We start from the raw sequence: 72,089 nt of genomic DNA, 5'->3' as shown, positions 1-72,089 counted from the left end.
ATTCCTCCACAGCGTTGTAACAGACTCATTGCAAGTTTGCAAAACGCTTGATTAGAGTTCTTGCTGCTAAGGGTGGACCAACCAGTTATTAGGGTTAGGGGCAAACACTTTTTCACACAGGCCCATGTAGGTTTGGATTTTGTTTTCCCTTAATAATAAAAACCTTCATTTAATAACTGCATGTTGTGTTTACTTATGACAAACGTGAAAAAATAAATCAGGAAGGCAGCACTTTTTCACACCAGTGTACTGTATTTGTGTATCAGAAGAACTCCACATCAATAGATGTCGCTTGAGTGCTCAATAGAGTAATTTTCTAACTTTCCAGATGTACAAAAATATTGGCATCGAGCATGTATACAAAAATAACTTAATAATCTTTCCTCATCAAAGAATGAAGGTAAAAGAAAGGGGAAAACAGCATCGTAAAGTTAAAGTAAGACAAAATAATGATTAACATGGTCGTAATTGAAGAAAATCAATGTAATTAAGTTGGGTAAAAAGCATTCAGTTACAGAAATTTGAGAATCTTCAGTATTCTAATTGTTTTTACAAGTTTTAATGTTCTCATGTTTTCATATTTAATATGGTTTTAAAATATATTTCACAATCATCACAGCTAATAGAACTTGGGATAAAACACTTTCAAAGATTTTATAAAAATCTGACATAAGGCCATCATTTCCAGGGGATTTGTTGTTTTTAAGAGCCTTTATACACAACTCAATATCATTTATGGAAAGATTTTGGGAACACTCAGCTTTACTTGGATTTCTCAGTGTTCTAAAAAAGAGTTGAATTCTTTTGATATTCCCCTAAAGTACAGATATCTGTATAATATGTAGAGATACAATTGGAAATCACATTTAGATCTTCAGTAACAACACTTATTTTCAATCTTCTAATCAGGTTCCTCTCTGCATTCCTTTTCTCAAGATTAAAAAAGTATGTGCTTTTTCTTTCACCTTTTTCTATCCATTTCCTTCTGGATCTTACAAACACACCATTGACTTTCTCTTGATAGATACTATCTAATTCCTTTTGTAAATTTTCTAAAACATCATTTTGGGATGAATAGATATATATTTGTAATAATTTTTTTTTTTTTTTAATTGTCTTGAATACGTACACTTTTCTTCATGGCTAAGTGTTTCTCAAACTGAATGCTAAATTTTCTTATTTCAAAATTTAATAACTCTCACACCCTGCCATATTCTTTTAAAGTATCTGCCTGTGTCCAATATTTATTTTTTAATAGTTTAATATTTAATTTTTAATTTGTTTCACATATTATTGATGGTGTAGAAGTGAATTATTTAATTTCCTATAACCCAGATTTCTAGAGGGACACTGGACATTTTCAGATTACATTTTTAAGGTTACCATTTTATGACCAGAGAAAATAGATGGGGAAATATCAGTTTGCAAATCCCATTGTCCCAGGTCTGAGGAGATTAATCAAAAATCAGTCTTTGAGTGTTGGGTCATTCTCTTGTGTGTGTCCATACTGTATGTCTTCTGTGTCCCCATACTGTATGTCAAAAGAAATGTATATAAATCTTTATCATGTGTCGGAACTTAGAGCCCGTCTCCAAGTGGACATATCGCAGGGTGATTTGTACTTATAGACTTTTAGCCAAATATCAACTATTTTAATTAATTAAACTTCACTGATAGCACTAACATTAATACAAATAAAACAATGACAAGACTCTTCAGACCTGGATGAGAATGAGCAAACTCTTTACTGCAGTCAATCAGCCACCCATTCCATTGAACTCAAGGAAAATTTAAAAGTAAAAATAAATAACCCAAAAGAGCATTCCCCTGCAACCCCCTTCCCCAAGAAAATCCCCTCAATATATACTCTGGTGCTTCTAGGCGCCTCCTCTTTTAATTTACATACCTTACATACAATTACCCATTATTTCTCAAAGTTGCCCACAACGCCCCGCCTAATCATTTACCTGACTTCTCAGCATTCCCCTTATCTTCCAGAATTACCTCATACACCTCCTAAGTGACCTAATGTCTTGTTTTTTCTGATTTCCCCTTATTTCCCAGACTCAAGGTCTGCCCTTGGATTTTTCTGTATATGTCCTTGTTATTCTGTCCTTGTTAATTTAGTATTATTTCCAACCTTCTTCGTCATTGTTATTAAAAAATGTGCTCGAGAGAGCTTTATTTCCTTGTTTGTATCACATTTGTCACTCAGTCTTCCATGACAGACGTCTTGTGGATTTATCTTCCTTTCAGCTACAATGAGTAAGTTTTTCTCATTTTTTCTCATGCTATTTTATACTGTATATGATTTCTACTGATTATATGTTAACTTTATGGGTTTGAATTATGTCAAAAGTTCTTACTTATATTTGGTTATATTGTATTGCTATTATTGCTAAGCTTTTGCTGCTATAATGTTGCTTTGAATATTACGGTGGTCGGGAAGTGCAAAATAAATTAACAAATCCGAAAACACATTAACAAATCCGAAAACACATTAACAAATCCGAAAACAAATGAACAAATCTGAAAACACATTAACAATTCCCAAAACACATTAACAAGTCAGACAACCCGGTATAGTTTGTGAATGGAAACTTACCATCATCGGACGAGACACCTTTCATTCACCTGTATATCTTTAATGACAGTCGTCTTGTCCAATGATCGGTAAGTTTCCATTCACAAACTATACCTACCGCTTCCGGGTTGTCTGAATCGGTGCACGAAAAACATTAACAAATCAGAAAACACATTAACAAATCAGAAAACACAACATTTTAGACAACCCGGAAGATGTTGGTATAGTTTGTGATTGGACAAGACACCTGTCACTCAAGGTATACATGAAGTTCAACAGTCTGCCGCAGGGAAAAGTTGGAATGGATGGATGGAATGGATTACTGTGAATTAATTCTGTTATTTTTTTATATTTAAACGGAGAACTTTACACATTACACATAAGATTCCATACCTGTATATCTTGAGTGACAGGTGTCTTGTCCAATGATCGGTAAGTTTCCATTCAAAAACGATACACTACCGTTTCTGGGTTTTCGGATTTGTTAATGTGTTTTCGGATTTCATTCATTCATTCATCTTCTACCGCTTATCCGAACTACCTCGGGTCACGGGGAGCCTGTGCCTATCTCAGGCGTCAAGGCAGGATACACCCTGGACGGAGTGCCAACCCATCACAGGGCACACACACACACACACACACTAGGGACAATTTTCCAGAGATGCCAATCAACCTACCATGCATGTCTTTGGACCGGGGGAGGAGACCGGAGTACCCGGAGGAAACCCCAAGGCACGGGGAGAACATGCAAACTCCACACACACAAGGTGGAGGCGGGAATCGAACCCTGACCCTGGAGGTGTGAGGCGAACGTGCTAACCACTAAGCCACCGTGCCCCCATTGTTTTCGGATTTGTTAATGTGTTTTCGGATTTGTTAATGTGTTTTCGGATTTGTTAATTTGTTTTCGGATTTGTTAATGTGTTTTCGGATTTGTTAATTTGTTTTGGGATTTTCTAATGTGTTTTCGGATTTGTTAATGTGTTTTCGGATTTGTTAATGTGTTTTCGGATTTGTTAATGTGTTTTCGGATTTGTTAATTTGTTTTTGGATTTGTTAATTTGTTTTCGGATTTGTTAATGTGTTTTGGGATTTGTTAATTTGTGTTCGGATTTGTTAATGTGTTTTGCACTTCTCGGCCACCGTAGAATATAAATGGAGTTCTATGTTAGCTCCTTAAGCTTTATTGAACTTATAACCTGATTATGATCTCAGTCTGTTACTTCTCAGACTGGGCTTGCTCATGCATACTTTAAGCTTTTAGTTTCTCTATATATTTCTACTAAGTTCTACTCCCTTTTTACCAGCTCTGTTCTCCTGAACTTCCTGAGCATCCTTATCTGCTGTCCCATATTGTGAGTACACCTCCCGCTCGCACTTCCTCCTCTCAAACCCCTCTGGCTGAACCATGCTGCCCTGAGCTTGGAACTCCCGTCTCTCCTCCTTGTCCCTCATCACCTCCTCTCGCCTGCAGCCGCCCTCTCTCTCCTGCTTTGGCTTCTTCCTCTGAGTCTGAACCTGGATCTCCAGTTTACATTCCCTTTTCTCCCTCTCCTAGGCCTGGTTCTCCAGATTACACTCCAACCACTCCTAGGCCTGATAGTACTGGGCCTTATTACTTTTACTAAGTTTTATAATTACAATAAACTCCTTTTCATATTCATAATCTGACTTATGAGTGGTTATTTATATATGTAACTTATATATTGCCTTAAAACTATTACAACATCTGGGGTCTATTCCCATGTGTCTTATGACACCAATTATAATCCTTTTAAGGCATATCTCTTTACTTTTGGGGCATTCCTGGGGTCACAGATTTTTCACAACACATGGACCTTATTAAAGTTTCCCCCAATAATTACTAGCCATTGGAAACTTAGCTGAGAGACCATGGATATTTACTTCAATAATATCTCACAGAAGGGGGCACGGTGACTTAGTGGTTAGCACGTTTGCCTCACACCTCCAGGGTTGGGGGTTCGATTCCCGCCTCCACCTTGTGTGTGTGGAGTTTGCATGTTCTCCCCGTGCCTCTGGGGTTTCCTCCAGGTACTCCGGTTTCCTCCCGCGGTCCAAAGACATGCATGGTACGTTGATTGGCATCTCTGGAAAATTGTCCGTAGTGTGTGATTGCGTGAGTGAATGAGAGTGTGTGTGTGCCCTGCAATGGGTTGGCACTCCGTCCAGGGTGTATCCTGCCTTGGTGCCCGATGACGCCTGAGATAGTCACAGGCTCCCCATGACCCGAGTTAGTTCGGATAAGTGGTAGGAAATGAATGAATGAATGAATATCTAACAGATCAGAGTTCAGAGAATAGGAATTATACACAAAAACTTTACACAGTATAAACATATTGCTACCCATTTCAATAACTAAATTCCTTTTCTTTTGACATCAGAATTGTTATAAACAATTTTTCCTCTTAAATATCCTTTCAGTGTGACCACAACAGCTGAATAATTATTACTATGTGCTAAGCACATATCACCACATTCATTCTTACAAAATAGAACATCTTCTGTAGTTGAATGCTATTCTTGTAATAAATAAGCAAACAAATAAATAAATAAATAAATAAATAAAATAGGCCTTCACTTTTCTACAAAACAAAATATTGCTTTTCTTTTTACAATGCCACGAATACCCTTAACATTAAGTGAGTTAAGAGAGAACTCCATTACTATGAGAAAAGACTTTGTTATAATTCAACAACGTAGAAGGACAGATGTATATAAAGGGTACAAGAATATAATAACCTAAATGTTATAGTTCTCAAAACAGGTTAAAAAAATACAACTATATTATTTTTCAAACTCAGAAATAATATGAAAGATAACTTTCATGACTCAAAATTGGACAAAACTAAAACGTTTGTGGTCATGTATGTACGGCTCACAGTTCAGACTTATAGTTCTGTTTAATTCATAATTTTGCCATCTACATCAATTTTAATTTCCATACCTTCGATAAATACCTATGATCCAACATAATATAGCTTTTTGTTTCATCACGTGTTTTCTTCACATATGGGAACAAAATCAATCGTCTCTCTTTTTCTTCTTTGGTCAGATCTTCCACAAAGCAAATTTTGTTTTGTTTCAGAAATTTGTTGCTTTTGACGTTCTTCCAGATAACATCATGCACAGATCGTAAGGCAAACAGGATACTGGTGGGACAGGACCTGCCAAGCTGTGGTTTGCATTTGACTTTCATGGATGACCTTCATGTCGGTCTTGAGTGAGTTTGTGAAGTTTTAAAGATGCAATGTTCTAGAAATCACAGATTTGGAATGGCAAACTTCTCTTGCTATGGCTAAAGAGGGCCATCTCTTTGTCCTTCTTCTGGACAACCTGCTGGCTGAGGGTTTCAGTCACTTTAGGATGGCTTACATATTCTAAAGTCAGTGAAAACTGGAACGTTAGGGTTTTTCAGATAATTAAATAAATTAGCACCCGGTGCCAGATTAACACCAGTAACTGGGAGTCATCTGAAAGTGTTATCTAATTTTGATCAATGTTCTTTTTCAAATCTTATTGAAGTTTTTTATTCTGTGCTTAAAAATATATGTAAGTCATGAAATATGCTTTAAAAACTGCTTAAATAATTTAAAATAGGACTAAGCAGTGACCTTGAAAATTAGGTTGTCCTCTAATTTTGATCTACACTGTACATCTGTTCCATCCGCAGTCTTGTTGCCGGCCAATTGAGGCTAATTTTCTCCCAGGAGAGATCTCAGAAGGATATTGACATGCCAAGGGAATGGTGTTTATTTTTTAAACAAAATATTGAAATGAGAATTCAATGAACAAAAACGTATAAACATAGAAACATAAAAAATGAATTCAGTTATAACATGACAGTATTAAATGTTGTTGAACCTAGTATGTCAGAAGAAGAAGAAAAAATGTTTCACCCTCAATATATATTCATATTGTTTTTTTTATATACATATATACATACATATATTATTTATATTCATTCATTTATTTATTTATTTATTAGCTTTTAGTTTGCCAGGAAAATAAACCTAAAGCACATTGAGAGGAGATGAGCACAGTTAATGCAGGTGAAACAAATAGCAGCCATACAAACAAATATATACACAAACTAAGAACAAACTTGCTTCTGTCAGCAAATCATTTAAAAATATATAAATATACGTGTATATATATATATAGATATACGTATATATATATATATATATATATATATATATATATATATATATATATATATATATATATATATACACAAAAGCTACACAAAAGCATATATATATATATATATATATATACACAAAAGCATTTTACTCGGCTATATTTCCACTAAGCATCTTCGTTACTCGTTACTACAAAATAAAATCAGAAGAAATGTGTGCGACTGCAATAAGGCTACGGTGGCCGGGAAGTGCAAAACAAATTAACAAAACCCAAACCAAATTAACAAAACGGAAAACACATTAACAAATCCCAAACCAAATTAGCAGCAGCACAGTTAATGCAGGTGAAACAAATAGCAGCCATACAAACAAATATATACACAAACTAAGAACAAACTTGCTTCTGTCAGCAAATCATTTAAAAATATATAAATATACGTGTATATATATATATATAGATATACGTATATATATATATATATATATATATATATATATATATATATATATATATATATATATATATATATACACAAAAGCTGCTTTAAAGGCCTGATCTACCATATCTTTAAGTTTTTAACTGTCACAGATCAGCCCATTCATTGAGTGAAATAATAAACTTAAAATGCTAAGTTTTTTTTTCTTACTCCAGACACTTGGACAACAAACATCCGCATCAAACCCAAAACATTTTAGACATTTTAGTCCTAGTCCTGCAATGAGTACAAAATATACCATTTTTTTGTTTGCATTACATTTCATTTAGTAAAGAAAACAACATATTTAGAAAGAAAGGAAGTTGATATAATCAGTGAATATTTACTACAATAAACTTAATCCTAATGAAGATGATGGACAGAAAACATGAGTCAGTTCCAGGAAAGAACTGACACATGTTGTTTAGTTCAGAATGGTAAAGAGATTCATTTCGATTCGCCCCCCTGTGTAAACTGAAATTTCTCGGTAAATGCAGTGAAACAAATAGCAGCCATACAAACAAATATATACACAAACTAAGAACAAACTTGCTTCTGTCAGCAAATCATTTAAAAATATATAAATATACGTGTATATATATATATAGATATACGTATATATATATATATATATATATATATATATATATATATATATATATATATATATATATATATATATACACAAAAGCTGCTTTAAAGGCCTGATCTACCATATCTTTAAGTTTTTAACTGTCACAGATCAGCCCATTCATTGAGTGAAATAATAAACTTAAAATGCTAAGTTTTTTTTTCTTACTCCAGACACTTGGACAACAAACATCCGCATCAAACCCAAAACATTTTAGACATTTTAGTCCTAGTCCTGCAATGAGTACAAAATATACCATTTTTTTGTTTGCATTACATTTCATTTAGTAAAGAAAACAACATATTTAGAAAGAAAGGAAGTTGATATAATCAGTGAATATTTACTACAATAAACTTAATCCTAATGAAGATGATGGACAGAAAACATGAGTCAGTTCCAGGAAAGAACTGACACATGTTGTTTAGTTCAGAATGGTAAAGAGATTCATTTCGATTCGCCCCCCTGTGTAAACTGAAATTTCTCGGTGTAAACTGTAAACTCCCTGATTAAAGGGTAAAGCACATTAATATTATTTACTGTAAACCTGTGACTGAATTTACAGTCAGCACTATTTTCAGAGCATTATAACTAGTTATAGGAAAAGAATCGACACGTCTCACAAATCAGATGACTACTCTGTCTTTTTGATACAGACCCTGACTACCTGCAGCCCCGTCCCCAAAATAAAAAAATTACCACAAAATGTAAATGTGATATCAAAACCAGTGTTGTAATGTAACGAAGTACAAATACTTTGTTACTGTACTTAAGTAGAAATTTCACGTATCTGTACTTTACTTCGCTATTTAAATTTGTCAACTTTCACTTTTACTCCACTACATTTTCTAGATAAAATGTATAATTTTACTCGGCTATATTTCCACTAAGCATCTTCGTTACTCGTTACTACAAAATAAAATCAGAAGAAATGTGTGCGACTGCAATAAGGGAGGTTTGGCAAATCACTGCTCCTAGATTGCATTACGCAGCTCCGGACGCTACGGTGGCCGGGAGTGCAAAACAAATTAACAAAACCCAAACCAAATTAACAAAACGGAAAACACATTAACAAATCCCAAACCAAATTAACAAAACCCAAACCAAAGTAACAAAACGGAAAACACATTAACAAATCCCAAACCAAATTAGCAGCAGCACAGTTAATGCAGGTGAAACAAATAGCAGCCATACAAACAAATATATACACAAACTAAGAACAAACTTGCTTCTGTCAGCAAATCATTTAAAAATATATAAATATACGTGTATATATATATATAGATATACGTATATATATATATATATATATATATATATATATATATATATATATATATATATATATATATATATATATACACAAAAGCTGCTTTAAAGGCCTGATCTACCATATCTTTAAGTTTTTAACTGTCACAGATCAGCCCATTCATTGAGTGAAATAATAAACTTAAAATGCTAAGTTTTTTTTTCTTACTCCAGACACTTGGACAACAAACATCCGCATCAAACCCAAAACATTTTAGACATTTTAGTCCTAGTCCTGCAATGAGTACAAAATATACCATTTTTTTGTTTGCATTACATTTCATTTAGTAAAGAAAACAACATATTTAGAAAGAAAGGAAGTTGATATAATCAGTGAATATTTACTACAATAAACTTAATCCTAATGAAGATGATGGACAGAAAACATGAGTCAGTTCCAGGAAAGAACTGACACATGTTGTTTAGTTCAGAATGGTAAAGAGATTCATTTCGATTCGCCCCCCTGTGTAAACTGAAATTTCTCGGTGTAAACTGTAAACTCCCTGATTAAAGGGTAAAGCACATTAATATTATTTACTGTAAACCTGTGACTGAATTTACAGTCAGCACTATTTTCAGAGCATTATAACTAGTTATAGGAAAAGAATCGACACGTCTCACAAATCAGATGACTACTCTGTCTTTTTGATACAGACCCTGACTACCTGCAGCCCCGTCCCCAAAATAAAAAAATTACCACAAAATGTAAATGTGATATCAAAACCAGTGTTGTAATGTAACGAAGTACAAATACTTTGTTACTGTACTTAAGTAGAAATTTCACGTATCTGTACTTTACTTCGCTATTTAAATTTGTCAACTTTCACTTTTACTCCACTACATTTTCTAGATAAAATGTATAATTTTACTCGGCTATATTTCCACTAAGCATCTTCGTTACTCGTTACTACAAAATAAAATCAGAAGAAATGTGTGCGACTGCAATAAGGGAGGTTTGGCAAATCACTGCTCCTAGATTGCATTACGCAGCTCCGGACGCTACGGTGGCCGGGAGTGCAAAACAAATTAACAAAACCCAAACCAAATTAACAAAACGGAAAACACATTAACAAATCCCAAACCAAATTAACAAAACCCAAACCAAATTAACAAAACGGAAAACACATTAACAAAACCCAAACCAAATTAACAAAACCGAAAACACATTAACAAATTCGAAAACACAACGACAAGTCAGACAACCCAGAAACGGTAGTGTATCGTTTTTGAATGGAAACTTACCGATCATTGGACAAGACACCTGTCACTCAAGATATACAGGTATGGAATCTTATGTGTAATGTGTAAAGTTCTCCGTTTAAATAAAGTTCTCCGTTCAAGAAAATAACAGAATTAATCCACAGTAATCCATTCCATCCATCCATTCCAACTTTTCCCTGTGGCAGACTGTTGAACTTCATGTATACTTTGAGTGACAGGTGTCTTGTCCAATCACAAACTATACCAACCCGGAAGCGGTAATTATAGTTTGTGAATGGAAACTTACCGATCATTGGACAAGACGACTGTCATTAAAGATATACAGGTGAATGAAAGGTGTCTCGTCCGATGATGGTACGTTTCCATTCACAAATTATACCAACCGCTTCCGGGGTGTCTGACTTGTTAATCTGTTTTCGGTTTTGTTAATTTGGTTTGGGTTTTGTTAATTTGGTTTGGGTTTTGTTAATTTGGTTTGGGTTTTGTTAATGTGTTTTCCGTTTTGTTAATTTGGTTTGGGTTTTGTTAATTTGGTTTGGGTTTTGTTAATGTGTTTTCCGTTTTGTTAATTTGGTTTGGGTTTTGTTAATTTGGTTTGGGTTTTGTTAATGTGTTTTCCGTTTTGTTAATTTGGTTTGGGTTTTGTTAATGTGTTTTCCGTTTTGTTAATTTGGTTTGGGTTTTGTTAATGTGTTTTCCGTTTTGTTAATTTGGTTTGGGTTTTGTTAATTTGGTTTGGGTTTTGTTAATTTGGTTTGGGTTTTGTCAATGTGTTTTCCGTTTTGTTAATTTGGTTTGGGTTTTGTTAATTTGTTTTGCACTTCCGTATACCGTATACCTACCGTATACAATACCGTAGGACGCTCTATTTCAGCGTAATGTTGCCAAAGGAGGCAGAAGCACAACTGAAACCGCCATGGAAGCAGGTACTGGAGGACCTCCCGTTATCATAGAGCAGGGGTGGCCAACCAGTCAGAGACCATTTTTTACTGTTACCGCAAAGAGCCACATCATACACATGGGCACACATGAACATCACCTTTTTTCCCCTGCCATTTTGAGAGCAAACTTGACACAAATTGTTTACTCAAATGATCTTGCTCCTACTGGGAAACTTTGAGGTATTTTCATCCCACTCACATGCGCTTTTGACGAAAATACCGTATTTAACTCAAGCGAAGCGAACACGCACATTAAAAAGATACACAAACTTCGATATGAACGTAAGAGCTGCATGAAACCGGTCAACGAGCCGCGGGTTGGCCACCCCGTCGTAGACGACCACCCCGACGATAGTGGTGAACTTGGTTAAGAAGATAACGTTATACACCCGAGGCCGTATTTGCAAGAAATGTTTCTGTACATTGGAATGAAAGATTGTTCCTACCAGGTGAAGTGCCTCTCATGCCTACCGAAAATCACTGAAATTTTACTTTTTACTTTTACATCAAATGCTTAAGTACATTAAATATCAGAAAATTAATTTTGATACTTAAGTACAGTATATATCAGCTACTTTAAGACTTTTACTTGAGTAATATCCTAAAAGGTAACTTTCACTTCTACCAGAGTCTTTTTTCTAGTACGATACTTGTAATTTTACTCATGTATTGCTTTCTAGTACTTTATACTACACTGATCAAAACACTCAGCACAATGAGGGGATTGATAAAGTGTTTTTTCATTGAAAAAAATCCCAAGGCACACCGCCAATTGAAAATGATAAAATAATTTAAATCTGTAGCCCATATTACCAATATAAAGTCATTCTTGTCAGAGTGTCTTGAATAGGAATCAAATAAACACAAAGTCTTATGATCTTTCATATTTTTTACTCATTCAGTGTGAAACCTGGGCATGTTTAGATGAACACAGAGCTCATATCAGTGCAGACACTTCTGCAGTTTTCCCACTTAAGTCCTGCTTTTTCAAAATATTCTGAACCGAAAAAATTCCTCTCCTGCTGTTTTTTCTAGCAATAGAAAGTTTTCTCTGATTGTGTCTCCATCCATAAAACGCACATTGTCCAAGAGTTTAGCTTGTCCACCAACTGCCTTTTTGGAAAAGGGGCAATATTATCAGTTGCAAGTTGCTGTTGCAACGCAAATATCTTACTGATATGAATCTTTTCCAAAACCACACTTTATATGTTTGCAGACATGTCATTAATACGTCTGGAAATTGTGTTATCTGAAAGAGGGACTTTGGCTATTTTTTTAACTGCTTCAGGTCCGAGTATCTCATTTACAATGGCTTTGCAGGCAGGAAGTATTAATGACTCACAGTGTGGGACTTTTTTGATTTAGTTACAAGTTCCGCAACGTGGTACTGTAGCTAGCTTTGAGAACTCTCTCATTTACATTTCTGGTTTTTCTCATAAAATTTGCCTGTTTCTCCGTACAAAATAGTTCACATTCTTGTGTTGAAGCGAAGGGTGTTTCGTTTGGAGATGGCGATTAGGCTTACTTGGGACCACAACACTGTTAGATAGCTTTTCACCACACACCAAGCACAACGGAGTCGGTATTGTTGCATCCCCGGTGAAAGTAAATCCAAATGAAATATAGCTTTCGCTGTATTGCCTCACGCTCACACTTTGCTCAAGGTCACCGTCTTTGCTTTCTTTTGACATCGACTCATACCAGGGCCTTCATCTGGGTCTGAATTTGTGAAAGGGCCTAGTTTGGAGTTAGCATTTTTCCTGTTTAGAAACTTCTCCATCACTGTCACCGTAGACTCACTAGGCACAATGCCACCTGTCGCATCCACAAATCACTAATTTTCCTGTCTCAAAGTACAAGGCAATTAGATACCTGCTGCCAACTATAGGTACACAGATGGCATATTGACAATGGCATATTATTTGCAGACATTTAATGCGTTTTCAAAAAATGTGTTTTGGACCAATTAGGTGAAATTGAATAATTTCCCACGGCACACCTTACGATCTCTCACGGCCGGGGCACAGTGGTTGAAAAATGCTGCTCTGGACAAAGGTTTAAATTGGTGTACTGACTAGCCCTTTGGTTTTCCTGCAGCCCTGACCCCAATATATGCAAAATCAAAAAACTTTCCATAATATGCAGAGCTCTCAAGTTTTGAAGACAGGCAAGAGTGACATCTCCAACCCCCACCCAAACACAACAGTGGGGGTGTTGTTGTGTTTGGTAAGGATCACTGAACACAATTTAACCAAATACAAAGTATTTATTCAATTTCCATTTATTAATTTGTGTGTGTGTGTGTGTGTGTGTGTGAGAGAGAGAGAGAGAGATTATGACTGGTGTTGTTTATTTATTATTTTTTGGTGTTGTAAGTCTTTGTTGCCTTTTTGTACTCCTTTATCATTTGTAATGTTGCTCCCATTTAAAACAGTTCGGTTCAAGCCCAGCCATTTTTAGGGTCATGATTGAGGACAATGTCCCGTCCAGAGACAAGCTGTTTCGTGTTGAGGTTTTGTTCAAACCGACCATCGAAAATACCCTCTCTGCATCAGCATTAGAATGTGGAAGCACTAAAACCAAGGCTGGGATCTTTGCGACCTTTTTAGGGAGCTTTCCTCTCATGGCGAATGAGAGAATCCTTAGTTGCCTTTTAAATGACATCTTTGAAAGACAGATGCAATGATTAATGCATCCACGGCCAGGATATCAAATATGACATGATTTTAAAAGTGACCTATAACATCGATGATGCAATACACTTTAATTTATTTAGTGCTAATAAAATTATTAAGCCTATTTGGAGAGAGATGTTTAATGTGACAAAATGTCAGTTATCGTGTGATAACGAAAATATGACTAGGCCTTAAAATTACCCTTGTAATACAGTGCATCCCTACAAAAAATGACAAAACTTAATATTTGAATTAATCAAATCATATTACAATGTATACAGTGTAGTGCTGTGTATACAATGTAGTGCTGTCGGTTAGTAGCCTTATTTTTCTGAGATTTAATTACACAGAATTTATGATAAATTCATTATTTTATATAAATTGTTTCACTGTTTCTCTCCCACTCACTGTTTCCATCGTTCTCGGTTTTGTCTGTCATTACAAATAATAGGTCTTTGTTTTATATTCTCATTTTCACTAGAATTGAAATCTGAATTAGAATTATGACATTTGCTTATTTGGCAGAAGAAACCACTCCATTTTTAAAATAAGTAAATGCTTTTACTTTATTTAATTTGTTCTTTTAAATGATTCATTCAAATAGTAATTAGAACACAGTCTCTATATTATTGCTTTGAGAAAAAAACATTTTTGGCTGCTATGGGGTAGATTTGTTCTTTCTTATGGATGCTGAAGCACCTGCTAGCTCCTCTCTGGTCTGTGTGTGTGTGTGTGTGTGTGTGTGTGTGTGTGTGAATGGGTGTTTACGTTTATGACATTTGGCAGACGCTCTTATCCAGAGTGACTTACATTTATCTCATTTATACAGCTGAGCAATTCAGGGTTAAGGGCCTTGCTCAGGGGCCCAGGAGTGACAGCTTGGTGGCTTGGTTGAACTCACGACTTTCCGATCAGTAGTCCAACACCTTAACCACTGAGCTACCACATCCTGTGTGTGTGTGTGTGTGTGTGTGTGTGTGTGTGTGTGTGTGTGTGTTCAGTGACCTTTCCGCCGCGGCACTTCCGCATTACCAAACCAGTAACCAACATACGTCACTCCTGCGTCTGCCCTACAGACTGTACTAAGAGGAAGAGTAGGGGTAGGGGATTATCAAAAATCATATACTAACAGCAAACTAATTTTTGTCTTTAATACACATATTTAAACATTTTGCCAACGAAGACAATTTTATTTTATTAGCAAAGCACTGCTGCTTTAAGTACCAAGTTATTTCTACAGATTCAGGGTCGTAAATTAAATGTCATAAAACCAGGGCCCCCTGGCACCATCTCAGGGCCCCAGTTTGAGAGCCACTGGCAATAGACTACTTGTTCTGAGCAGGTGTTGTCAGTGAACAGGCTGTAAAACTGTTGGCTAAGTTACAGACACTCATGAAAAACTGATGCTGATTATCTGGGAAACTCTCTAACAGCAGTCAAAATGTGTCAAACAAGTTGTGAATTTGTTGTAACATTACAACAGGAGATCATGGTTTACTCTGTGCTCAAGGATGATGGTGAACAATTCCAGGATATGCTTTTTCATTGGTTGTTGCGTTAAATCTTACCTAGATACAAAATTGCTATTTTCTGCTTGGCTATTGTGTAGCCTCTTTTTTTGATTGGCTGATAAGTGTCAGGCTCGACTTAGAACTCCAGGGGAGACGCACTTGATTCCTGCCTGGTTCCATAGAGACAGCGATGCAGACAGATACATTTTGGGTGCTGCAGTATATTAATTATATGATAAATAGTACAATAAATAAAATAGTATGATAAATGTGTGACAAATACAATGTGACATGTGACATCAAAACAGAACTGAACTTCCTCATGGGTATTTGGATGACGTCACTTGACACCAGGTATTTCTCAAAGAAAGACATCAAGTATTATTAACTATTGAAAAGATTAATACATTATAAAATGCTTCACAATGTGAATTATTTATGACTTGCTAATAAAAGGGATAATATATAATATAATTATCAATCAGAAATCAAAAACGTGGGAGTTTATTTTACAGAAGACCACAATCTTTGGTTAAACTTTGAATGTAGAAAACAAAATATTGAGTTTATGTAAGTGATGCTCGCAGCTCCAGTGGTTTTCTCTGTGGGTGAACGAGAATGATGCTGAACAATTCCAGAATATGCAGACACAATAGTGCTAATTGTGTAGCCTCTTTTTTGATTGGCTGATAAGTGGCAGGCTCGACTAAGAACTCCAGGGAAGACACGCTTGAATCCTGCCTGGTTCCATAGTGACAGCGGAGCGGACAGATATAATTTGGGTGCTGCGGCATATTAAATATATAATAAATAGTAAGTTTTTCTGCGTGAGAAATACAATGTGAGGCGGGAGAGCGTGACAAAAGACCGAAATGAGTGACTGTCACTTGAGAACCCTGGACATGTGACATATCAAAAAACAGAACAATGAGGGGAATTTCATCATGGGTATTTGGATGACTTGACTTGATGCCAGGTGCAGCCCTGCCACAAAATATAAAATTACCACAAAATGTGATATATCAAAACACTCAAATTGCATCATGGGTACACGGGTGGTGTCACATGCTTGTCATGACGAACTTCACAAATTTAGTAAAATATAGAAACCTAAATGAAGATGATGCTTTTCTCTTATTTTTAGATGCCAACAAAGCCTTTGATTCCGTAAACATAAATTTATCTTTTTAACAATTGAACATTTTGGTTCTTAGATAGATTTAGGAATTGAATTAAGGGACTTCATCAAAATATTAGTAGTGCAGTCATTTTACTTAACCGCACATCCCTATATCCCGATTCCAATTTCTCAGAATTTATTTATATTTGTTACAAAAAACTGTAATGGAATCACAAAACTAAATGTGTTGGATACAGACATCATCCAATTAGCTGATAATACAATATTTCTCAAAGATAGACATCAAGTATTATTAACTATTGAAAAGATTAAGACATTATCAAATGCTTCAGGTTTAACATTAAACTTAAAAAATGTGAATCACTTGTTATGACTTGCCAGTAAAAGGGATTTATAATATATTTATCAAATCAGAAATCAAATACGTGGGAGTTTATTTTACAGAAGACCACAATCTAAGTTAAACTTTGAATGTAGAAAACAAAATAATAGAGTGTAAAATTAAAAGTATAGATCCAAAGAGAATTATCATCATCTTACTCTAATGCCATCCTAGATAAAGTAATAAAATCTATAAAACAAATTACTTTAAATTTCATCTGGAGAAAAAAAATCACGTTAATGGAAAAAAATGTCATAATCATATATGTCAAGTTTATTGACTTTGATTGCCTTAATGGAACACTTATAATCAGGGATCAACTCATAGAAACTCTTGATAATGTTTTACAAATGACATTTAATAAAGTGGGAGGTTCAGTCATTTCTGTACTAAACATCAAAATCAGAAATAACTAAATGCTTTACACCAAGAATTTATTACCACAAATATTCTGGCACACAACACATACAACCCACAATTACCGTAGCTAAGAAAGTTACTGGATTTTGTTCATCAGAAGTTTTTATGCTGGTATTTTCCCAACCATTGTGAAGTCCCACGTCCAATCCAGTAGGCGGTGCGCATGCGCAATAAAAAAAAAAAAAAAGAAACATGCAGCACGGAAAAATAAACACGGAAAAAGAAACAAGAAAATGATATAAGATGTGTTTCAGGACGTGGTTAACATGTACTTGTATGCTGCTTTTGTGTTTTGCCAGCATTAAAGGTAGGAGCTCCTTCTTTATCTGTTAAACAAAAGTATAATTGTAGATGTTGAAACAATCTGAACAAAAGTGTGAAACTCTCTAGCTGGGTTGTTTTTTACTGAATGGACTGAATTGTTTTGTTATATAGTATTTTTAATGTCTCTTGTCTGTACTACACCTCTTAATCTACAGTATACACCAACCTTTTTAAGACTGAGGGCTACTTCAAGGGAACTGAGTAGTACAAAGGGCTACCTGTTTGATACAAACTTCCTCAATAGCAAAACTGCACAGATCACTTTTTAATAATAATAATAATAATAATAATAATAATAATAATAATACTAAGGTGAAGAGACTGCTCACATGTCAATGTTAATTATTCCCCACAATTATTAACAATGATTTATACAACAATGACGGTAGGAATATTTAAACATGCAACATTTATTTATGTTTATCTGTTCCAACGTTTGAAAGTCAGGAACTAATGTCAAGGAAATCATTAATCAAGTCACAACAAGTTATCTAGTCTTTTTTGAACAATTTTTCACATTTCTGTGCATCATTTTTAGTTTAATGTTATGGTGTTTTCAGCATGGTGTTTTCATCTCTTTGTCTGTAAACGTCTGTTAGTGGGAAGCCTGGCACTGCATTCTGCTCACCAGTGTACTGTAATCTGGTGAATAATTTCACACTGCAAGTCTGAGTGAGTCTTGTAAATGTTCATCAGTAAGGCGTGTTCTGTGTTTGTTCTTGATAAAGTTCATGTTAGAAAAGGCTGATTCACAGAGATAGGTTGAACCAAAAAGGCATGCAAATTTCATAGCTGCTGTGCATACACCACTGTACTTTTCTGTGTCCACAAGGCACCAAAAGTTTGATGCAGACTGATGGGCTTTGAGGTGGAGGTCATTTTGCAACGTTAGGATTTTTACCTGTCCAGCATCCAAGTTGAACAGAGCACTTAGTTGCTCAGCAGTGCATGTCATGTCCACTTGCATGAAAGGATTTTTAACGTCTTTTTCTGTCCTTAATGCGCTGCCGGGTGCGTAGTTAGCATTGAAACTTTCGTGACGCAGACTGAAGTGTCTTGCCACATTGTGCCGCTTTGCCGTCGCAACAGTCGTCCCGCAAATGAGACACGCACACTTTTCTTTGACGCGTAAAAAAGAACTCTTCCTCCCAAACACCGTGAAAATGGTATGTTTTCTGTCGCTTTTCTGCCATGTTTTTGGGGGTAAATCACAACTGACTCCTGATTGTTGCTGCACCGCTTCCTTGTGTCAGGAGTCGGACGTGACGTGCGCGCAATATTGACATTTGACTTCAGAAAAGGCCAGAGTTTGTTATATACATAAAACATTTTTGTTTACTTTTTTTAAATTACATAAAATGAAATTAAATATAGTAATTTTAAAATCTACATTAATGCAAGCATTTTTTTATTCAAAAACTACAGCAAGAAATTTTTTTTAAACGGAACTATATTTTGACCAGTGCTATTTTTAGAACATGCCTCGCGGGCGCCTTAAGTGCTCCTTGCGGGCGACCAGGTGCCCGCGGGCACCGCGTTGGTGACCCCTGAATAGGTTTTAATGTCTGGTGGTTTCCCCAAAATGCACCGTAATCCCTCTAATTCCGAAACAATTGTATTGTGGATCTAGTGTTTTAATCAACTCCCTTAATTTTATATTTTAATTGTTTATTATCAATTTACAACTTGGTATGACGATTTTATCTGGTTTATATTTGTGATTCTTACCTCACTGGGGCAAGTAGTGGCCTAATGGTTAGAGAGTCTGACTTGTAATCGTAAGGTTGTGGGTTTGAGTCTCGGGCCGGCCACGACTGAGGTGCCCTGAACCCCCCAACTGCTCCCCAGGCGCCGCAGCATAAATGGCTGCCCACTGCTCCGGGTGTGTGTTCACGGTGTGTGTGTGTGTGTTCACTGCTGTGTGTGTGCACTTTGGATGGGTTAAATGCAGAGAACAAATTCTGAGTATGGGTCACCATACTTAGCCGTATGTCATGTCACTTTCACTTTAAATAAAGACCAATGTACTTTTTCTTCTGTCAGGGAAAATAAATGCATATTTTTTAAACATTTCTTCTGTAAATGAGAGTTTTTCACTGTGAACTTCCCTTTTCTTGATACTGATTTATTATGAACATGATATTTTACATTTTAAACCCTTTGACTCTAACCCTGCTGATTCTGACCTCCTCATGACTTAGTACAGGTCCAGAAAGTGGAGACTGAACAGAGAAGAGAAACCGGACCTTATTTCAGTTTGGGACACAAAGCAATAATCAAAATGTATACAAGAATCATAGTACATGTTGTTTTAAAAACTCTTTAATATCTGAGGGAGGATTGCTGATACATGAAGATTTTATGGCAGATTATGTGTTTGACAAACTCTGATAAAGTTAGCAGTGTGTGTACAGTGTGTCTTTTTGGTACAGACCCTGACTACCTAAATGTTTCTTCTCCAAATAAGTGAAATAAATTGCAGTCTAGTGCCAAATGTATGTGGACACCAGACCATAACATCTACACTTCATGAACAGTTTATTAGGAACAACATACTAATACTGGATGTGGTCTACTTTTGCTCTCAAATCACCTTTAGTTCTTTCTGACATGGATGCTGCAAGATGTTGGAAAATATTTGCATCACACATTTTCTGGAAATTGTTCAGTTGCACTTTAATACTGACAATCTCCTGTTCTGCCACGTCCCACTCCTGTTTTATTAGATTTAGTGCTGGTGACTGGAAATGACACCGAACTCCTTGTCATTGTGACACCAGATTAAGGATTTTTGCTCAGGCAGATGATTAGCACCAAAACTCAAAAACATTATTATATGCCTCATTTGAAATAAGAAATTCGTGTAGTGCGTTCGAGTAAGATGTTGTTGGAGCAAACATTGGAGAGTAGAATGGAAGGGAGCGCTGGCCGGCTAAGGTTAGTTTTTAGCCTAGCACGGACACCAGCGTTTCCTTGCGCACCACTTTCGTTGTCCCCTCTTCTGGTCCCCGATATCAGGTGATGCCGAGGACTGGAGGCCTGGTCTCCGCAGCAAGCCGAGGTCGCAAAGCCTTTCCAGCACATCATCGTGAAGTTTCTGAAAGTTGTATACATGAACACCGCTGTCTCTGGTTTCTATGTACTGGTAATAGTCGGGCTAAAAAAACATAAATAATAAATATCACCATATTGAATCTGGAGTGGCCACTGTGTGCTACTGCCGCACCGCCATCTTGAAGCCAAAAAAGATGTTTAGAGACTGTTGTGTGTGAAAATCCTGGGAGATGAGCAGTTGTAGAAATACTCAATCCAGCGTGTTTGGTAAAAAGTCATGTCATCCTCAAAAGCACCGAGATCACACATTTTTCACCCCATTATGATTGTAAATGTTAACAGAAGCTGCTGGAATGTATCTGTGTGTTTGTCTGCATTTCACTGCTGCCACATACAGTAATTGTAATTGGCTAATTAGATAGCTGTATAAATGTGCCTACATGAATGTCTAATAAAGTGAGTGTATATGAACTTGATGGACATCCTGCTACAAAACCATGGGCACTAATATAACGTGTCCTTCCTTTCAGCATGACACATGTGTCCTTCCTTTCAGCATGCTGAGTCCTTTGCTAAAACTCCACTAACCAGTCAGCCTTCTTCTGAATTCTGGTTGGCTTTTAGCACAGTAGAGGTGCACAACACACAATTAGCTCTCCAGAGGAAAGCAACAATTTGCTCATTCTCTTGATGTGAACATATTTCATTATTAAAATATTCTCCTTTTTTTTTTAACACAGCCATAAAGGTCATTGGTCGGGATGTGACTGTAACAGCAGGAGATGATGCGCAGTTATTCTGTGAAGCGATCGAGGCAACAGAGCCTCTAACAACTATTAGGTGGCAAAGACGAACAAAGAAAAAGCCAACAAATACAGATTTTCTGGTTATCACTTCCAGTGGCAAAGAAGAACATATTAACGGACTGAGGGACCGAGTAAAATTTGCAGGGAACTTAGCAGTACTGGACGGCTCAATTCTTCTAAGTAATGTTACTCTTTTAGATGAAGGAATCTACACCTGCATCTTCAGCGTATTTCCAAGTGGACCATATAAAACAGAAATTCGTCTCAGAGTACAAGGTAAAATTCTTTGTAGATGTTCTGATAAACCCAATCAAAGATGTAAAGAAAATAACATTTATAGTATACAGTTTTGTATTTTGCTTGTGTTTGTTTTTCTCCACTTACATGCATCCAAACACACATACATGGTGTTCACCTGGTCAACACAGAAGTCTTTTCCACATTGTTGTACAGACTTATTCTTGGGAATCTATTTAACAAAAAAACAAACTGTGGGTCCACACAGCTATGAAATACATTGTATATGGTCCTCTGGATAATATGTTTCAGAGAGACCAAGGGGTATAAAAAAGGAATGCAAATCCATTGCAGAATTGAAAATGCTGAGTTTAAATGGCTGAGGCTAGATAAATATGAAAATGAAACATCAGGCTGTTGACGGTGCATGCAGTTGTAAACTAAAACAGATCTGATTTCTTGAGCGTACATGGGCTTTTAATGGTTTTCACCACTGCAGACCGAAATAGTTGTGCAGTATGAAGTTCACAGCTCTAAAGTCAAACTCAACCATCACAAGTCTACAATGTCTTCACTGTTCTATAAAAAAAAACTTGTTCTAAATCACGAGTGATCAGGGTCAGACATACATATTAATGAAACATATTCACCCAGAGATCTGTTAAACAACATTATTTATTTATTTTTAATTATTGTTCATGGTTTTTGTTTTCAGTTCCTCCTGTTGTCACTGTGGGCACTGATGTTCCTGCTGTTGCTGGAGACACTGAAGGGATTTTAGCGACCTGCACTGCAGCCAATGCAAAGCCTGCAGCAGAAGTGTCGTGGAGTCTGGGTGCTTTAAACAACACAGTGAAAGTACAAAATACTGTCACTGTGGACTCTGAAGATAGATACACTGTTAAAAGCAACCTGATTGGAACTGCATCTAAAGATCTAAACCAGAAGAAGGTTCAGTGTGTAGTCACACACCCTGGCCTAAAGCAGAAACTGGAACTGAAGTACACACTGGATATTCACTGTAAGATGACAAGTTCATTGTTTTTATACAAATGCTTATAACCATACACTGAAACTGGAATATGTGGGCAGTCAGATTTAACACAAAATACATTTCACCTAATTCTGTTTTACTGAATGGTACATTGTGTAAAGTATTGATGTTTCTTTCTTTTTTCTCTCAGATCCTCCCCAGGTGGTTTATATTAGTTTAGCAGGTGATAAAGGGGAAACCTGTGAATTTCTATGTGACACAGACGCTAATCCAAAACCTACAAACTTTACCTGGGGCAGGTAACAGAGCTGAGTCTTCTTTTGTATGTTAATCATAAAATGCCACAGTAAGGTTCATAAACCATATTATATTTAAATAATGCTGCACATGCTCATAGTTCTCTTAACAACAGACATCAGCACAAAGAAGCTTTAAATAAACACAGATGTAGTTTTTGATTTCTTGCTGTGGCAATAAAACTCTCAGATGTCATGAGCAGAAAAATTCAGTACTTAGATATTTAACGTACACGAGGCATATTATATGGCTTATCATATAACAGGTGCAGCTTTGTTATTAAAAAATATGTGTGAAACTTGAACACAAGCCTGGTTTTGGATTTCGGTTTAATGATTAATGTTCATGTTACCAAGACAGCCATCAGTGTTGTTTTTAACTTAACCAATATTATTATATTGTTAGGTTTTGAGTTTATCCTAATGTCTATTTCTATCAGCGTTAAGAGAGAGACTCAGGGGGAGAACCCAAACTCAGGCCAATGTTCAAAAGAGAGTTAAGTAAATAAGTAGGAAACAATAGCAGGCAAAAGTGTTCACTCAAACCTCATGCAGAGACAACTGAAAGGAGGTGACATATGAGCACAGGAGCAGGAATTAGTCCATGGGAGTTACAGTTTCTGACACGGAACAAAAGTAATCCAGTCACAGGTAATAATAATCACGGGGGAAAAATAATAATAATCCACAAACGAAAAAATAGAATCCAAACAGGGAGAAAATAAATAATCCACTGGAAGAGTTTGTACTAATTCGAATCCTAAAAATAAACTCCAACTGGTAGGAAAAACACCGGTGCAAAAAAAAACTGAAAAAAAAAGGCAGGCAGCAGAGAGCAGCAACTCTCATAAGAAAACAAAAGGGGAAAAAGTAAATCCAACCTGGCAACCACACTCGGAGCCCAGCAGCAGGTAGAATACTGGCAAACTTCAGACAGGAGGCGACAGGATGACTCACAGACCGCGACGTACTGAAGAGAGATCATCTGGCGACAATCCAGCATGAACGGCGCGCTTAAATAGTGCTGCCGAGTATAAAAGTCATGAGACTTGGGAATGACGTCACAAGTGTGCGCCGCGAAAGTGGGCTTCGGAGAGGTACGCTGACAGTAGGAAATGGGGAACAGGCCAACAAAATGGGGAGCAAGCTTCCTGCATGCCAGCTTCAAAGAGAGGTCTTTGGTGGAATGCCACACTCGTTGCCCGACATGGTAAGGAGGAGCAGGGCAGCGTCTGCGGTTGGCCCAGCAAGCGTAGCTCTGGCAGGGAAGGTGGCACGAGCTCTAATGAACACTTGGCCCAGATCATGGTATTCAGCAGGCACCAGAGAGAGGTCGGAAGGCAGGTCCTCCTTGAACAATAATGGGCAGGGTGTCAAGGTGGTCAGGCAGTGAGCCTGGCAGTAGAGCCCCCAACCAAGGACCCAGCCGCTGGACCAATCCAGATGAGGATTATGCTTCTGAAGCCAAGGCAATCCAAACATGACTGGAGCATGGGGCGAGGGGATAACGAGGAAGGAGATCCACTCCGTGTGTTCATCGGCAATGGACACCAACAGGGGCTTGGTACGGTAGCGAGCTCGGTGGAGGATATGGCCATCCAGGGCCCACACCTGGGTGGTAGTGGTTCAGTCTCGATCCCCAGTTGACGCACTAACTCCTCGATGAGGAACTCCCCGTCAGCTCCAGAGTCTAAGAAAACCGCAAGATCGTGTCCTTGACTCCCGATTTGTAAACGTGCTTTGAGAAGTGGCTTGGGGGAGGCTAAGCACCAGAGGCTTGCCAAGGGCTCCTCCTTCAACGGCGAGCCCTGTCTTTTGCTGGACATGCGAAGGCAAAGTGTCCTGCTTTACCACAGTACAGACAGAGGTCGTGGGCCCGACGTCGCTTCTTCTCTGCTGAGGACAGGAGACGCTGTCCTATTTCCATGGGCTGAGGAGATGGTGGCGAGTATGATATGCTAGGTTCCGAGCAGGGCTTGACATACGGGTTTCTGGGATGCAGGCATGATCTGCCAGGTTCTGAACGAGGCTTGGCGTACAAGGTTCTGGGAGGCCAGGAACTGGTTGGGTGTCCCTCCTCTCTTCGTTCCTGGATTCGGTGATCAATCCTGGTTGCCAGACAGACCAGGTCGTCAAGCTCATCAGGAAGTTCTCTGGCCGCGAGTTCATCCTCAACCTAGGGAGCTAGACCGTGGTAGAAAGCATTGTAGAGAGCCGTTGGCTTCCGTTCTCAGCTGCCATACAGAAATCCACAGCATACTCCGCCACAGAGCGGGACCCCTGAGATGATGCGATCAGGGCTTGAGTGGCGTCCATTTGGGGTAGCGTGGAGTTCTGTGCAGTTCAGCCGAAAAGGCCTCAAACGAGGAACAGATGAAAGACTGATGTTCCCATTCTGCTGTAGCCCAGATCTTGGCCTTGAAATCTCTCAAGATCTCCCAAGATCTCAAATATTTAGGTATAATAATTACTAAAAAGTCCATGCTTTTAAATGCTTTTAAAATGCTTTTAAAAACAAACTGAAAAAAGCAAATTGATCAACTTAAAGACAATATAACCTTTTGGAAAACACTCCCCATGTCCATGGTAGGCAAAATAAACGCTATAAAAATGGTTGTACTTCCAAGATTTTTATATATATTTCAAGCTATCTCTTTTCTGTTCATTTTATCTTTTTAAACAGCTAGAATCTATTATAACAAACTTTATTTGGGCCAATAAGACAGCAAGGATTAATAAAAAAACATCTTAACAAACCCAAGGATCAGGGAGGGTTTGGGCTTCCAAACTTTAAAAATTATTATTGGGCAGCTAACCTAAACACTTTAGCGTGTTGGAGAAAGAGCAGTTTAATGGCGCCAGACAAACCAGAATGGTTAGCAATAGAGGAAGCTTCTTGTAATAAGACTTCATTGGGTGCCCTGCTTAACAGTCTCATTAAAATAGACTTAAAGTGTTATAATGGAAATACAGTTATTTCTAATTTAAATAAAGTATGGAAACAAATCAAGAAATATTTGGAAATTCCAGATTTATATCTGGATACTCCGATTTGCCATAATTGTGCTTTCCCCCAGGACTACACAATAAGTTCTTTTTTCAATGGAAACAAATAGGCATAACCACAATTAAAGACCTATACAATGAAGGCAAATTTAGCTCCTTTGACCAGCTAAAGCAGCACCATGCCCTTGCCGCTGCAAATTTTTTCCGCTGTTTGCAGGTTAGAGATTTCGTCAGAAAGAACATTCCAGATTTTGAAGTTTTTTGAAGTTAAATCCCAATTTAGAGAACATCATGAAGGTACATCCTGGTATAAGCGGTGGTGTGTCTCGTTTCTACAATTTACTGCTAGAAAAAGTTAGCACCAACACAGAGAAAATAAAACTTGACTGGGAGGAGGAAATGGGTTTTAATATACATGAAAATTCGTGTGAGGAATGCTTGAGAAACATACATACATGCTATGTGAATGCTAGACATAATTTGATTCAATTCAAGGTAATTCATAGGTTCCATTATTCAAAATCAAAACTTCATAAAATATATCCTACAGTATCTCCACTCTACAATAAATGTAAAACTGTAGATGGCACGTTGTTCCATTCTTTATGGTCATGCTCTAAACTCCAGCCATTTTGGAGAGGTATATTTAAATTTCTTTCTGAAGCACATTCTATAAATCTGGAGCCTGAACCCAGCATTGGTATTCTAGGAGCAAATAGTGCTTTTTGCAATAGACATCAGACACAATCCATTATATTCTGTATGATTGTAAGGAATTCTCATCTTCCGTCTGGAGACAGGATAACCATTCTTTCATCTGCTTTTAGTGCAGGATAACCTTAAATTCAGCCTCTCCGGCCTCTGCTCGGTTTCTGGTTCCCGGCGAGTACTCTGAGAAGTCTCAATGAAACACACTAGTCAAAGTCCTTTCAGAGAGAAGTTCTGAAGTTTATTAAGTAAAACATGTTATCTTGTTTCTTACAACTGCTTTCGGTGTTGCAAGTGCAATACTTGCAAAGCAGGGGGTCCCACTATGGTGGGGAGGGGGTTAAACTAAGGTCAAGGCATCTGTGTGTATGTGTAAGATAGAGAAGGAATGTTTATGTGTGGGTGTGGGGGAGAGTGTGTGTGAGAGAGAAAGAACAGTGTGCTCTATACAGAAAGTCTGCAACATTACCAGAAAAGATTGTTTTATACAATTATTCTCACAATGATGTTAGCAAAAAAACTTATTCTACAGATGTGGAAAGCAGAGACTGTCCCAACCATTGAACTATGGAAAAGAGAACTGGGCAATATGTTGCATTTGGAAGAATTGAGATACTCACTAAACGAGAAACTATCCACTTTTAAGAAGATTTGGAATCCAATCAAATTATTCTTACAGGAGGACTGAAATGGCTTTTATATTTATGCATTATTTTCTATTTCATGCTGTCCAGTTTCACTTCATTTTATTTTATTTTTGCTATTGCTGTCCACCAATTTTTATTTGTATTTGTTTATTTACTTATTTGTTTAGGCTGCTACTCAAATATAATCTGCTTTGGTTTATAGAACATTTAAAAGAAACCTTCTATAATTAATCTAACCGTGAAGGGTTGGGGTGGGGGTATTTAGTTATGTTGTAAAATCAGTCAAGCATATGTATAATGGTTCTATTAGAAAATTTCTGTTCTGTAAATTCTCTGTCTTTGTAACCATTGTGTAGATATTTGTCTTCAAGAAATAATAAAAAAAAACATAAAAAAAATAATAATAAAAATAATCAAATCCGTATGTTTAATAATTTGATCTGAATCTAGCCTTAAAGTCAGACCACTCTGTTCTCTATCACTCTGATGGCTGATGTATTTCTGATATCTTCCTTGGTGATATGTTTTTGATCTTTACTGCAATGTTCCTGTGGAACCTATTACTATCCAAATTCACAAAACACTCTTTACATTTTTTTCATGATCATGGTGATATTTTGTAGGATGTGTGTCTTCAGTACATAGCCTAGTAGCATTAACATTGCTCTAATAATGTACATTTTATCACCTTTGAGGAATAGAACAGTTTAAATGCTAATAAATGCTTTGAGTCATATAAGTATCAGTAAAAACAGGATGTGCAAAATAAGCATTTTGAAGTCAGTTTTCCCAACAGTATGATGTTTATCTGTGTAGTGTGCTGTTTATACAATCACACTTACTGTTATTTATCAAATACATTTTCATTTAGATATTTTCCAGTGAACGAGACTCTTTCCAGTGGTGTTAATGGTTTGACTGTTCAGCTGACCCCTGGCAATAACGGACTTTACTATTGTTTGGCGTCTAACCAATACGGGGAAGCTGTTGGTTCCCTCTATTTGCATGTTAAAACATGTAAGTATGTATATTATTTGTCCTTCACTGGAACAGTATATAAATGCTCTTGCAAGATGGTTGACACAGTTAACAATTATACACAGTTTATTTATTAAACAAGTCATCCTTCAACATTTATTCAATAATGTGTTAGCATATGTACACCTACAATAGCAGCATTGGATTATTATGTGCAAAACGGCATTATAGAGAATGCATAGACAGCATATAAACTGAGATTATATCGAGTGACTGTGTGAGGCCTGATGGGTTGAGCTTAAAAAAACTGTTACGCAGTCTGGTTTTGAGGAACTAAATGCTTCAAAGACTTTTTGGGGTCATCCACAATGCTGTTAGCTTTGTGGGTGCAGCATGTGGTGTTAAGTTTAAGATACGTTATAGAAATCTTGATGTAGTGTGTCGTGTGAACTAACTAAAATACTTTCTTAATGGCATTGCAGCTACAGAATCCAAAACCTGTTGGACTCTGTTCATCCTGACCCCCGTTGCTGGGGTTTGCTGTTTTCTCTTTTGGAAATTTGAATTGTTTCAGCGTGTCAATAAAATACTGCGGTGAGTTTTGTCATTTTACCAATCTAGTAATGAGAGCAGATTATAAACATTAAATGAGTTGCTTATTTTCTGTTTTCACTCAGGCGTGATATCGGTCAACCTGCGCCCAATGAATCTTCAGACCACGAAGAGGTCTGTGTGAAATCATTTATGTAAATCTCTATGGTCTTGTTTTGCTCACCCATGTTGGTGATTACATGGAAGAGGTAATCACCTCTTTTTTTTCTTAGGAGCATTGATACATGAACCTAACCTCTCTACCGGGACCATACCTTGTCGTGGTGGAGGGGCTTATGCTTCTTCAACTGAGGAGAAAACCAAATGGTCCCACAGGATTTGTAACATAAAGGTCCAGTTTATAAGATTTGTTGACTGGTCTGCTGTCATGACCATGATCCTTCAACAGGACTACAAGCAGGTCTAAAAAATTCCTGTAGCGAGAGGAAGACACCAAGGCATCTGAAACAAGACGACATCACAAACATAACTTTTTTTAACATTTCCTCAAGAGATTACAACTGGATGCTTATTACAGAACCTTACAGTATTTCATCTCATCCTACTATAGAACTGGGTGAAGCCAATTCTAGCAGATGGGTGACTCTCTACAGACCATCTAAAGTAGATAAAGCTAACATCAAGGAGAGTTCTGGTAAGTTTAGACCGATTTGAGATCACATCAGCTAGTCCCTTTTCACAGGGAATCCATCCAACAGGTACATTAACAAATTAAATACAGTACTGGGTAAATTTAAATAACTAAAGGTCTATACACAGAAGTCTGATTAAAATCTAACAGGATGTCTGCCATCACACAGAAATTTACTGTTTGTTTAGGTCACTTTCCATTTAAAACTGTTTACAGAAAGGAAACTGGGCAATAGAATCACTGGATTTCCTCTAGTTTTGCATGCAAGTGTCCCCGATTCCCTACAGTGCGACCCTACAATCGCTCCATAAACTTGGTCAACCTACACATGCTAGTTATTTGTGGTAAAATTTTGACAGCTGTGTCCTTAATATTATTATACTTATTATTTATGTTATTTATTACACACAAACACACACAGATGCATACAGACCTTTTCAGAGTTGTAGATAGTGTTGAGTTGAGGTTTCCAATTGTGTATTATATGTATGGCTGTCTTGACATTACATTGTAGGAAGCAGTATTATAAACATTTTGTTTGTTTGTAGGTGCTTTTGGGTCAAAAGTTTTGGCCTTGTGATTATCCATTTTTTCCCTGTAATCAGCCCTTTGTTGATAAGCAGTTGGAAGGGATTTTGTCTTTGTTGTTGTATTTGTATAGTAAACAAGTTTGGGAGGGTTTTCTTGGGTAGTTTGAGTAAGAAAACCTCATGGTTTATATTTAAAATAGCATTCCTGTTCTAGTTGTTGCATGTGTTTGCTAGATTTGGATAAGAACTAAATTCCTGATCTTTGGCCCATGTGCTATTTTCGTTTCGATTCCTTTTACAAAGTGTGCTAACAAAATTGAACAGTAAGTAAGAAAACAAGTTGGCTAAGTGGAATGAAGTAAAAAAATTTAAAATCTAGTAAAACTATTTTTTCTATTGGTCAGAAAATGAGAATGAGAGAATGATAAATTAACTGCTTAATGCACTCAGGAATCACAAATCAATATTACCCAAGCACAGAGAATGGAGAGCTAAATAAATGACTTTGAATGATTATATACATAACCAGTCTACAATGTTTTGCAAATACATCCACCATATATATCACTCTAGGTGTGTCTGCGTGGAGTGGACACACCACAAAACCTGCAGTTTCACTAAACACTGCATATGTAAAAGCATCCTAATTCATACACTGGCTACTGCTAATAAAAACTATAGAATAAATATTAAACTCTGTACTCTATAAAATATTTAATATTATAGTAATTATTAATAGTATTATTAGTATTATGGAGATAAAGTTATATGAAAGTTACGGATGTTTTGAGATTAAACATGGAAAGACTGGCATCATTCTTTTATTAGCACTCTTACAATGTGGTTGGGATTTTTCTTTTTGTTTAATTGTAATCAAAGACAACTTTCCTTTCAGAGTAATACAGTCTTGAAACTCTTACTTTGTTCTAAGCAAACAATTGTATAAAGGCTTCTTTGTGGGAGCAAATTATAGTTGTATTTGAATGCTATTATTTTTTCAAGTTTGTGATGTTGTTTGTAGACACATATTCTAGTAAAGTTTTCTCTGAAATAAACCTAGTCTTTAGAAATCACTGAGGAATTCTGCTTGTGTACCTAAGACTACATAAAGTTAAGATTATACTGAGAAATATGTTTGTTCAATAGATTTAGTAACCTATTTCCAAATGAGGACAGCTGCTGAACACTACAAACTATAGACAGTAAATTGTCAGTTACAGTATAACTTGGCTACAGTGTTGCTGATTCACTGAGTTACAGTGTCATGATTTATACATTTCTGTGTTTAAGAAACATTTTAATTAAGTCTAATGTGGAAAGACACGATGTGCTGCCAGGAAAACATAAGCAACAAAATCTAGGACACTGAGAAAGGACATATGAGGAAATGTCATATGATCTAATGTAAAGTGACAGTGTGTAAAACTAATCTGATGCCTTGCCTTGTCTAATGAAGCAAAGACCATTTCTAAGAAATAATAGAGAATATTATAGTCACGTGTTGGGTTTCATAGATTCCAGATTCATCATTTTATTGAAAAAAGTCTTTTTAAAGATTTTTTTAATTTAGTTTAATTTTGACACATTGGGGTTTTTAATATAGAATTTTCCTTTCATTATTGTGAACAGGTCCTACTTTAATTGAATGTGTCTAGACTAGTAAAATCACAAAGAACTACACTATACCTAATTATCCTGCTGTTGGGTGTCATCAGTGTGCTTTGCATGGCTCAATCAAAATAAAAAATAGTTAACAACATTATTTAAAGGGGTGGTAAAACAGGATTTCACTTTTCTAACTTTAGCTAGTGTGTAATGTTCCTGTTTGTGCATAAACAACATCTGCAAAGTTACAACGTTCAAAGTTTTAAGCAAAGGGAGATATTTGCTTTTAAAGAAATCCATTTCTAAGGACTACAGCAAACGGCCGGTAGGGACTACACGACATTCCTCCAGGGTTGCTGACGTCACTAAGCCCAATATTTACATAAACCCCTCCTCTGAGAATATTAAATAAGTCTACTGGTAAAGGTAAGGGGCGTGACGTTTCCGAAAAACGTGCACTAGGCGGTTAGCGAATCACAACACACTGGGCCAGCTAACCAATCTAAGCCCATTGTTATTTTTGAGGGACTGGCTTCATAGAACCCGGAAACCATCAGACCGTTTTACAAGGAGGGACAGCGCAGTGTAGAATAAAGGTAAAATATATGAAAAATAATGCAATTTTTTTAAAAAACAAAGCATGAACACATGTTACAGTGCACCCCACAAACACAATCAAGCCTTCGAAAAAACGTGTTTTACCACCCCTTTAAAGAACTTGAATATCAGCTTAAGTGAAAACTATTTTCTGTTTTACTTTTACTGTTGCTGCAGGAAATCATGTTGGGTTATTTTTATGGTTTGAGGTTGAGGCCCTGTGAGGGATTCTGAAGTTTAGTCAAATGTAGGACAAGCAACACCCAAAGAGCTTACGTACCAACCCAGGCCTGCATGACCACTGCTTAAGACACAACATTGGAAGAAATGTTGGAAAGATGTATCTCATCCTACTGCAGAACTGGGTGAAGCCAATTCTAGCAGATGAGTGACTCTCTACAGACCATTTAAACAGTGTTTTACGCTCATGGTATCAAGTCTGTAACCCAGTGAACCAGAGTTAATTCAATGAGAGAGACTGTGATAAGAAGCTGTTTGTCGAGTTCTGACCTTCTGTGTGCAGGACTAGAAGTTGGTTTTGACTAGAAATTGTTATTACTAGAGATTGTTTGTATAAACTTATTAGAGGGTCACAATGAGCTGGAGACGAGTTGGCTCATAAACAACTCTAGGCAGACCTTGGTAAGGGTAAGATTATCCTGATCATGAGATGATCAGACGTTGTCCATCTAGCCAATGGTAGATGACGGTTTCCTTTCTTCAGACTGTGTTTGAATCATGTTTATAAAAACTCAGTGTAACAAATTATCCTCTCTCATGCTACAGGAGGAGTGTTGGGTCCTGCTGCTCAACAGCAGTACAAATAAATCGTGAACTTTTTACTCTTGCCCATGGCTACCAGTGTGATACTTTATTTTCTCAAAAACTTCCACAACAAGACTTTAAAGCACTTTTGTATGTTGCTCTGGATAAGAGAATCTGCCAAAGGCTGTAAATGTAAAGTAGATAAAGCTAACATCAAGTAGAGTTCTGGTAAGTTTAGACCGATTTAAGATGATGTCACCAGCAAGTCCCTTTTCAAAGGGAATCCATCCAACAGGTACATTAACAATTTAAATACAGTACTATGTAAATTAAATAACTAAAAGTCTATACACAGAACTCTGATTAAAATCTAACAGAATGTCTGCCATCACACAGAAACTTACTGTTTGTTTAGTTCACTTTTTATTTAAACCTGTTTACAGAAAGGAAACTGGGTAATAGATTCACTAGACTGATTCAAAACATTTTAACATTTCAGTTCTTTAGTATTGTATATGCTAATTGTATATGGTGTGTTTTTTGCATTTTATTTTTCTTTGCTAGCTTCACAGTAAAAATTAATTAAAATGTAAAAAATATTGTTTAAATTAAATTTGTAGCTCTAACCACAGTAAGACTACACAGTTTGTTATTTAGATGCGCTGATAATGAAATTGGTATTGTGGACTGTACCAGAAATGTGATCTTTGAGCAAACCAAGTCAGATGAGTTCACATGAGTTAATCCTACTCTACTTCATGAGTCAGGACTGTTGGCCTCAATAGATTTCAGTGTAACAGTGAGATGAGCTCTTTGAGTGAGCTTTTGTGTGTCAGGGCTCAGCCACACTCTGGATGACGGTTAAAATTAAACTTTAGAGTACAATGGCATTAACAGTTATGTCTGCTTTACTCTGCACCATTCTCAGCTTGTCTTTTGTGTAGTCTTTTTTGTATTGTCCTGTAACTTTTCGTCTGCACTGTCTTTTGTCCTGCACTGTCTTGTCTGTCTTGTTTGTCTTGTCCTGCACTGTTTGCACCAGGTTGCACAGTTGCACTTTATGTGGCTAGGACTACTTACTAAGTCCTTAGCTCTGTCTTTGTTTTATGTAGCACCAAAATCCTGGAGAAACGTTGTCTCATTTCACTACAGTATGTACTGCAACAGCTATATATGGTTGAAATGACAATAAAAGGTTCTTGACTTGTCTTGACTTTGTAACAATGCTATTGCACGTTGGATTTTGCTGTGGATTATGACCACCTTGGGCTTTTTTGACATCCAACATCAAATTTCATCCTCCAAACATTTCTCGTCTGCGACACTCAGAGTGCTACTCATGTTTGTTCCTCATCTTTAAAGGTTAACAATTCTATATATGGTCACAGGCTATCAAGTGTGATGCACGCATTTCGGTCTTTTGTCATGCTCTCCGGCCACACATCGTATTTCTCACGCAGAAAAACTTTTTGACTTTTATCATATATTTAATAAGCCGCAGCGCCCAAAATGTATCAGTCCGCACCGCTGTCTCCATGGAACCGGGCAGGAATCAAGCGCGTCTCCCCTGGAGTTCTTAGTCGAGCCTGACACTTATCAGCCAATCAAAAAAAGAGGCTACATAATAGCCAAACAGAAAGTAGCACTGTTGTATATGGGTAAGATTTAACGCAACAACCAATGAAAAAAAAAACATATTCATTAGAGAGGGAATTTTCGATGGTCAGTTTGAACAAATCCTCAACGAAACAGCTTGTCTCTCGATGGGACATTGTCCTCAATCATAACCCTAAAAATAGCTGGGCTTGAGCCGAACTGTTTTAAATGGGTTCAACATTACAAATGATAAAGGAGTCCAAAAAGGCAACAAACACTTACAATAAACAACACCAGTCATAATCTCTCTCTCTCTCTCTCTCTCTCTCTCTCTCTCTCTCTCTTTTCTCTCTCATACACACAAACACACACACAAATTAATAAACAGAACGGAACTTTCAAAACTTGAGAGCCCTGTGGTTAACTTAACTTCCTGCAGCTGCAAAGCTGTTGTTACATATGACTGATACCTTAGAGTTGAAACACTTCATTTGCAGATTTCATCCACGAATACTTATAATTCGTCATCTTGATGCGAGTAAATGTCACAGTGGGCTTTTAAGATTTCACTGCAAGAAACATAATCATCTAACTTTACAGTCAAAATAAGCAATATTAATCTTATCAATTCTATTATAAGAGAATACATGAATTCACGGTGCACGGTGGCTTAGTGGTTAGCACGTTCGCCTCACACCTCCAGGGTCGGGGTTCGATTCCTGCCTCCGCCTTGTGTGTGTGGAGTTTGCATGTTCTCCCCGTGCCTCGGTCCCCGGTCCAAAGACATGCATGGTAGGTTGATTGGCATCTCTGGAAAATTGTCCCTAGTGTGTGATTGTGTGAGTGAATGAGTGTGTGTGTGTGTGCCCTGTGATGGGTTGGGTTGGCACTCCGTCCAGGGTGTATCCTGCCTTGATGCCCAATGACGCCTGAGATAGGCACAGGCTCCCCGTGACCCGAGGTAGTTCGGATAAGCGAATGCCCCATTCACTTCCATAGTGGGAAAAAAGAATACTATGGAAGTGAATGGGGCTCATGAATGGTTTGGTTACAAACATTCCTTAAAATATCTTCCTCCGTGTTCATCGAAACAAAGAAATTTATACAGGTTTGTAACATCATGAGAAAATTATAAAAGAATTATTTTTTTGGGGGGTGAACTATCCCTTTAAATTGAATGTGTGTGCGTGTGCATGCGAGACAAGAATATGGCTGTGCTTACAACTCTGAAGTTTTTTATTTTTATATTTATATTTATGTTTTTATATATATATATATATATATATGTAAAATATATATATATATATATGTGTGCATCCCCATAAACGATCCATACGCTTTTCACTCAGAGCCTAACAATGAAGACCAATTATAAGTGCAAAAAATATTGCAAAAAAGCTGACATTTCCACATGAACAGTAACCATTTACACTACATTGCGCTTGCAAAAAATTAAGTTTGATAGAACTTTGTCATCCAATTGTGAGCGATGTGGTCGCATACTGCTGTTCTTCTCTTCACATCTTGCACAAAATCCCGGTACCCGAACTTAATTATTTTTGGTGTAGCGCCTTCCATGTTTCGTCAAGACTGTTAAGGTTTATTAGTTAGTGCGCGCGCTCCCTCTGCTTGCCTGCTGCGTCACGTGGTTAGATTACGCTCGTGCGTGCGTTTAAAAACAGATTTAAAAACAAAATAGTCAAAAAAGATAAAACAAAAACAAAAAACAAGTTATATCGAGTCATTTAACTCAAGTCCGAGTCAAGTCTTAAGTCATGAATGTCAAGTCAAAGTCAAGTCGAGTCTTTTTTAATATTTGTCAAGCAAGTCTCAAGTCTCAAATTTGCGACTTAAGTCCGACTCGAGTCAAGTCATATGACTCGAGTCCCCCATCTCTGCTATTTATCATATATTTAATAAGCCGCAGCGCCCAAAATGTATCAGTCTGCACCGCTGTCTCTACGGAACCGGGCAGGAATCAAGCGCATCTCCCCTGGAGCTCTTAGTCGAGCCTGACACTTATCAGTCAATCAAAAAAAGAGGCTACACAATAGCCAAATCAGAAAATAGCACTATCTGGGTAAGATTTAATGCAACAACCAATAATAAAAAAAAATAAAATAAAAATTCATTAGCGAGGGTATTTTCGATGGTCGGTTTGAACAAAACCTCAACACGAAACAGCTTGTCTCTGGACGGGACATTGTCCTCAATCATGACCCTAAAAATGTCTGGGCTTGTGCTGAACTGTTTTAAATGGGAGCAACATTACAAATGATAAAGGAGTCCAAAAAGGCAACAAACACTACCAGTCATAATCTCTCTCTCTCTCTCTCTCTCTCTCTCACACACACACACACACACACACACACACACACACACACACACACACACACACACACACACACACACAAATTAATAAATGGAAATTGAACAAATAATTTGCATTTGGTTAAAATGTGGTCAGTGATCCTGGTAAAACACTTTTTATTATAAGCATTCGTGGGTGAAATCTGCAAATGTAGTGTTTCAACTCTAAGGTATCATTCATATGTAACGACAGCTTTTTTTCTGAGATTTAGGAATTTAATTGAGGGACCTCATCAAAATATTAGTAGTGCAGTCATTTTACTTAACAGCACCACCTATAGATTAGATATTAATATAGGGATCACTGTATACAGACATCATCCAATTAGCTGATAACACAATATTTCTCAAAGATAGACACCAAAGTATTATTAACTATTGAAAAGATTAAGACATAATAAAATGCTTCAGTTTTAACATTAAACTTAAAAAATGTGAATTATTTGTTATGACTTGCTAGTAAAAGGGATTTATAATATACTTATCAAATACGTGGGAGTTTATTTTACAAAAGACCAAAATCTAAGTTAAACTTTGAATGTAGAAAACAAAATAATAGAGTGTATAATTAAAAGTATAGATCCAGAGAGAATTATCATTATCTTACTCTAATGCCATCCTAAATAAAGTAATAAAATCTATAAAACAAATTACTTTAAATTTCATCCGGAGAAAAAAAAATCACATTAATGGAAAAAAATGTCATAATCATATATGTCAAGTTTATTGACTTTGATTCCCTTAATGGAACACTTAAAATCAGGGATAAACTCATAGAAACTCTGAGTTTCTATCTTGATAATGTTTTACAAATGACATTTAATAAAGTGGGAGGTTCAGTCATTTCTGTACTAAACATCAAAATCAGAAATGACTAAATGCTTTACACCAAGAATTTATTACCACAAATATTCTGGCACACATCACATACAACCCACAATTACCGTAACTAAGAAAGTTACTGGATTTTGTTCATCAGAAGTTTTTATGCTGGTATTTTCCCAACCATTGTGAAGTCCCACGTCCAATCCAGTAGGCGGTGCGCATGCGCAATAAAACAAAAAGAAACATGCAGCACGAAAATAAACACGACGCACATTGGTCGGTCTGTTGGGAAAAGAAACAAGAAAATGATATAAGATGTGTTTCAGGACGTGGTTAACATGGACTTGTATGCTGCTTTTGTGTTTTGCCAGCATTAAAGGTAGGAGCTCCTTCTTTATCTGTTAAACAAAAGTATAATTGTAGATGTTGAAACAATCTGAATAAAAGTGTGAAACTCTACTGTAGATGGGTTGTTTTTTACTGAATAAACTAAATTGTTTTGTTATATAGTATTTTTAATGTCTCTTGTCTGTACTACACCTCTTAATCTATAGGTTTTAGTCTCTGGTGTTTTTCCTAATTCCAGAAACAAATGCATTGTAGATCTAGTGTTTTAATTAACTCCCTTAATTTTATATTTTAATTGTTTATTATCAATTTACAACTTGGTATGACGATTTTATCTGATTTATATTTGTGATTCTTATCTCACTGTTCAGTATTTAGCAGTTTATTTTAAATAAAGTATTTTTGTCTTCTGTCAGGGAAAATAAATGCGTATTTTTTAAACATTTCTTCTGTAAATGAGAGGTTTTCACTGTGAACTGCCCTTTTCTTGATACTGATCTATTATGAACATGATATTTTACATTTTAAACAATTTGACTCTAATCCTGCTGATTCTGACCTCTTCGTGAATTAGTACAGGTCCAGAAATTGGAGACTGAATAGAGAAGAGAAACTGGACCTTATTTCAGTTTGGGACAAAAAGCAATAATCATAATGTGTACAAGAATCATAGTACATGTTGTTTTAAAAACTCTTTAATATCTGAGGGAGGATTGCTGATACGTAAGGATTTTATGCGCATATTATGTGTTTGACAAACTCTGATAAAGTTAGCAGTGTGTGTACAGTGTGTCTTTTTGGTACAGACCCTGACTACCTAACTGTTTGTTCTCCAAATAATTGAAATAAATTGCAGTCTAGTGCCAAATGTATGTGGACACCAGACCATAACAGACCATCTACAGTCCATGAACAGTTTATTAGGAACAACATAGTAATGCTGGATGTGGTCTACTTTTGTTCTCCTTTAGTTCTTTCTGACATGGATCCTGCAAGATGTTGGAAAATATCTGCATTACACATTTTCTGGAAATTGTTCAGTTGCACTTTAATACTGTGAATCTCTTGTTCTGCCACGTCCCACTGCTGTTGTATTGGATTTAGTGCTGGTGACTGGAAATGACACTGACCTCCTTCACTGAAACCTTCTGCTGTTGTTGCTCATCTGTCTCAAGGATTGTTGTGTTGTGCAGTGTTACGACCCCAAATGATGTTTAGGGGTATGGTTGGGATGTAACAATATGAAATGATTATAAAGTTAGATTTCTGGTGTGTATGTAGCAATCAACGACACGAACAACAAATAGTGGGCAAAACCTGTCTATATTAGCATACAAATGGTGGTGACAAAGGTGATAGTATTTACTATATCTACAGAAACAAGATAACAAAAGACACAAAGGGAAAATGAGACATGAGCGGTGCCAAAACAAAGAAATAAACAAAACAAAACTGCGCTAGCTTGAACATAACCCTCTAACCTGAACTACAAAGAAAAGTAATAAAACAAATCTTCAGCGTCGATGACACCCTAACTAACCTATACTTCCTATCCAAACAAAAGATACAGAGGGTGGCACGCGCTCCTACCCTAGTGTGTCTAATACAGAAAAGCTTACCTACGTGTTGCACAATGTATGTCACGTGACGTACTCACCTGTCCAGTTTTCCCCAAAATAAAGTCATATCCACGAAGCGAAGAAACACAAGCATCCAGATGCCGAACGAGTGACTAACAAGTCACATACACAAAGTGACCCTCAAGTCACATACACAAAGTGACCCGCAAGTCACGCACACAAAGTGACCCTCAAGTCACATACACAAAGTGACCCTCAAGCCACATACACAAAGTGACCCGCAAGTCACATACACAAAGTGACCCGCAAGTCACATACACAAAGTGACCCTCAAGTCACATACACAAAGTGACCCTCAAGTCACATACACAAAATAACTAACAAATTGGGATACATGAACAGTCTGACATACTAAAACCGAATGAACAACAATAGAGCCCTCTAACAAATTAGCACACATCTTCTCTCTCCTTCTGTTTCTGTCTCTGTTTCTGATTCTAATCCTGATTCTGATTCTGGTTGATTGGTGAATCGACGGGTGATGTCACACAGGATAATGAAGATTGACAGGAGATGTCCAATGGTAGGATCTGAAAAGAAAGATAGTGGAGCAAAGAGAGAGAGAGAGAGAACAAGAACAAGCAAAACAGCGAACCCACAAACATAGTTCGTAACATGCAGTCTGAGATGTTTCTCCTTACCACAGCTCTGTTTATCTGAGTTACTGTTGCATTTGGAAAACTGCTGCACACCTGATGTTTTTACTTTTTTGCACCATTCTGATTAATGTTTAGAGGCTGTTGTGTGTGAAAATCCTGGGAGATGAGCAGTTGTAGAAATACTGAATCCAGCGTGTTTGGTAATAAGTCATGTCATCCTCAAAAGCACTGAGATCACACATTTTTCACCCCATTATGATGGTTTATGTAAACATTAACAGAAGCTGTTTTTTTATTGCATAACGACAAACACAAAATACACATTTTGTTCAATGCCACATGAACAAGAGGTATCAGTCACATAGGTTACCAGAAAATAAAGAAAAAATTACAAAAAATTGAATTCTTTTAAAATATTACATGTTTTCTGAGCTTTTTTCTCATTTATAAAATGGGACAGATTTAGTTTACAAAGGGCCCACTTTGTTTTGTGTATATGGTACTTTCCTAATACAATAAATAGCTATATAATATATTGTTCATTATTTTCCAAATTATCTCCCTCAAAATAAAAAACACACCAAATACACCAATTTCTACCACACAACCCAATTTTCTTTCCAAAAAAGTCTTGAGTAGATACAATGATAAAACAGATGGAAAATTGTTTCTTTTTCCTGGTCACAAAATTCACAAGCATATGAAATATTAAGATTAAATCTTTCCAAAACATGTTTAACAGGATAAATCCTATGTAGAATTTTGTAAGACACCTCCTTGTCAAACTTCATTCGTTCCCAGTATTTTCCATACAAGTTTTCTGTATGTAACCCAGGTTACTAATGGTTAATGACTGAGGGAAAGAAAGGTTGTTGGGGTAACCAATGAGGTCGTGTTGACGTCACTAAAGCTCCCTCGCGGCATTTTTCGGATTCCGCATGTTCGAGATCTTTCTTTTTCTCGCTATAGCTTCGGATGCAGACGGACGCTTCTCGCTATTCCGGGAGATTTGAGTTTTGAAATCGGAGAAGAGTAACGGGTGCAGAGAGAAGCGGATTGTGTAGAGAGTGACATTGGAACGTGTATGATCTGGTATTTTCCGGTTCAGCCAATACACGTGTAATTGAGTTCCTTGGCCAGGTTTTTTTTTTTCTCTGTGATGATGTCCGAGTTGAGTCCTGCTGTTGAGTGCTGCCTGATCCAGATGTGAACCGACACGAGTGTGAATCCCTGTGATTTCTTCTGCATGCACCTGGGTGGGGTTGGACTGGCGAGCCACCTGTTGTTTGAATCCTCAGAACTTCTTGTAAGCTTGAAAGTGATTGCCCTCAACCGGTAGGAGCAAAGTTGCACAACAACTCTTTTTTTTTGTGTGTGGCCTAATCCTGGATCAGCTGCACATTAAAGGACACTTTAATTTTTTTTTTGAGACTGAACTGAATTCTGACACTGTTTTTTATTTTTTAATAAAATTATTATTACTATTTTATTTTTTTTCAATTTGTAGTGAATTAAGGTCACTGGTTATCCATAATTGGTTTATTTTGATTCATGCTAAACCTGTTGAATTTATTTTGATAGTGATTGCAATGCTTTAAAAAAAAAAAAGGGGAATAGCACAAAATATTGACACGTGAGCATTCTTGTGTTACTGTTTTTTTTTTTCTTTTTTACTTATTTTACAATATATTTTGAGTTTAATACAGTGAATCTTGTTCCTAAAATATTGACGTCTGGGTGTGTTCACTCTTGTTGCTCCATCTCTCTCTCTCTGACAAACCTAGCCTTCTGATCATCCTGGTCCTAATTGAGTTGATGCAAAATTTACACCCTTGGTTGTACATGCATGTACATGCAACTGCCCAATATGTTTCAACAATTTGTTTAATTTGTATCTTGAAGCCAATTTTGGCAAAAGGATATATGACAATAAAATGCTGAATTCTAGACTCAATATGTGAAAAAAGTATATTATTGTTGACTTTGTTGTTGGTGGCATAACAGTTAATCAAAATAAAAAAACTCGTTGTCCTTTACTATAACAAGTAGTATCCATTTTCCACAATCATCTTTTTCAAACTCTAATATCTGCCCGGTAAATCTATCTTGTAAAATAGCGACCCCTGCCGATCGATTACTACCAAATGACAACCAAATTTCTTTTCCCCATTGACTTTTCCAAAATTTAGCATCTGAAGAACATGCATGTGAATCCTGGATTAAACACAATTCTGCATTTTTTCCTTTGCAATATAAAAACAAAACTTTTCTTTTTAAATGATCACGAATACCTCTGGCATTGATAGAAAAAACAGAAAGTGACATAGAAAGAACAAATAATTACTAAGATTCACCACAAGAGTGACTAAAGAACTTTCCCATATGTGGGATTCCCACAAATATTCTATATTAATAAACTATAATAGTTGCAAACATCTTAATAGAACATAACATGTTTCATATTATTATAACCAACATATCTAGTAGAAACACCCACATCCTTACAGTAAAGTTAAGTCTTTACTGTCTGCTTCAGACATTAGTTACATCATTGCAAGTTTATCTGTTTTCTTGGACTTCTTCAAAACAAATTTGTTTCCCATCCACAAACGCCCTGGCTCCGCTGAAGTATGTCTTCTTGCCCTCCTTCCTTGCTTTCTCAGAAGTCGGCCAAAGACGATTCCGTGCTTCTCTGTCCGATGCAGTCAAGTCCTCTTTGAAGTGTAGCCCTTTAGTGGTTAGGTACTCGTTGTTTTTGGAATTCTTCCAGATAAAATCTCTGGCAGTACGAGATATGAACCTCATGATAACCAGTCTTGGATTAGCTGTTCTGCCTTTATCCGAAGTCTTTAGACTACCAAGACGATGCGCCACATCCAGAGAGTCTGTTATCACATGTTTGTCTGTACCCAAAACCAGCACCTTGCATATCTTCATGACTCTCATTTTCACATTTTCAGTAGATTGCTCGGACAACCCATATAAACGAAGGCACCATCTGTGGCTTTAGCGTTCCTGGTCCTGAATTTTTGCGTTCATCTCACTGACCTTTTTCTCCAGATGTGCATTTGTATTTTTTAAGGTTTTCATTTTCCTTCTGCAGACCCATTACATCATTGTGCACTGAAGTAAGAGATTTTCCTAACTCTTCTATGTTTGATGAATTTTTTACCATTACCATTTTTTCAATCTGATCGGATCTCTTGTTAATTTTTTCGGAAAGAATTTGGATGATGTTTTCTTGCACGTCACTCAAAGCGAGTTCCTTTTCTTTGGCAGAGTTGACTTTTTTTGCCATTTTGGGGTCTGATTTTTGCTTGGCGTGTTCAGACGGGAATCACAATCTCCTCTTGTTTTTACTTTACAGGCATACGAGTGAATTTTATTAAAGTTTCTTTTCTCATTTACAGACTCAACCTCCATCTCTGCACCAACATGAGCATCCTCCACCATTTTTGACGTGTACAACACCACTTCTGAAAACTTTGTATTTAGAAAATGTTTGCACTGTCCAAATACACGATTATTTATATTTTCAACAACCAGTAACAATCTTAGATATGTTGGTTAGCAACTATGTGAATATTATACTTTCATTTATGAGAAATACCCGTTTTTTTCCTCAGCTTACAGAACCACGACCTCACCAGGCGCCATCTTGAAAACCCCCCTCCATGGGCACTAATATAAAGTGTCCCCCCTTTCAGCATGACACGCCAATTCACACAGAATAGATAACACTGATATGGTTTTGGTACAAGTTCTGAATGTCCTTAATTGACCCAGCCCATACTTGAATTGCATTACTCTTGAGATATTGCCGATATTGTCCTTTGCTAAAACTCCACTAACCAGTCAGGCTTCTTCTAGATTCTGGTTGGTTCTTAGCACAGTAGAGGTGCACAACACACAATTAGCTTTCTGGAGGAAAGCAACAATTTTTAAAATATTCTTCTTTTTTGTTTTTTTTTTTAAACACAGCCATAAAGGTCATTGGTCGGGATGCGTCTGTGACAACAGGAGATGATGCGCAGTTATTCTGTGAAGTGATCGAGAGAACAGACCTTCTAACAACTATTAGGTGGCAAATACGAACAAAGAAAAAGCCAACAAATACGGATTTTCTGGTTATTACTTCCAGTGGCAAAGAACATATAAACAGACTGAGGAACCGAGTAAAATTTGCAGGGAACTTCATAGGACTGGACGGCTCAATTCTTCTAAGTAATGTTACTATTTTAGATGAAGGAATCTACACCTGCATGTTCAGTGTATTTCCAAGTGGACGAAATGAAACAGAAATTTGTCTCAGAGTACAAGGTAAAATTTGTTGTTTATTAAAATGTGTTACAAGTCTGTTCTGACTCTTTGGTCTTCATTTGTTAAATGTTCTGTAGATGTCCACATATCCATCCATAAATGTTTTTATTTATAAATCACTATGAGCTGAAATTTTGGTGCACGGGAACAGAAGCGCTTTTTTGAGCAATTATTATTTATTGTAAATCTAGTCTGCATACTGTTCCTGTTCATTCGTTTATTTTATCATGCATTTATTCTAGCATCGATTTGTTCTGATGGTACAAATAAAAAACACAGGGCGGGTTAAGTTTTATATATAATATAATACTAAACTGTGTATTAGAAAAAATTACCATAGTTAAGAATTGTTACTAAATGAACTCATTTTTCTGCTGATTAGTTCCATGGTCTTGGAATACAGTTAATGCTCGTTGGTCACAGTTGTGGAGTACAGCGTTATAGCTATTTATAGCATGAAAAATATGGATTGTTTTCAAATTGTAACAGAGATGGAAATGGTGTTCTATGGACTCAAGTTCATGATCTGTTCACTTGATTTAAAAATGCTAATGCATAAAAATTTTAAATGGCTGAGGCTAGATAAATATGAAAATGAAACATCAGGTTGGTAAACTCAGGTAAACTAAAACAGATCTGATTACTTAAACTTGAGCATACATGGGCTGTTAATGGTTTTTGCCTTCTTGCTTGTCACTTAATTTTTTTTACTGAGTGGACTTAATTGTTTTGTTATATAGGGTTAGAACTATTGTTCTATTGGATTTAGTCCTGGTGACTGGAAATAACACCGAACTCCTTGTCACTGTGACACCAGATTAAGGTTTTTACTCAGGCAGATGATCAGCACCAAAAACATTCACCAAACCATTACACCATCTCCACCAGCATGGAATATTGACACACACAATTCTAACCCCACCATAGGTATATAGGTTATACTATTATCCTACTATAGGTGTGCTTTATTTGAAATAAAAAAGTCCAGTTAGTCCAGTCTTTACATGTCCAGTTTTAGAGAGTCCATGCCAACTGCAACCTCAGCTTTCTGTTCTTGGCTCTTCACTGAAACCTGTCGATAACGATACTCAATAAAATGAGTGATCAGGGTCAGACATACATATTAATGAAACATATTCACTGAGAGATCTGTTAAACAACATTATTTATTTATCTTCTTCATTCTTCTTCATGGTTTTTGTTTTCAGTTTCTCCCGTTGTCAGTGTGGGCACTGATGTTCCTGCTGTTGCTGGAGACACTGAAGGGATTTTAGCGACCTGCACTGCAGCCAATGCAAAGCCTGCAGCAGAAGTGTCGTGGAGTCTGGGTGCTTTAAACAACACAGTGAAAGTACAAAATACTGTCACTGTGGACTCTGAAGATAGATACACTGTTAAAAGCAACCTGATTGGAACTGCATCTAAAGATCTAAAACAGAAGAAGGTTCAGTGTGTAGTCACACACCCTGGCCTAAAGCAGAAACTGGAACTGAATTACACATTGGATATCCACTGTAAGCTGACAAGTTCATTATTTTTATGCAGATGCTTAGAACCATATACTAAAACTAAAGGAATATGTGGCAGTCAGATAAATACATAGACCAACTTAATTGTTGATTTTTCCTTTTACATTTATTTCTGTTTCACTGAGTGTTAAATGGTGTAAAGTATTAATGTTTCTTTTTTTTTCTCAGATCCTCCTCAGGTGGTTTATATTAGTTCAGCAGGTGATCAAGGGGCATTTCAGTGTGAAGCAGATGCTAATCCAAAACCTACCAGTTTCACCTGGAGCAGGTAACAGAGTCAAGTCTCTTGTTTATCATAAAAAGTTGCAGCTTACAATAGACATAAAAAGTCTACACACCCTGAAGGTTTTTTTGTGATTTAAAAATAAATTAATTGATAATGTTTCCTTCAAATTCCTTTTATCTTTTTTAGAGATTGTTGTGACATGCAGAGAGTAAACAGTACTTGTCAGATACTCTGCAGACTTAGGGCTCTCAGCATTCATGTTTTCCAGAACACCATTAACATTATTTCTATTTATTATTAGTTTTTAAATATAATAATTATTCTCATAAACATAATTAATATAAATATAATAATAAAGATTTATTCTATACAATTATGTAATACTTAAATTGTTAAATTTTGAGTTTATCCTCATGTTATTTTGAAATAGTATGTTAATAATCAATAATCTCTGCAGGAATCTCGGGGAATCTCTGCAGTGAGAAATCTAATAATATTTTAATAGTTTCTCTTTTTCTTTAATAAATCTTTTTTCTTGTTATCGACAAAGACACCCTTTCTGACTGTTTTTTGTTGTTACCTCAGGCAAAATAAATCTAAAAAATTCACATTTTTAGTATGTGTCATTGCTAAGAAGTAATAATGTAAATTTCAGCATGCTTTGGAATAGAACAGTTTAATGCTAATTACAGTATGCTGTTTATACAATCACACTTACTGTTACGTAACAAATACATTTTCATTTAGATATTTTCCAGTAAGCGAGACTCTTTCCAGTGGTGTTAATAGCAGTCTGATTGTTCAGCTGACCCCTGATAGTAACGGACATTACTATTGTGTGGCGTCTAACCAATACGGGGAAGCTGTTGGTTCCTTCTACATGTATGATAAAACATGTATGTATATGATTTATCCTTCAATGGAACAGTGAATAAACTTGCTCTTACTTGCAAGATAGATGACATAATTCACATAATATGTGGTTTATTTATTAGATATACAGTTTAATAGATTAACATAGAAGCACAAGTCATCATCCTACTTGTATTCAACTTAATCTTAACATTCCAGTTATAGTCAAATGTACTGGAGTGCAGGGTGAAAAGAAAACTAAAAATGGTCAGTTCTACTTAATATGTTCTACACTGTGTAAATATTTATCCTTCTGAAATAAGTGTTAAAATGAGGATTTTAATCTCAGTGACATTGAATAGTTACCACCAGTGTTTCTTTTTGAGATAAGTCATATAAATCTTTATGAAGTGTGTCATAAACTTTTAACTAAGTAAAATACTTTCTCAATGGCATTGCAGCTACAGAATCTAAAACCTGTTGGAGTCTCTTCATCCTGACCCTCGTTGCTGTTTGCTGTTTTCTCATTTGGAAATTTGAATTGTTTCAGCGTGTTAATAAAATACTGAGGTGAGTTTTGTCATTTTACAAATCTAGTAATGAGAGCAGATTATAAACAGAGAGTTGTTAAAGTGAGTTGCTTATTTTCTGTTTTCACTCAGGCGTGATATCAGTCAACCTGTGCTTACGGAATCTTCAGACCACAAAGAGGTGTGTGTGAAATCATTTATTTAAATCTCTATGGTCTTGTTTTGCTCATTTATGTTAGTAATCACATGTAAGATGTTTGTTTTTCTTAGGAGCATTGATACATGAATCAAAGCGCTCTACTGGGACCATACCTTGTCGTGGTGGAGGGGCTTATCTACGGTGGCCGGGAAGTGCAAAACAAATTAACAAAACCCAAACCAAATTAACAAAACGGAAAACACATTAACAAAACCCAAACCAAATTAACAAAACCGAAAACAGATTAACAAGTCAGACAACCCGGAAGTGGTTGGTATAATTTGTGAATGGAAACTTACCATCATCGGACGAGACACCTTTCATTCACATGTTTTGTTAATGTGTTTTCGGTTTTGTTAATTTGTTTTGCACTTCCCGGCCACCGTACTTATCTTATTCAAGTGAGGAGAAAACCAAATGGTCCCACAGGATTTGTAACATAAAGGTCCACTTTATAAGGTTTGTTGACTGGTCTGCTGCCATGAGCATGATCCTTCAACAGGACAACAACCAGGTCTAAAAAATTCCTGTAGTGAGAGGAAGACACCAAGGCATCTAAAACAAGACGACATCACAAACATAACCTTTTTTAACATTTCCTCAAGTGATTATACCTGGATGCTTATTACAGAACTGAAATGTAAAAATGTTTTGAATCAGTCTAGTGATTCTATTACCCAGTTTTCTTTCCATATACAGGTTTAAATAAAAAATGAACTAAACAGTAAGTTTCTGTGTGATGGAAGACATCCTGTTAGATTTTACTCAGAGTTCTGTGTATAGACTTTTAGTTATTTAATTTATATAGTACTGTATTTAATTTGTTAATGTACCTGTTGGATGGATTCCCTGTGAAAAGCGACTAGCTGGTGTCATCATCTTAAATCGGTCTAAACTTACAGAACTCTGCTTGATGTTTGCTTTATCTACTTTAGATGGTCTGTAGAGTCACTTATCTGCTAGAATTGGCTTCACCCAGTTCTGTAGTAGGATGGGATGAAATAAGGTTCTTTAGTATTGTATATGCTGATTGTATATTTTCTTTTTTGCATTTTTTCTTTGCTAGCTTCACAGTAAAAACTAATTAAAATAAAAATTTAATATTGTTTAAATTTGTTTAAATTAAATTTGTAGCTCTTACCACAGTAAGACAGTTCAGCAATCTCAGGAATCTAGTTTTGTAAAGCTGCTTTGAGACAATGTGAAAGTTAACACATTGAATGGAGAAAATGTTAATAGTGTTATACAAAAAATCAATTGAATGGAACTGAAAAGTGGAAAGGCTCTCTGTGATTAAATAAAAGCTTTAAACATTTAAATTTTATTCTACCTATTGTTGGAATTATTGTCGAATGTTTAGAGAAAAGTGCTAAGTGATAGTAATTATAATAAAATGATCAAAATTTATTTTAAAAAACTATTTTATTAATACTTGTTTTGATAATGAGTAAAATTTTAAATTGTTTAAAGGGCATGCATTAGAGAAAATGTGTTTCACGGGTGTTAATCTTTTAGTCTTATCAAAGTGTACAAAAACATTAATTTAACATTAAATGAAAAGATATTATTGTAAAGAAAGAACAGAGTATTACTGGGAGGGTGGAATATTATTGGAAGGGTATTGTTGAGAAAATAGGGTGAAATAGTTCTGAGTGTTGATCATTCCGTAATTTGTTTTAGTAAAATCGATTAGAATTAAGTTAAGAAAACATTTCCTTCTTCTTTTCGCACTCCTCCAATTCTCCTTTCCCCCCTCCCCCCATTTTTCCTTCTTCTTCCCCCTCCAGGCAGTCCCATTTGCCCTAACTTGTTCTTGTGTAAGAGTCAGTCAGTCATTTTCTACCGCTTATCCGAACTACCTCGGGTCACGGGGAGCCTGTGCCTATCTCAGGCGTCATCGAGCATCAAGGCAGGATACACCCTGGACGGAGTGCCAACCCATCGCAGGGCACACACACACTCTCATTCACTCACGCAATCACACACTACGGACAATTTTCCGGAGATGCCAATCAACCTACCATGCATGTCTTTGGACCAGGGGAGGAAACCACCAAGGCATGGGGAGAACATGCAAACTCCACGCACACAAAGTGGAGGCAGGAATCAAACCCCCAACCCTGGAGGTGTGAGGCGAACATGCTAACCACTAAGCCACCGTGCCCCCTTGTGTAATAATAATAATAATAATAATATAATACTGTTTAATAAAGTGGTAGCTCAGTGCTGAAGGTGTTGGGCTACTGTCACCCAGACTTTCTCTTCAGACTAATCTAAACCTGAATCATAATCTACTATCATTTTTAAAAGAAGATGCAAGAAAGCAAATGTTACTTATGTGGCAGGGACGAGGTCAAAGGAAAGAGGAGGGCAGCATACACCTCTTACAAAAGCATGCACAGGTTTGAATCAACAATTATAGTCAGAGACATTGGCTGCGATACAAAAATAGATGATTTATTGACAATGTTGTGCAAAAAACAATATAAAAAAGATGAGACTTTGGTCCTTTTCTAGCAGACCACTAAACAACAGAAATAGTCAAGGAGTGCTCAAGCAAGGAAGAGAGTCAGAAAAACCACTCCAAATCATACATACTGTACACTCAAACTCGTGAAGGTGAAAAACACAACACAGCATACAAATCCAAAAGATAAGGCTTTAAACAAAACCATCAAAAACAGACAAAGCGTCTGAAAAAAACAGAACAGACAATCAGCTGAGCATAAAATTTGATTTGAGAGGTACTAAAATATACTCCAGACAACAGTAAGTCCAAGAAGCAAGCAATGGTAAAAACTCAAGAGAACAATGGTAAAAAAAAAACATTTATTTATTTATTTACTACAATTTTTTTAATACATTCATTATAACATCAAAGGAACAAAAAAAAATCTATACACAGAATAACTTACAAAAAGTTTTCAAAAGAAAAGCATTCAATGATCCTATCCATCCTTTTTGGTGTTTTATATCTTAGATTTTTTAATACCTCAATGTAACACTTAAGTTTATTTAGAAATAGTGTAATGTTAGCGTTAATATCATGTGTATATTGTGTATATATGTATGTTATTGCCTTTTGAAGTAATTTATACTGACGTACACGTCCCTTAGTGACACTTGTTTTCGGATTGCGTAGGAAACTCTTCCACAATCCCACTAAGGAATGTATCCTATTTTGCACGGGTTAGTTTTGAAAACACAAGATCAACTATCAGAGTTGGTCTTACCTTGAACGCAGGTGTCCTTCGAATTCCCTTGATCTGCTAACAAAGGGTCCTCTTCAAATTCTTCTACCTAATCTATTGTTTGAATCTTTAGATGAATAGATGAAGGAGTCAGACTTAGACCTTCTTGTCTTTTCAGGGTCCTCACAATGGGAGGCTTTGTTTTTATTAAAAGCAATGTACACAGTAAATTTCCCGGTGTTGATTCTCCAGTGTTACAAGACAGTGTTACAATAAAGTGTTGAATCAACACTTAACAGATTGGTTTTAACACCAGAAGTGTCAGCTTTAAATAAGTGTTGGTGTCATTTTGCGTTGTTACAAACCTTAACTCTATTTTAGTGTTAACGAAGCCACACCCCAGTTTACGTGCAAAACGTCGTATTGAACCAGACCTCTTGCGGACGGACGCCATTTTACTTCTCTGGAAGAGTGGTGGTAATTGGTATCTGATATTTTCACTTGATAGTATAGACAAATGAAAAATATAATGTAAATTGATTCCAATATTTATCATTTCTAATCTTAGTCTTATCTGTTGTTCGATTTAAAACCATTATGATAAGGATTAACTAAGATCATACAGCCAGCTAGCTCTGACGTGTGATTTTTGTTAATTAACCCATGTAATATATGGCACTTTAAAACGATGTAAAGCCTTGATTATGCTTAGAGTCGTCTTTCGTTATGCCGGAGCACGTTTTATAAAACTTATAATTTTTTTTATTTAATCACTGTAAGCACGTTCGGGAATGTTCTTTCCGAGCACATGTGCACTTGATAAAGCGTCACACGTGCGCGAAGCACTTCGTCGGCCTAGTCACGAATTTCTGCAGTGTTCTATCACTATCAAGATTGTCATTGGACTAACAAAACAAATTATGATTTTAAATCGAATATTCTACTAGGATTCCTGCTGCTCGTTGACCGTGCTTCTATGAGAGTCGTTGTTTCTGAATGGTAAGTTAGGCTACAGTCATATTTGTTAGTATTTGTTTTAACAGTTTGTGTGGAACACTCGTTGTGGAATAAAGGTAGAAATTATATTAAGGCACTGCTCTTTATTCGTCTCCCTACGGCTGAAACGATCAGTCGACAGTTAAAAAAAAGTTGACAAACAGATATTTTAAAACACAGTCAACGTTAATGTGTACGTTACTTTTTTTTTTGACTGAGTGTACAAATGCACGAGTGATTTTCGCGCTTGAAAACAAGAGTACACTAGATGGTGCCCACGCGACGAACGCGTCTTTCCAAACTAGTAACTTAGTGGGAAGTTATTTTTCTTACATTGTGAAGAATGTCTCTCTGCTTGTCTTTTTTTGTGCCAAAAATATTTATTTGTATTGTAAAACATTGTTTCTAGATTTATATTTTCTGAAATAAATGTCCCTTGGGGTTTCTCTTTCAGTTCCAAGCAAATCCGTAGTCCTGATAATTACTGTGTTCTGGAAGGAAATTACACTTTAAGGGTAAGGACAAACCACACTTGTGCTGATGAAAGCCAACCATGTTGTCGCCTGCATTGGGGCAAAAAAGCTGCACTTAAACACAACGAAAGGGCTACAGGCTAGTTATGCTAGTTATGCATTTAATTCTGCGACACAGAATTAAAAAATGTTACGGTTAACATTTTATACTGCGATAAAGATATGTATCGTCATACCGCCTAGCCCTACGATTTGACATACTGAAACAGGCTGAAAAACTGTGTCTGACTAGAGCCAAGGATGCGGAACACACTCGGCCTACCGCCACTCAAAAAATGTAGGAACGTACTCTTTTCACAACATTTTAAAGTAGCCTATTAAAATCATTCCGATATTGTGTGCCATTGTGTTATGCATTTCATGATATGCATGTTTGCGATATTTTATATTTTCACAAATTGTTTCACATTGAATCAGATTGTATTTTATAGCAAACCAGTAAGAGGTGTTTCTTCCTCTCCAAGCCAGGAGTTCAGATGCAAAAATCACAATGATTGTCAAAGCACAATTTCGGAATCAGAAGAAGTTCATAAAAATCCCAGAGGCTTGCTTTGATTTGTTTATAGCAGAGGGTGAGTGATGGTTATTAATGATTACGTGTATATATTTTTTCTAACCCTGTGTGTCAAGTTGTGAATAAAGCATTGCCTAAAATTGACAAATATCTTTTCTTTGTAGTGAAAGAGAAGTTCTCAATACCAGAAGATCTTGCAGTGACAGTTACAGATGAAACCGGCACAGAGGTGGATAAAGATGTGTTTCCTGATGTAGTGACCACCAGTGGATTGATTTTTGTCATAAATGAATTGACATAGGTGAGTGATAACAGAAAAGCTAATGAGTGATGTATCAGAATGAATGAATGAATGCTGATAGTATTTTAAATGTTGTAAGTAATGAGTTAATGACTTGTGGAGAAATGTATTCCTAAAATATAAACAAATGACAGGTTATATTGCAAGTACCAGTTCTATTCTCTTTATTTCTACAGCCAAAGTCCTGGAATAAAAATGATCAGAATTAGATTGTTAAATGCAGTGTTAAACTGGCTAACATGACGTCTATTAACCCTAGTTTGAACATTAGCAGGACCTTCCACACCTCAATCTTCAGTCAGCTTAGATACAGATACACTCTCTCTGACGTCAAAAAGCAGTGTCAGTGAGGACAGTGACTGGTTTAGTCCAAAACGATTCAGAAAGGATGACGATGAGGCTTCACAAAGCACACAGGCCAGAGATGTGAGTCCTAGTAGCCTTACACAGACACTGGGGTTTTTACTTATCACAACTTTAAGCTTTACATGTTTGTAGTTTCCTGATGCTTTTTTATTTTTTTTTAAACCATGTATAGTAATGAGCTTTTCCAGACGAGGAGCATAGTTCAGCGTCATTTAAATATTCCTGAATTTTCTGCTTTTATAATAGTATCTGTTTATGTTCCTCTTTTTATAGTTGATAAAACAAATTCTACAGACAAGACTGGGTGGAGCAAATGTGCTTAAGGAGTATGAAGATGCAGGGACAATTAGTGATGACACGAGAAAAGTGATGGTGAACATCTTAGTTGCACACATGATTGAAACAGAAGGGTAATTATCAAAATATAATTCTGTCTTGGGTTGTTGATTTGTTCGTGATTATGACAGTACATAGATTGTGAAGTATATTGATCTAGTTGGGTGTTACAAATTTTATTCTGCTAATTTTCTAGCTGATAATCTGTTGATTTGTTCTGAAAGTTAGAGTAGTTTAGTTAAATATTATTACACTTTTTTTTATCAATATAAAGTAACATTTGAGTGCTCCCATTCTTCAGGAGAGTCCCACATCGACATACCAAACAGAAGTATGGTTTGGGAATTATCACCTTGTTTCCCTCACTCAGAGATCCCCAAGGGAGGACTGGATATGTAAGTGATTATCAATGATCAGAACATTCAATATTTTTGTTGTCATTTTGAAGTGTCTTACTAGTAAGTTGTCATTTTCAAACAAGGGTTAAATTAAGAGTTTGTCATTTGTCAGGAACATTTTTATGATGGCCAAAAAAACACTGGATTCTTGTCGTGGCGCCTCAAGACAGTACAAAGGGGGACGAAAGCGTCTGCAAATAAAGATGATCCAAAAACAGAGGAAAAAGGAGGCCCTTTGCTTGACAGACAGCCGTGTTACCATGAAGATCAGCTGGATGATGATCAAAGTCTAGAGGCCATCTCTTTGATGAATCATACAAGCGAACGTGAGGTCATCATGCAGAAAATGAGGGCAACGTTTGAATACAGATAGCGCCTTGTCCATGATCCAGAGAGATCCACCACCGTTTTCTCAGTTTTTCCTAGATTTCTGGATACTAAAGGATTGGTATGTATTTTTTTTTTACTTTCTTTTTTTTTTTTAAAGGAACACTCCACCATTTTTAGAAATAAGGCTTATTCAACTTCTTTCCTACATTTAGATATGTGGGCAAATGCATTTTTGTCTCAGTGCATGCATTGTTTGTTTGGCAGGGTCGCCGCTAGCTTAGCATCATAGTTGGCAACATAGGATTCCATTCATTATGCTAAGCTAGTGGCGACCCTGCCATACTAAAACAATGCATGCACTGAGACAAATGCATTTGCCCACATATCTAAATGTAGGAAAGAAGTTTAATAAGACCTATTTCTAAAAACGGTGGAGTGTTCCTTTAAGCAAATTGAAATGCTAGTTTCAGAGAACTGTTAAATTGTCTCCTTCTTTGAAACTGAACACATTAAGCTTGTGAATATAATTAATGTTTTATGGTCATTCCTTTACATGTTTTCTTCTGCTTCAGATTCTTCAGGACTTCACTCTCCTCTTTGGGTCAGAAACTGCTTCCAGACTTTTGGAAAGGTGGCCAACTGCTTTCAAAGCAAAGGTTATCAGACTAGCAGAATCCTTGACTCCTACTCCACTGCTGAAAAGATTACTGTCATCTGCCAAACAGAACAGACAAGGCAGCGAGGCACAAGATTCCCCAGGTAGAGTTGTACACCAATAACTTGCAATAGTAGCTTAAATCTACTAAACTTATTATACACATTTACATATGTTCTGTGTTTTTCAGATTGGGACAGTGACACATCTTCATTCCTTCTGCTTCTGCATCTCTTATCACCCCAGGCTTCAGGAAGAAAGAAAATCCATAAGATCAGTGTTTGTCAGGCTGTTGACCATCTGGTGGTATTTCACAAAGTAGGTAACTGGTGCACTGGTGACACAAAACATGGGCTATGCGTGTTGTACCTCGAATCAATCCATTTCTACAGTTGATAATTCAATATGAGAGAAACTCTAAAATGGGGGTTAATACTGTATACAGTAGCAAGTTGATAATTCTCAACCTAAATTGAATTAACAGCTGGTTGGTGCATATACTTTTCTTCTGGACTGTCTCCTGTTTTTTACGATGTTCAGTTGAGCTAAAAAGATTAAAATAAATGTTTAACTGATTAAGCTGTACTTATTAATTTGTCATTAGTATTGATAGTATTTTTTTTTTCATTCAGACATGCCGGAGTATACAGGAACACCTTGAGACAGAAGAGAATCGTCAACCATACATTCTTGCCTCAGGATGCAGCAAGGAAGCCATCAGTCAGTTCTTCATCGTGGTTGATAAAAAGATCATCCCCTGTCAAGCATCCTCTTCACTAGCAGCAATTGATGAACTCTTCAAGGTCCATTTTGTCTTCAGCATCAGCTATGATCTTTCACTCAAAAATCTATACACTTTTGTCCAAACTACTGTCTACGGAATTGATGTTGGCACCACAAGTGAGAGCCCAAGGGTAAAGGAGCTCAGAGCTAAATTTTTGAATGATGTTTAGATGCTACATCTGTAAATCACTGCTTGCTACAACAGTCAAATTAATTCGGCACCTTAAACTTGTACATGGTTTGTACCCTGGGAAGAAATTTGAGCTAGTTTGTGCTCAGGATGGTTGTAACTTGCAATTTAAAAGTTATGCAGGGTTTAGAAAACATTTAACTAGATTTCATTTTGGAGGTGTAGCATCAAGCAGTGCAAATATATCACTACAACATCAACAAGCTCCAAATCCTGATGAAGCAGTGTCACTTGTTGTGTCTGACACAGAGCAAAGATCAGATAATGATGCAAGTTTGCAAGATTGTTCTTCTGTTTCAAGCGATAGTTCCAGGGAAATGTGTGCATCGATAATAGCCAAATTGCAGGGTAACGGAGTTGCAAACAGTTTAATTATGTCAGTTGTTGAAAGCATGGAGGATTTTGTTAATGATTTTCATACAAGTTTAAGAGAGAGAATTTTAAATGTCGTGCCAGTTGATAGCACAAGTAGAAGTTCAGTTGACGAAGTTTTTAATAGTTTTCATAATCCGTTCTCTGACTTTAATACCAATACAAAATGGAGGAAATTTTTCAGTGAGAAATGGGGGGTTGTCGAGCCCACTGAAATGCATTTAGGTGTCAGATATGATTCAAGAAGAAATAAAATCTCTGGAATGTTTGAACAGATTCCAGTTAATGACATGTTCATATATATCCCTCTTCTGAAGACTCTTGAGTTCATTTTTAGGAATGATGAAGTGTGTAATCTCATTCAAGGGAAACAGCAAAGTGATATGTATCGAGATTTTTGTGATGGACAGTATTACAAAAACCATCCATTGTACTCCATCCATAGTAATGCACTTCAGATCCAAATTTACTATGATGATTTCGAAACAGCAAACCCATTAGGATCTAAACATGGGATTCATAAACTTGGCTGTTTATATTTTGTGCTTCGAAACTTGCCACCACACATAAATTCTTCCTTAATGAACATACATCTAATTTCTTTGTTCCATTCTGAAGATGCAAAAAAATATGGCATGGACAAAATACTTGACCCATTAGTTGATGATGTGAAAGAACTTGAGCAGAAGGGAATGAAGGTGTCATTTTCTGAGGAGCCCATTTTTGGGACTATTGCGCAAATTACCGGCGATAACCTAGGTCTAAATGCTATTCTTGGTTACGTCGAGTCTTTTTCTGCAAAACATTATTGCAGACTGTGCCTCACTGACAAGGTTTTAGCACAGGAAGTATTTAGTGAGGATGATCCGCGAGTAATGTTGCGTAACCGAAACCTAAATGAGGAGCATTATAAGTATCTTGCTGACAACCCCAACCAAAACTCTTGTTACGGTGTTAAAAGAAATTCTATACTCAATACCTTGACTTACTTTAATGTATCTGAGAATTTTGTGCTGGATATTATGCATGATATCTTGGAAGGAGTTGCACAGTATGAAGTGAAACTGCTTTTTGAATACATGAGTTGCAATCTTATTTCTTTCAATTCCATTCTTCAGAGATTGTATGCCTTCAACTATGGCTATTTGGACAAAAATAACCGTCCAACTAAGGTCAACCTTCAGCAAGCAGGAAATGGCATTGGACTCAATGCAAGTCAGACATTGTGTCTCATTAGGAACATCCCTCTCATATTTGGAGATGTAGTCCCAGAGGGAGATAAGCACTGGCATTTGATGTTGCTCCTCTTACAAATTGTTAATATTGTATTTTCTCCTTGCATTTCTGAAGGAATGACAATATTTTTGAAGCATCTGATAGTAGAGCATCACAGATTGTTCAGGGAGTTGTATCCTTTTAGGAATCTGATTCCAAAACATCACCTTATGATTCACTACCCTGAATGCATCAGGCAAATTGGTCCATTGGTTCATGTATGGACGATGCGGTACGAAGCGAAACACAGGTTTTTTAAGAAAAATCTAAAAAATTTCAAAAACCTGACTAAATCACTTGCAAAAAAACACCAACTAGCCATTGCCTATCACTGGGAGTCATGTACTATGAAAGGTATTGAGTCTGGCCCAGTTTCAAATGATTTGTTGTCTGACCATGAACACTGTGATTTTATTTCACAGCAGCTCCACCTTGATCCAACAAATAACAGTCACACCATGGGTTAAATGTCGTGGTACTGAGTATCGCTGTGGTCTTGTTGTTTGTTTAGACTTGGTTGAAGATGCACCTGCCTTTGGAAAAATTGTTAAAATTTTTATCAAGGATGGAATTTATTTGCTGACCTCATGTATGGAAACCGAGTTTGTTGAACATCTTCATGCTTTCAGTATTGTTGCACAAGAGCATGGTCTTGTACTCAGAAAGCCTGAAGAATTGTTTTACTACAAGCCATTTGATTTACAAATGTCCTATGGCAATGACAGTCTATTTTACATCATTTTGGATTGTTATTTGTAATAAATGTGATGGATTGGTGTGCTGGAATAAATTTTTGAAGGAGTTATATGGAGTGATGTGTTTTAATTCAATTTATTATTTTCAGATGAGTAGTGCAGAACCCTAATAAGAAAAAAGTTCACTTCTTTACTGTTGGTATTTCTAAAAAGGTGTTCTATCAACACCAGGATGGTGTAATATTTGACTCGTATAAAGTTGAGTAGATTGTGATTTCCATTTTTCTTAAGTGTTAGTTCAACACCAGAACAGTGTAGAATTTTAACTCTGCCAGTGTTTTCTACAAAGCTGCACTCAACTCTGTAATAGTGTTGTTGTTATCTGCATTGGTGTTAATATTTTACTCTATTAGAGTTTAGTTGTAACACTGTGTCGGTGTTGTGGGAGTCGACACTTTTGAAAGTGTTGAATTAACACTTTGCGGGTGGTTCCCATATATACACTTTTAAAGTGTTGAAATTAACTCTATTGGTGTTGATTTCCGGATTTCAAATTTACTGTGTAATACAGATAAATGTGTGTAATATATGTAAAGTAAAATAAAAGAAAAGAAAATAACAAATACAAATAAAAATCTGTAAAAGTAATTAAAATGCAAAGATAATAACAAACCAAGAAACACTCTCCAAGTGTAAGCCTGCGATTGTTCTCTGATGCACACACTATAAATAATAACTATTTAATAAGTATATATAACACACTAAGCTTGCCTCTAGTTGAATGCACACCCAGATGACATTTCATGGGCCTTAAATACATTTTGTAACATTGCTATTGCAAGTTGTATTTTGCTGTGGATTCTGGGCACCTTGGGCTTTTTCGACATCCAACATCAAATTTCATCCTCCAAACATTTCTCGTCTGCGACACTCAGAGTGCTACTCATGTTTGTTCCTCATCTTTAAAGGTTAACAATTCTATATATGGATATATGGTTGCAGTTAACTTCCTGCAACTGCAAAGCTGTGGTTACATATGACGGATACCTTTTGAAACACTTCATTTGCAGATTTCATCAACGAATGCTATAATTCAGCATAAGCAAACTTGATGCGAGTAAATGTCACAGTGGGCTTTTAAGATTTCATTGCGAGAAACATAATCATCTAACTTTACAGTCAAAATAAGCAATATTAATCTTATTAATTCTATTATAAGAGAATACATGAATATAAGAAAAAGGAAAGTGATTCAACTTCTGAAAACAAAACTTAACTCATATTTCACGTCACTCATATTTAAGTCTTTCAACTCTTTAACCAACTCTTCAACCTTTTGTATTTTTACATTGATTATCCTTTGTCTATTTACCTTACATCTCTCCTTTCTTTTCCTATTTTTCCTTCTCTTTTGTACTATCTATTTCTGTCTGTCTTCTGATGGGTTAACAATTGGTTGTGGTGTATCTTTGTATTTATTTAGGTTTGTTGGCTGAGAACCAGTATTGGAGCCTAGGAAGATTCCTGCAACTCCATCCTGTACCTGCCAGGGTCTTACAACACTATAGATAATTATTAATGATCAAATAGTCAAATCTTTAGTTTTGTAAATTTAAATATTAGATATTCAGTATCAATCCAAAATGATGGTAAATACACATTCATAAAATAAGTGTTTTATAGATTCTTCTTTTAAATTAAAAAAGAATAAACTAACAATAGTTGACATAGTATGACAGAAAACACTGAATTTAAAGAACCCGGAAGCGTTCATTACTCTGGTTAGGGTTCCCTCTGGTGGGTGGAAGGGGAACTGCTAGTGGAGTTGTTACTCTATATACAGTATATAAACTAGAAAGTATGTCTCTGTGTGTATATGGATACATGCTATATTCAGTCAGTTTCAATTTGGTGTTGGTTGCTTTGAATGTGTTTTATAAATAAATTACTTTAATTGCTAACGTATGTGCTAACTTATACCCTGTGATGGACAGCAGTGTATACTTGATCCAGTGAAGAAAAAAGTTTCACATTAACTAACCTACTATGTCAAACTAACTAACCTACTACGTTAAAGCATGTTCACATTTACATTACATTTGCCAGACGCCGTTATTCAGAGTCAATTACATTTATCATTTTTACATCTCATTTATACAATTGAGCAGATGGGGGTTAAGGGTCTTGGTCAAGGGCCCAGCAGTACGCAGCTTGGTGGTGCCTGGATTTTAACTCACAACCTTCTAATCAGTAGCCAAACACCTAAATAGCAATATATGGTTTGTACTAGACAATAATTTTATATATTATTTTGTTAATGATACGTCATTTTTAGCTTGCATTTAACAGAAAGAAAACCATCTGTATAAAAAGCCAGCAGAGGATTATGTTTGTCTCTGACCTTCATCATGAACATGTGATCTTTCAAGGATTTTCGTGAATGATAGATGATTCAGTGTAGTTATGACCTTGCCTGAAGCTATTCTTTTACAAATGTGAATAAAGCAAATAAAGCAACAAACAAAATCTGTAAAGAACTAGAAAATTAAAGAAACCATGTAATAAGACAAATAAAATAGCTTTGGTTTAATTGCAGATGTTGTTTTCTTTGTATCGGCTCATTTTAATTTTAGTGCCAGAAACTTACCATTATAAATATTAAACATCGGTAAAGCATCAACAATATATTTCAGATGAATAGACACGTATGTATTCACATTAATGCACAAACGCATTACACAGAACATTTAGAATGAACATAGACGAACATGGAACGTATGGGAAACATCTGTATTTCCTATTACAGGCTTTCTGACAAAAATGCAATAGAAGTGTAAAGCAAACATCAGACAGAACCCAATCTATTAGAGCACAGGTGATCGTAGAAGGGAATTTCAATCACTGAGAACATAACACTGAAATACTAGTGAGAATCAGACCTCATGCTGGTTCACACTGACCCATTGCTGGACCCCTGCAGTTTCCTTATCAAGCCAATATGTCTATTGGCAATGCACACAGCATGGGGCTGCATTATCTTCTCCAACACCTTGACTGTCTATAGACTTGCGCTAGAATTTATTTATTTTTGTTCAGAACTTTATTTTCAGATCTTCTCCATTCCAGATTCTGCCAGGTCATCATGCCAGTGTGTGTTCGTCAGTACATCGCCAACTTATACACTTTTATGTGAAAATTCTGACTCAATCACTATTGTAAGAAACACTGCTAAAGCAAGAGGGCTAACATGCGAGTGCCTGGAAAGAGCAGTGGTGTCCCAGTGGTTGAGACTCTGGCCTACTGATCAGAAGGTTGTTAGTCTAAATCCCTGTGCCACCAAGCTGCTGCTGTTTGTCCCTTGAGCAAGACCCTCAGACACATATGTTCAGTTTGCCACATGAAAGTGTGTTTGCCACATGAAAAATGGAAGAGTAAATACTAAAAAAGGATGAAGACACCCTTATTACTGTGGGTTCTATAAATTACAATGTGACTGTGATTGAATGTGTGTATACAGATATGTGTGTATGCATATATTTGTATTCAGTATGATAAATATAAGTGGTATTGCACAGTGCTGACTGATTGGAATATCAATGCAGTTTAGCCCACAGCTTTTTCAAACAAATTAAATTCAGAATGCTTGCTCATTACAGCAAGGAATATTTTATTATGGTGAGATGTGAGGTATTGAGGAAAAGAAAGTACTTGTTTTCTGTATAGCAATTTAATTGATTTAGTTGATTTCAGATGGGGGCACGGTGGCTTAGTGGTTAGCACGTTCGCCTCACACCTCCAGGGTTGGGGGTTCGATTCCCGCCTCCACCTTGTGTGTGTGGAGTTTGCATGTTCTACCCGTGCCTCGGGGTTTCCTCCGGGTACTCCGGTTTCCTCCCCCGGTCCAAAGACATGCATGGTAGGTTGATTGGCATCTCTGGAAAATTGTCCGTAGTGTGTGATTGCGTGAGTGAACGAGAGTGTGTGTGGGTGTGCCCTGTGATGGGTTGGCACTCCGTCCAGGGTGTATCCTGCCTTGATGCCCGATGACGCCTGAGATAGGCACAGGCTCCCCGTGACCCGAGGTAGTTCGGATAAGCGGAATGACTTCTACACTCGGTTTGAGGTGCAAAACAATATGATGGCAAGGAAGACCATCGCTCCCCCCAATGTGTTTCTGTTGCACGAAACACATCAACAAATCCGAAAACACAACGACAATTCAGACAACCCGGAAGAGGTTGGTATAGTTTGTGATTGGAACACTTACCGATCACTGGACATTTGTTGATGTGTTTTTGGATTTGTTAATTTGTTTTCGGATTTGTTAATGTGTTTTGCACTTCTTGGCCACCATACATACAAGTTAACTCCACCCTCCACAAAAATGGTCAAACGAAAGATGGACAGTAGGAGCTTTCAAGACAGGTGGGAGGCAGATTATATGTTCACGAATAAAGGACAGACCTGTTTGTCTTGTGTGCTGAGCTAACGTGTCTGTAACGAATGAATATAACATAAGAAGACACTATGAAACTAAACATTATGAGAAGTATAACATAAAGCAGAAGCTCCAGAAGGCGGAGGAGATGAAAAAAGTCTGGTTTCCTGGCAGACAAGGTTCATGAAAGCAAAATCAAAAAGTGAAGCTGCTCTAAAGGTGAGCTTTATTGTGGCAGCAGAGACTGCAAAATCTGCCTGGCCTTTTAATGAGGGAGAGTTTGTCAAAAAGTGTATGGTCAAAGTTTGCGAAATGAACACCACTGATGTGTCTTTTATTTCAAATTTATTTTCTTATGTTTGTAATATCAAGCTCTCGTTGTTCCAAATCCTGTGTTTAAGCAAAACTAAAGTTTGTTTCCATATGAAAAAGGTTGAACATTACATATCAGTTGCAGTTAATTTTTCAATAAATATTCAGTTTGGCCCGTGAAAATATCTCAGTTTTATATTTTGGCCCACTGTGAATTTGAGTTTGACACCCCTGCACTAGATCCACAATACAAATGTTTCTGGATTTAGAAGGATTACGGTGCATCTGGCAACCGCTGATATTTTGTCTTCGTTCGTTTTAGGGGAAAAACACAAGAGATTAAAACCTGTGGTGTAAAAGGTGTAGTACAGACAAGAGACATTAAAACCTATGGTGTAAGAGGTGTAGTACAGACAAGAGACATTAAAACCTATGGTGTAAGAGGTGTAGTACAGACAAGAGACATTAAAACCTATGGTGTAAGAGATGTAGTACAGATAAGAGACATTAAAACCTATGGTGTAAGAGGTGTAGTACAGACAAGAGACATTAAAACCTATGGTGTAAGAGGTGTAGTACAGACAAGAGACATTAAAACCTATGGTGTAAGAGATGTAGTACAGACAAGAGACATTAAAACCTATGGTGTAAAACAGGGGTCGCCAACCTTTTTAAGACTGAGGGCTACTTCAAGGGAACTGAGTAGTACGAAGGGCTACCGGTTTGATACAAACTTCCTCAAGAGCAAAATTGCACAGATCACTTTTTAATAATAATAATAATAATAATAATAATAATAATAATAATATGGTGAAGAGACTGCTCACATGTCAATGTTAATTATTCTCCACAATTATTAACAATGATTTATACAACAATGATGGAAGGAATATTCACAAGTAATTTAGTCTTTTTCAAAAAATGTTCACATTTCTGTGCACCATTTTTAGTTTAATGTTATGGTGTTTTCAATGAACACATGTTATCTCTTCTTTGTCTGTAAATGTCTGTTAGTGGGAAGCCTGGCACTGCATTCTGCTCACCAGTGTACTGTAATCTGAGTCTGAGTGAGTCTTGTAAATGTTCATCAGTAAGGCGTGTTGTGTGTTTGTTCTTGTTAGAAAAGGCTGATTCACAGAGATGGGTTGAACCAAAAAGGCATGCAAATTTCATAGCTGCTGTGCATTCACCACTGTACATTTCTGTGCCCACAAGGCACCAAAAGTTTGATGCAGACTGATGGGCTTTGAGGTGGAGGTCATTTTGCAACGTTAGGATTTCTATCTCTACCTGTCCAGCATCCAATTTGAACAGAGCACTTAGTTGCTCAGCAGTGCATGTCATGTCCACTTGCATGAAAGGATTTGTAACGGCTTTTTCTGTCCTTAATGCCCCGCCGGGTGGGTAGTTAGCATTGAAACTTTCGTGACGCAGACTGAAGTGTCTTGCCACATTGTGCCGCTTTGCCGTCGCAACAGTCGTCCCGCAAATGAGACACACACTTGACTGACGTAAAAAGAACTCTTCCTCCCAAACACTGTGAAAATGGTATGTTTTCTGTCGCTTTTCTGCCATGTTTTTGGGGGTAAATCACAACTAACTCCTCATCGTTGCTGCACCACTTCCTTGTGTCAGGAGTCGGACGTGACGTGCAAACAATATTGACATTTGACTTCAGAAAAGGCCAGAGTTTGTTATATACATAAAACATTTTTGTTTTATTTTTTTTTAATTAAATAAAATTAAATTAAATATCGTCATTTTAAAATCTACGTTAATGCAAGCGTTTTTTATTCAAAAACTACAGCAAGAAAATTTTCTTAGGCGTAGCTATATTTTGACCAGTGCTATTTTAGAACGTGCCTCGCGGGCGCCTTAAGTGCTCCTTGCGGGCGACCAGGTGCCCGCGGGCACCGCGTTGGTGACCCCTGGCTGTAAAAGGTGTAGTACAGACAAGAGACATTAAAAACTATGGTGTAAGAGATGTAGTACAAACAAGAGACATTAAAAATACTATATAACAAAACATTTTAGTCTATTCAGTAAAAAACAACCCAGCTAGAGAGTTTCACACTTTTGTGCAGATTGTTTCAACCCCTACAATTATACTATAGTTTAACAGATAAAGAAGGAGCTCCTACCTTTAATGCTGGCAAAAAACAAAAGCAGCAGACAAAAACATGTTAACCCCGTCCTGAAACACACCATCTTATATCATTTTATTTTCTAGTTTCTTTGTCCAACAGACTAACCAGTGATCATATTGTTCATGCTAAGCAAAGACAGGCACTAACAGGCAGACCGCGGTCCGGGTCCGGACCCAGAAGCTGTCCAATCCGGACCCGGACCTACAGCCAAAACATAAGGTTATGATTTAAAACTTCACGGGGCGCTTCTATTTTACGGAGCAGCTTTTGCGATCTTTATGGTAGTGGTAGTGGAAACGCACAGACCAATTGCATGCGAGTTAAGTCATCCCACGTGATACCACTCAGCCAATCAAGTCTGTGCATTACTGAAGTAAACACTGCGACTCAACAGTGCAAGACAGGTGAGAGAGAATTAGAGTAAAGTTACACGTGAAAGAAAGATAGCGATACATGTAGAAAACAAAGGGAGGGAAACAGACGAGTGAGACGGAGAAAGGGAGAGAAACAGTCGAGTGAGACGGAGAAAGGGAGAGAAACAGACGACTGAGACGGATAAAGGGAGAATAAAGAACAAACATCGCTCTCCAAAAAAAAGAAAAGTGGACAGCGAAAATAGAGCATTTACAACAGTATGGACAGACTCATTTCTGTTCATACTTCACACGTCACACTTCACACTTCACATGTGAAACGCCATTATGAGACAAAACATAAGGGGTTTGAACAAACATATCCACTCAAATCTGAAGACAGCGTCCCTGAGACAGCTTTCCCAGGTCTGAGGAAAGTAGACCTAAACATCCTGACCATGTTTGGCTCTACATACAACTGCGAGGCAGCTTTCTCTATAATGAACATAATCCAAATCTAAATATGGTTCCAGGGTCACTAATGAGCACCTCCACATGTGTATGAGAACAGCCTTGACTCTATTCAAGCCCAGGTTTAACATCCTGCCAAGCTAGAGCTCAGTTCTCTCACTGAGATATAAAGGGGAAAGTTAAGCACTTTATTTACACATACACAATTTTCACATTTTATTTATTTTCTCTTACTTTGAAATGTAGCCCTACTTTATTTAATGAGAGAACTTTATACATATCTACAATCATACTATGTTCAGTTCTATGTTACGTGACAATAAATATTGTCAAAATGTTTTTGAATTGTACTGAATTTATTTGATTTGACAGTCAGGTATTGATTGCTTGCAGATGTTGATACAACTACTAGGCTACTTAAATATATATCACACTAACTAGTTAGACATTATGATCTTCCAGACCTTTACTTCAAGAAATTTTCTCTTACTGGACCTCTTTAAATTTTAGTTGAATACCTCTGCTTTATAGTTTGAAGTCAAGTCAAGTCTTGTGAAGTCAAGTTGTTACGTGCTTTCACATCAATCCTGAGTTTGTTTGTGTAAAGGGTTCAGAAATGGTTCACTAAATCTTTAATGGAAAACAGACGAAAGTCAAAGTAGTAACTTGTAACTATTATTAAGTATTGGTATTATTAGTAGTATCTGTTAAATATAACCCCAGTGCTATAGGTGTTTGTTCTATTGCCATTGACTGAAATTCTGAAGTGTTTAATTAATGTTTATGCAAAATCATTTCATTTTGTAATCTGAGTGCTTCTTTAATTTCATAAAATGGAAAAAAATAAATCAATAAATGAAAATGATTAAAAACATAAACCCAAGACCTATTTTGCAAATAAACTCCCCTTGTAAATAAACTGTCATGAACTCAGGACCTGTGTTCAAAATGTGAAAAAGTGTTGGCCCCCTTCCTGATTCATTTTTTTGCATGTTTGTCACATTTTAATGTTTCAGATCATCAAACAAATTAAAATATTAGTCAAAGATAAAACAAGTAAACACAACATGCAGTTTTTAAATGAAGGGTTTTATTATTAAGGGAAAACAAATCCAAACCCACATGGCCCTGTGTGAAAAAGCACCCCCTCTCAGATTCAGTTAGTAAAAGTCCTGACCTGAATCCTATTTAGATGCTGTGGCATGATTTTAAAAAGGCAGTTTTAAAAGTTGGGTAAAGGGCATTCAGTTACAGAAATTTGAGAAGCTTCAGTATTCTAATTGTTTTTACAAGTTTTAATGTTCTCATGTTTTCATATTTAATATGGTTTTAAAATATATTTCACAATCATCACAGCTAATAGAACTTTGGATAAATCACTTTCAAAGATTTAATAAAAATCTGACATAAGGCCATAATTTATGGGGATTTGTTGTTTTTAAGAGCCTTTATACACAACTCAATATCATTTAGTGAAAGATTTTGGGAACACTCAGCTTTACTTGGATTTCTCAGTGTTCTAAAAAAGAGTTGAATTCTTTTGATATTCCCCTAAAGTACAGATATCTGTATAATATGTAGAGATAAAATTGGAAATCACATTTAGATCTTCAGTAACGTCACTTATTTTAAATCTTCTAATCAGGTTCCTCTCTGCATTCCTTTTCTCAAGATTAAAAAAGTATGTACTGTTTCTTTCACTTTTTCCCATCCATTTCCTTCTGCATCTTACAAACGCACCATTGACTTTTTCTTGATAGATACTATCTAATTCCCTTTGTCAATTTTCTAAAACATCATTTTGGGATGAATAGATATATATATTTGTGATAATCTTTTTTTTTCTTGTCTTGAATACGTACACTTTTCTTCATGGCTAAGTGTTTCTCAAGCTAAATGCTAAATTTTCTTATTTCAAAATTTTATAACCCTCACACCCTGTCATATTTTTTTAAAGTATCTGCCTGTGTCCAATATTTATTTTTTTAATAGTTGAATTTGTTTCACATAGTCTTGATGGTGTAGAAGTGAATTATTTAATTTCCAATAACCCAGATTTCTAGAGGGACACTGGATATTTTCAGATACAATTTTTAAGGTTACTATTTTATGACCAGAGAAAATAGATAGGGAAATATCAGTTTGGAAATCCCATTGTCCCAGGTCTGAGGAGATTACCCAAAAATCACTCCTTGATTGCTGGGTCATTTTCTTTTGTGTGTCCATATATCTTCTGTGTCCCCATATGTCAAAAACTTCAATATTTTTACAAAAATTTTAGGCATTGCTATTTTGATAAAAATAAGGTGCTAGGGGGGAAATTTATATAAATCATTATCATGGACCATATTAAAGTTTCCCCCAATAATTACTTTAGCCATTGTAAACTTAGCTGAGAGACCATGAATATTTACTTCAATAGTATCTAACAGATCAGAGTTCAGAGTTCATTAGAGTTTACTCTAATTTTGATCTACACTGTACATCTGTTGACATGCCAAGAGAACGGCGTTTATTTTTTTAAACGAAATATTTAAATGAAAATTCAATGAACAAAAATGTATTAACAAAGAAACATAAAAAAAATAATTGAGTTGTAACATGACAGTATTAAATGTTGTTGTAAGCCTAGTATGCAAGCCTTCTTCTAGGAGAAGAAAATATTTTCTGCTTCTATATATATATATATATATATATATATATATATATATATATATATATATATATATATATATATATATATTGTTTTTATAAACATTTATATACATATATACATACATATATATTTTATTTATTTATTTTTTAATTAGCTTTTAGTTTACCAGGAAAATAAACACATTGAGATAGATGTCAAATGGTTTACTTTCGGCTTCTCAGGTTCTCTCATCTATATTAAGTAGAACCGACAACATTAGGTAGTAACAGGATAACATCTGATCTAGAAGTGCCTGTCAATCATTACATATACATCAAATACAGTCAAATCTCTCATGGATCATTAAGAACAAACAGATACAACTTTTCACACTCAGCTGTATAACTCATAATATAGATAAAACTTAAGTGTGCATCATTATGTAATGAGTTTCAGCAGCCTACTGCACGTGTAATGGCGCCATTACGTGAATTCACACTTTACATTAAATATACTTTTACAACGTTCATAACTTGGATTACTAATCTCTTAATAAAGATAAGTTACTAAGCAACCACATTATGTGCAGAAAATCATAAACAGTAAACAATTAACTACTTTTTCGAGGAGCTGATAAATCACACCTCTCATCGCATTGAAAGACATAGATATCTATACATATGTGACCTTTGGTCTAATCTGGCCCAGTCTGACCCACTCTTCACAAGCACACACACTCAGGATGTGGATGATATTCAGTTTATTTTCTGCACACAAAGCAGTAAAAATGAGAGAATAGTGAGTCATTGAGATGATCTACAGCTCCATCCACAGCAGTTCTCTCTAACTCTACTTTCAATATAACTAACAATTTACTCAGAATGTATTTAACAAGACAAATAAAAATAAATAAAAATTCTGAATTGTAATTTTTTTTCCAAGAAATTATACAACATGGCTTTGATTTTTTTCCTTTCTTCTTAAATTTAAATGTTGTGATCGTATAGTGCATTTAACATTAATTAAGAATATGAATAACATTGAATAAAATTATTAGAACATTAATACAGCATAGCAGTTTGCAATAAACATTTGCAAAACAAAGTAAATGCTATATAATAAACAATTACCTGCACACAAAGCAGTAAAAATGAGAGAATAGTGAGTCATTGAGATGATCTACAGCTCCATCTATTTAAGAAACATTTCATGTGGTTAGAGAGCACATGGGACAATGGCGCACATTAAAATATTAGTGCAATCACGCAAACAGAAATAAAATGATCAAAATTCCAAGAAATATAAACAGAAAACACTCCAAAAATCAACCAGCGTCCACTGTGTGCAATCCCTTACATGCATCGTCTAATATTTGAACATGACACCAATATTTTATAACTCTTAGCACAGAGCTGCAAAAGAAACGACTCACCCACAGCAGTTCTCTCTAACTCTGCTGCAGATAGTTCAAACTCAGCGCGCAATAGCGCCACCGGCGCGGCCAATAGGATGTATTATCACATTACAGCAGGATTTATCCAAAGAACCCTCTGTAATATTCATCCCGTTACATACACCCCCCTTAAATCCTGCTTAATGTGGGCAAACAACAACAAGAATTAAAACAACAGTGAAGAAAGATAGAAAAAAAAAGGGTATGGAACTCCCACCTCATGTGGTCAATGAATAAAGAAGAGAATAAAAACTCAACAAGTATGATTATCTGTCAATCAAAAGATTCTTCAATAAGAAGTACCTAGAGACAAGGGAGGCGCCTAACCCCAGTCTGAAAGTAGACTAAAGAGATGCCTGTTACACCTCAAAAATTCCATCATGTAATAACTCGATCGAATTTCAATCTCTATATCAGTTCGTTTCCGTGTTCTCAACTTTGTATGACAAACACTTTACACTGTAACACTAAGTGAAAACGCTTCTAAATAGATAAACAAAAGAACTCACTGTAGAGTCTGAACTGTCTATGTGTTGTTTGTTCATGTCATAAATCAGTCTTTTAGTAGGCTTAATGACTCTGCCAAGTCTAGTGCGAGTTACTGCAGCCTCTGCCTGCCTTGGCTGTGTGCAAACCACAGACCCCTCATCATGGATAGCCTCATCCTTGACTTGTTCCCCCTGAGTTGAGTTAAAGTCTTGACCTCCTACTTCTGGCAGATCAACATCACTTGTCACTTTGGCATCATTTCTGTTCTGCTGGTTCCCAGCATCAGTGCTTGCCAAGTCCAGTATCTCTGACACACAATCTGACACGTCAGGTGAGTCTGTACAGTTTGTACATTCATCCTCCTTATCAAAACCATCAGTATTACTTAATATCCAGTTTGCAGTTCTGTCATCACGATCAACTTTGTTTTCCTGAAGATCAATTTCATCATTCACATCATTTTGATCTGATTCCTGGTGTTCATCAACTGGTAGGAAGTTCACAGATAACAAAAGATTTCTATGGACTATCCTCACTTTGTCAGAGTTGATTTCTCGAATCTTGTAAACATTGATATCAGGA

General features: G+C 36.4%; 3 protein-coding genes across 3 annotated transcripts; all 3 read left to right on the top strand.

Moving 5' to 3' along the window:
* The first annotated feature begins 17,620 nt into the window (after positions 1 to 17,620).
* On the top strand, positions 17,621 to 31,184 carry LOC132850396 (nectin-4-like). Its single transcript, XM_060876960.1, has 8 exons — positions 17,621 to 17,757; positions 21,569 to 21,910; positions 22,587 to 22,892; positions 23,056 to 23,164; positions 28,394 to 28,539; positions 28,983 to 29,094; positions 29,178 to 29,226; positions 29,325 to 31,184. Exons 1-8 carry the CDS (start codon positions 17,694 to 17,696, stop codon positions 29,331 to 29,333), a joined length of 1,137 nt encoding a protein of 378 aa, XP_060732943.1. The 5' UTR covers positions 17,621 to 17,693; the 3' UTR covers positions 29,334 to 31,184.
* Positions 31,185 to 38,281: 7,097 nt separating this feature from the next.
* On the top strand, positions 38,282 to 49,598 carry LOC132850397 (nectin-3-like). The gene is made up of 8 exons (XM_060876961.1): positions 38,282 to 38,410; positions 44,600 to 44,938; positions 46,147 to 46,452; positions 46,636 to 46,735; positions 47,441 to 47,589; positions 48,007 to 48,115; positions 48,208 to 48,256; positions 48,346 to 49,598. The coding sequence occupies exons 1-8, from the start codon at positions 38,347 to 38,349 to the stop codon at positions 48,352 to 48,354; spliced, it is 1,125 nt and encodes a 374-aa protein (XP_060732944.1). The 5' UTR covers positions 38,282 to 38,346; the 3' UTR covers positions 48,355 to 49,598.
* A 4,599-nt stretch (positions 49,599 to 54,197) lies between these two features.
* LOC132850565 (uncharacterized) lies at positions 54,198 to 59,308 on the top strand. The gene is made up of 5 exons (XM_060877202.1): positions 54,198 to 54,235; positions 54,813 to 54,906; positions 55,812 to 55,998; positions 56,085 to 56,212; positions 56,527 to 59,308. The coding sequence occupies exons 1-5, from the start codon at positions 54,198 to 54,200 to the stop codon at positions 56,845 to 56,847; spliced, it is 768 nt and encodes a 255-aa protein (XP_060733185.1). The 3' UTR covers positions 56,848 to 59,308.
* Positions 59,309 to 72,089: the final 12,781 nt, after the last annotated feature.

This window comes from Tachysurus vachellii, chromosome 8 (genome assembly GCF_030014155.1).
Source record: "Tachysurus vachellii isolate PV-2020 chromosome 8, HZAU_Pvac_v1, whole genome shotgun sequence".
In the NCBI taxonomy this organism is placed as follows: Eukaryota; Metazoa; Chordata; class Actinopteri; order Siluriformes; family Bagridae; genus Tachysurus; species Tachysurus vachellii.
Note: the sequence above shows the minus strand (reverse complement) of the source record. Positions and strands in the feature narration are given on the sequence as shown.

What these genes read in the sequence shown, in the direction of transcription:
- LOC132850396 (XM_060876960.1), top strand. Translation starts at nt 17,694, where the DNA reads ATGTGTTTCAGGACGTGGTTAACATGTACTTGTATGCTGCTTTTGTGT. An exon ending in GTACACACTGGATATTCACT is followed by an intron (nt 22,893 to 23,055) that starts GTAAGATGACAA and finishes TTTTTCTCTCAG; the next exon opens with ATCCTCCCCAGGTGGTTTAT. An exon ending in CGTGTCAATAAAATACTGCG is followed by an intron (nt 29,095 to 29,177) that starts GTGAGTTTTGTC and finishes GTTTTCACTCAG; the next exon opens with GCGTGATATCGGTCAACCTG.
- LOC132850397 (XM_060876961.1), top strand. Translation starts at nt 38,347, where the DNA reads ATGTGTTTCAGGACGTGGTTAACATGGACTTGTATGCTGCTTTTGTGT. An exon ending in AATTTGTCTCAGAGTACAAG is followed by an intron (nt 44,939 to 46,146) that starts GTAAAATTTGTT and finishes TTTTGTTTTCAG; the next exon opens with TTTCTCCCGTTGTCAGTGTG. An exon ending in CTACATGTATGATAAAACAT is followed by an intron (nt 47,590 to 48,006) that starts GTATGTATATGA and finishes ATGGCATTGCAG; the next exon opens with CTACAGAATCTAAAACCTGT.
- LOC132850565 (XM_060877202.1), top strand. Translation starts at nt 54,198, where the DNA reads ATGACGATGAGGCTTCACAAAGCACACAGGCCAGAGAT. An exon ending in AAAGCACACAGGCCAGAGAT is followed by an intron (nt 54,236 to 54,812) that starts GTGAGTCCTAGT and finishes CCCATTCTTCAG; the next exon opens with GAGAGTCCCACATCGACATA. An exon ending in CCCAAGGGAGGACTGGATAT is followed by an intron (nt 54,907 to 55,811) that starts GTAAGTGATTAT and finishes CTTCTGCTTCAG; the next exon opens with ATTCTTCAGGACTTCACTCT.